Below are 72,089 nucleotides of genomic sequence, written 5' to 3' on the forward strand. Positions count from 1 at the left end.
AATATCTAGAATAATATTGCATGTAAAATTAAGTTTTTAAGTTAAAGAAAATCATAATATATATATACCGTATAGGGTTTTTTGCTGCGGGCTCCAAAGTATGCGTTTTCCAAAATGTTGGCATGTTTTTATTTCTGCGGACTTTATTTCTGCGGCACATTCTTTGGACAAATCGTGATTTAAATTCTGCAACTCGTCTTATCAAAGTCTAAGTCACATTACTTAACTTATATCATTTGCATGTACACATATTCTCTTTTGTTTATCGTTGTCACCGAAAAACTTTATAGCAACACCAAAATTGTTAGCTTGTAAACAAATATTATGCAAAACAATAGAGAGGTATGCATCTTTTGGTTAGCGTGAAATGACGTGTGAAAAATATACCCCGGTGGTATCTTTAATAAAAAAATGATAGAAGTTTACCGTTAATCAGATGACAAAGTATACAAATATTATTTAGCAGTTTAATGGTTGAAATTTTTGGATATATCTTTATTCTTAAATTAGCATATTTGACAATAAGTACATTCTTACACACACATATTACATACTTAGCCGACAGCAACTTTATACAACATAAAAACCCGCTAACCGTTATAATCTGTTAGCCGTTATAACTTAGGCAGCACACCACACTAAATGAAGCCGCAGCTTCGAATGGCCAGGGAGGATTTCATGGATATAGTGACTATTGTGGATTTAAATGACTGGTTGTCTTTAAAATGCATTTTCAGCATGAACTTTGTTTTTGTGACATGTAATATGATCATTGGCAAATTCGAAAACATGGTTAGAAATCACATGCTGATAATTATTGATGTCAAGGTCGCCATTGTTTGTAAACATTGCTTTTAAACAGCATGCTCGGTGAAAAAAAAGTAGTTTTACAGGGGGGTACAAACTTTCAGCAATAACAAAAAATCTACAAGGCCAAGCACCTATTTCTTTGTGATATATTTTGCATGCACAGGGAGTTTGCTAAAAGCAGTGACAGAGTTTTTTGTAGACCGTATATTTGCAGGTATTTTTTGCCGGAGGGACGAAAAATGTTGTTTTGGGTCTCGGACCACTATAGATTTTTGGCTTTTACGGAATGAATTGGATTTTTTTTAACTGCCTGACTGTTGCACATGGGATGATTTCATTACAGATTTGCAATGGTATGACATATATGTTCTTAACAAAATGTGTTTTCTTTTTCCAGGTTGTGTAGTTTGGGATCAGATTTACCAGACATATTGCTTGTAGGACATTGACGGCAGAAACTTGAAATTTAGTGTGGAGTGCTACCTTAGACGAAACAGGTCATAATGTAGAACACATATCGTAACAAGTTAGAGAAATATTCAGCGGTTTTTATTTCTGCGGTGGTAAAACTTACCGCAGAAAACGCAGAAATAAAGCCACCGCAGAGATTATTATTAGCAAGTATTATTACCCTTCACTTTTTCGTAATGCAAATTTCCCATAGGCCTCTCTGGAAGTTATTTTTACTGTTAATGCAAGTGTACCACGTGAATAAGCATTTTGTACTGTTACATAGGTAACGGTATTTTTAAGAGGTTACGTGGTTTATTTCCTAAATAAAATATCTTTTTGTTGAATAGTCAAAAAGTGAACATCCGTTTTCAACGGAAGTAATTGCAATGTAAATAATTATGTGTCAAACTGGAACATGCAGACGATTTAAGCATGCAACAAAGGGTTATTTAACAAATTTAAACAGTGAAACGTTACATATATGGTGGACATAGGAAATCATCGTTATTTTGTCAAAAACCATGCTAAGAATATTCTGGAAACAGAAGGATCAGATTTCACAGATCATAACCGTGTAAATGGGTTAGTGTTTTGTTTCCTAAATAAAACCTAGCTTATTGTATGTTTATGATTTGTAGATATCATCACTTGCTTAAAGAATAAAAGAAAAAAGAAAACTTCTCAAGTAGGCCTACAGTAGAGTACACTTAAAACTTAAAAAGGTAAGGACAGTTTAGTTATTGTTACTCTTGGTTTATTTTTGTTACAATTAGATTTAGTTGACAATTTTAGATCATCTTAGTATTTTTGTTCGGGGTAATAAAATAAATAACACATGGGTTTGTGAGTAACAGTAAAAATATCATCCCTCGTAAAAATACTGTTACTCTCGGCTACGCCTCGGGTAACAGTATTTTCCTCGGGATGATATTTTAACTGTTACCCACAAACCCATGTGTTATTTATATAATATTAATCTACTTTTATAGATATATTAATCGTGTTTATCGATAGAACAATCGTGTTTATAAATATAACCATCGTATTTCTTGATATATAGATCGTAATTATTGATAAAACTGTCGTATTTATTGATATATCAATCTTGCTTATTGATATAACCATCGTGTTTATTGATATATTAACTGTGTTTATTGATTTTTCAATCGTGTGTATTGATTTAACTATCTATATGCTTATAAATATGATATTACCATTTTGTCTGCCTAACCGACCGTCTACCTGTCTGTCGGTCCGTCTATTCAACAAATCTTAAGAGCAAAGGCTAGGTTGATGTGACTTGATTTGTGGATAGACTACCTTATGGAGAATACTCATGAATATTCATGTTTTTTTAAGCGCGAAAATGCAGTTGCTGTGGTTATAAACTGTTACCCTGTCATGTGTGAAGACCTTATCATAGTACGTCAATCCGACGTTTTAGACCAAAATGATTGCGTAATCAGAGGTGAAGGTATGCTTTTGTATAAAAAGGTTTACATTAAAAAATTATGATAATTATTTTGTGTAAAGCCATATAAACAACATCAAGTACATTTTGTACTGAATTTAAAAGAAAATGGTTTAAGGTCAGACGCATATGTTTAGCCTGCTTATAATATTTGAAGAGTTATAAACCACAGAAAAAGACACCAATAAAGGGATTTGTCCCTTTTGTTTACAACATGGATTTTATATCCGTCTTTAAAATAGTGTTTTGTGTGTGCTTTGTCATGATAAAACATTAGATATAATCAAGGAAAATAACGCTTACAAAAAGATCTTTATGTTGATTAAACAGTCACACACCTCAAATGATTTATTTTGACAATATGAAACTCTATTTATATTTTGAAATTAGTGTCGCATAATTGTACAGGCTCTTAAAGGGAGCCTCAGGCATTTTTTTTTTCATTTCTTTATTTTGATTTTTTTATTCATTATTCTGTAAATATACTCAAAATAAATACACTAGGATGTCATTGGAATAAAACTTGTCTCCTTATATTGAATAAAATGTTGTTTCCTAACTTGACCCGCGAGGGTCAGGTTAGAGCGTTAAGATTTTACATTTGTTGCCACAGTGAACTCTGGAAACGTTATAGAACATATCAAATGAATGGCTTAGACTTGTTTCAATCATTCAATATCCACAATATATGCAATTGAAAATGCAAGGGTTTGTTCAAGTCACATGGCTTGTTTTAAAACTACTCGGTCTAAATTTCGTTCAATGCATCTAGATATATTTACGTTTCAAACCCAAAATAAATGGGATTTATACAGAAATTCATGCTGGTACTTTAGAAAATGTCATTTTAGCGTGAAATGAGTACAATAAATCATTTTGATATTTTTTCATTTATTTGCCTTTAAAATTTTAAAAAAAAATCTTTATAACAGTTTTATTGACTAATGCGGTGGATAAAATTCAGGGTCTTAATTACAAGCCTTTATAATCTAATGTTTACTCTGTCTTGTTACTTTCAATCATAGTCCAACTAATTGTACTGCGCGACGAGATATTGTGCTACAATCGTATTAGAATTCATATTTGAATGAATTTGTTAGATACCTCTAAAGATTATTCATTTTTACATCATTTCCATTTTTTATTTGTAAAATTTTTCATAAAATAACGATTTTGATAGAAAAATCAACACATGTACTATCATAATAAAGACAATGGCGCTAATGTCACGTGACAAATACACTGTTGTGTACACGCTACTGCATCTCTGAGAAATGACAAAACACTCTTAGCAAATGTTATGTTATGTTTAGGATATTAATTTATGCAAACATAAGTAATTATAAAAGGATGAAAATAGTATTTTATTGGAGCAGATGCACAACTTAATCGTTGCTGTCAGAGCGTTTTTAGAAATATCAAAGACATCGTTATTTATTTTAGATTAAGCTACTCTGTAAATGGACTCCACACTAACACCAATTCTCGTTAAAAACAAAAACAACAACAACAAAAACAGAACATTTTGTTCAGCTTTCAAATAAAAATAGGACCTGCGAGTTATTGGTATAAAACAATTTTTTCACGATTATGATAAACATATGGAAATGTTAAGAGTAGACCAATGAGGTGTGTATGGTTCGGATTCTTAGTGCCTTTAGCGACTACGAGAAAGCTCATTTCAAAGGAATTTGAAAAAGAAAACATTCTGTTATTTGTAAACAGGCTGATTAACTTTTAAACGATACTTCCAATGTATATCAACAATAAAGCGAATAAATGTTAAACACGGCGCCTCGACAATATAGGTGCTATAATTGTCGATGAAAACAACATTTCATGTAAATTTCTTATCAACGCAGGTCCATAAGTATGGATAGTTTACTCCAAAAAGCTTTCTGGAGATGTTTATAGAAAGGAAAAACACGTAGGCATGACAATTGTTTTTAAATGACCTTGGATTTTGTTTTCGAGAAACAGATGTCCACTTCACTTTCATATTGTTGGTACAGTCTTAACTGTATATATATAATATATTCCGTATCTTTCACTTTTGTGCCCTCCAAGCAATTACTTTTTTTATAAAGTACAAGCATGACGAAGTGCGATTTGAAATTAAAGTTTTTAGGGTTTTGTTTACTCAATTTTAACAACAATAAGATAACAACTATTTCAAATATTAAATTGTTTTTAAGTTTTTGGTGCAGAACGAAAATTATGATATTAACCTTAAAATATGTTTAGACAGAAAATTGAAAAAATAGTTCCTGAAAAAAATGCACGGAACACCAGAGGTATTCCTCCACCAGTAAAGCTGAGACATCAAATGACATATACTATGTTGGTGTGACGTAAAACCCAATTAAACAAACACAAATTAAAAAAAAAAGTTCATAAAAATTAAAATCACTACTCAAAACTTAAACAGTTGAACTAAACAGTTGGACTATCTTGTGTAAATTCGGAGCGAATTTGTAAACCCGGAAAATATACTGGGGAAACTCTGGGCCATACCACCTTTAAAGTCTTACCACCTTTTAAAAAAGTCATAAATGTACTATAGAAAGAACTTTAAGTGTAACTTTTTTTAAAAATAAATCATCAAGTATGTTTATTATTATAAATTCAAAAATACATACATTCTATCACAATGTAAAAATAACTTTTCTATTCAATATGGACCGTATCAGCAAGGCAAAGTGTATAACTGATTCGGAAAGGTCTCGCGGCTCAAATTTAAATACTTACCTATAAATTTAATTTCTTTATTTAAAACTACATCGTTAACACAAAGAAATTAAGTAAGGAAGGAACAGGACTTCGCATTAATGCATATATCCCTGACCTTTCTAATTCTAATAATCAGATTAGTGGATACAATAAGATTTCCACCGCAACTTATTTGTTAACAATAGAGCACAGGCCAATGTTTGTGGTTAAATATATTGTTATTCAAATAAAAAGCTAGAGTAGGGATCTAATAAAAATGTAATATCCATTAAAAAAATATTTTAAGATTATTTCCTGGCGATTTTTTTTTGAATTAATGTAGCAAGAAATATAATTAAACAATAATTAACACTGTTTAAAAGTTTTTCATAAATTTTTAAGCCAGGCCAAAACGACTTGACATCATTCACCATGATTCTAACTTTGATAAATCTATTTACACACTGTACGAGATTGGACCGAACAATATCGATTTTTAGCAAACATGTTGCATTACTGTAGCAACATTACAATATGGCGGCGTAGGTACATAAATGAGACGGTGAAATGAAACTAACGTGGTTTAGTTACTACTAAGTCGATAGACTGGCACTTTTTGTGCCGTTTATCCTTTAAATTATATTGTCGAACACACTTTTGTTTCAATTCGCTGCATTTTCACATGTACGCCTAAATCGACGTTTAACCACAGAAAGGTTTCCATTTGGTTTAGACGTAGAAGCGAGATTCTGACCCAGAACGAACATATCTCAGAATCTAGTTTTGGCACATCAATATATTTTGTCTAGTTTCAATCAGTGTTCCTCCTGTCATGGGAGCGTATATATTATTTATATGCTATAACAGGAAGAAGTATAGGAATGACACTCCTAAAGTCAGTTATTTATCTGATGGACACCTGTATGCAAAATTTAAACAAACTTTACTGTACGGTTTACGAGTTATGGATACTTTTCTAAACTAAAACTTGGATATTAGAAAAGCTCTTATTTCAGAAATGAGGAAACTCTTAATAATCTATAATATCATCACTATGATTTTTTCTTATTGATTGTTGTTATGTAAGAATCAAATAATAGCAGTCAGTTAACAAATCACCCAAGCAAAATGATGGTGTCTACTAACAATGTGTTAAATATGTACAGCAATGTTACCCTCACCAAATTCAAAAGCTTATTTGACCAATTTCGATATCCTATTTAGAAAAAATCAAAATTAACCGAAATGTGGGTCTGTCAAAGTTTGCATAACTTTTGTCTAAGTATATACGTTTATTAAACATCAAACACTGTGTGAGTTTGATTTTATTAAGCATTAAAACATATCAGGTACATTAATTCACAAACATTTATTTCAAAAAAAATTTTATTTTCCAAAGATAAAGTAATTTTTAATGATACGATGCACCTGAATACAAAATATGATACGAGATAATTGTGTTTTGGCCATCCTTTTTAATTGGGAACAAGGTTTTTGGCATTATATATTTTTTATCCTTAAATATTTTACCGAATGATCACTTACGTTTGATGAATACCAGACAATTCAAAGTTTATAGCAATTTTCATTTGCAAAATTTACCACCTTGAACATTTGATTATTCAGAGTCGAGATAGAAACCACGATAAGACCTTTAACCATTTTAGCAGCTTTTAGATAGTAAACTGAACAGGCTCTTTCAAATTGAATTTCTACCTTTTCTATTATCCAAGCTTGGTCCTATTATCCATGGTTATTCCTGTTACCCATGGTTATTCTTATTATTCATTGATAAGGTAAACCATCACGTGTTATCACTTACAACGCGTTTTATATGTCCAGTAACATACATGTATAACATTTAGAAGCATTTAATATTATACATAATCAAATGTTCATACATTTATTTACTAAACAGAAAACTTAAACATAATAAAAAACGTTTATAGATCTATCAAGAGAAAATGGACACACAAGTGACAAACAAACAAAACTAGAAATGTGAACATAAGTGTCCCACACGCCACTCTTGGCAGTCTACTAGCGTACCGCGGGAGTATGACATGGAGACAGACTCTAGCAAAAGCACTTCTCGGGGTACACATGACACAACATTTTAGAGCGTTTTTTCACGAAGTCAAGAACAGTTTCACTAAAAGGTCTGAAACTACACACTTTACAAGATCAAGGATAATAACTCTACAAATACTGAATAAACCCACAAGCAAACCCAAATTTGCACAACTTCACATGCTGACCAACTTATCTGTAAGTATTCATGACATTATGGTATACCTTTCCTAAACTACGTACGACGCAAATTGAAAACTGTCAATTGTTACTAACTTAATAGCAATGTCACATGCTGATCAACATTCCTCTTAATTTTGATGACTGTATCTCAACTCAAGCAATACAGAGCTTCTTGAGAATAACATGAGAACGAACTGACAAACGAACGGACGCAAGCACGGACGTCAAACATTTTGGGTTTATTTGATTATTCTTTGATCTTTATGTGGCACTTTTCAACATTAACCAGTAATGTTTGCCCTGACGGACAGACGAACGGAACTACGAACTAAGTCAAAAGCAATTTCACATGCTGATAAATATTCCTCTCTTAATTTTGTTTACTGTATCTCAAGAAACACAGAGCTACTTGAGAACAACATGAGATCGGACTGACGGACGAACGGACACACGCACGGACAGGCGAACATTTGGGTCTTTTTGCTTTTTCTTTGGTCTTGATGTGGCAATTTTCAACATAAACCAGAAATGTTTGCCCTCACGGACTGACAAAACTACGAAAAAGGGCAAATCTTAATACCTTTAAGTGGTGACACAGGAACTATAACTTTACTTCATACTGAAAAATAACGGCGTGATTGCAGATTGGAACTCGAATGCCCTAACGATTACCACACGCGGATTCAAACTTATATGCCCAATTTTGCAATACAATGTTAAATGTATAACGTATAACTTGTAAAACCAATTAGAAATGCTACGACCGAAAAGTGTAGATCTTATCGTGTTCGGCTTATTTTACAACATTAAAATAAACAATGTTTTTGTTGGGCATACAAAGGCTAAAGGTTATTCTTATTTGTTCTCTCAACAATATGCTTACATTGCGTTTATTGTATTCATATAATCTAAAAGCTAAACATGTACCCATGTCTGTTTCGTGTCATTATATGAGATTATTTTCAATGAATATGCGCTATATTTAGAGACGAGTTTGTAACCTTTTTACCATAATGTCGATAAACAGACTTAGGTTACTTAGTTCGTCTAAGTGAAAAAATACACGTTTTATCACGCACGAAATGGATTGTATCATTATGGTTTCCACTTCAGTTATATATAGAACTTAACACAAGTTGAACTATTCTTTTGTTGTATCTTTGATTTACAGCGCCATTATAAGAAAAAAATTACAAAAAAGTTTAACCCGACGAAGCGAAAAAGGCATGAAGATTTATCTAATTTGTCTTTAACAAATTTGAAACTGAATTAAGCTATGAAATATATCTAAATAATGCGAGATATGATTGACATAGAAACGTCAACATGTTTATGTTTGGCCTGCATGTTAGCTGTAAACGAAGGACGTTTGAAAATATAAATTAAAAAAAAGAGACGCAAAAAATTAGGTACTAAATGTAAATACATACAAGTAAAAGAAAATGATTTTTCGTATTCATTTTATTATGATTTAAAGGAATATATAGGCGAATTTCGACTTCTTATTTCTGAATTTTTCATCCAAATTGTAATAATGTCTGAAAAATGAATACACTAATTATAAGCAATGAATCTCTTGATGACAAAATGAAAACGGGACCCTCGATGATCATGTAAGAAATATCAAAGTCGACTACAGAACTGTAAAAGTACCATTGGTCGACTTAGACTTGATTCAAACATGTTTGTTATTGTAACTTCCAATGCTTATTCTTGTCACATAATGTGTTTGAAAACAATTGCACATGTACACGTCTGTATTTTAATTACAATTAAAATACGTTTATATATTTCCGCTCTAAACTGCAATATATATAACTTATAAAGACAGACGGGAATTTTAAACATTCCTTTTATATCGTGATTTGAGTAAATACGATCAATTTAATGTGTTTGTCATTATTTTGCCTTTGTACCTCTTTTAGATCATTTCGTTTATCAAAATCATGGGCTAATTCGTAAAAACAATTTTAAAGTTAAAAAAAATAAGATTATATCTTAATATATTAACAAAGTATTATAATAATGCGTTACTACACTTTATTAATCAGCACATCTTTCTGCGGTATATATGAGTTGATTTGTACATTTGACTTACAAAAGCAACGATATTCAAAGGGTCCATACATGATGATATTTAGGATGGACAGGCTATGTTTCATAGTGATAATCAATTTTTTTTCTTTACCGTTGTTTCGTCATGTATTGCTCCTTTTTAGTTATTATAAATTTGAGAGAGATTCTTCATGAAGACGGTAATTACTAATCCGCAACAGGTGAGTGTAACCCCGTTACGCTCTATGTTAGCTAATACGAAACAGAAGCCGGTGAATACTTCCGGAAGAAGATCGTCAACATGTAGAATATTTTTTACAATACAGGCACATAGGACTATGTATCACTCATGGATCATAGAACCATTGAAAGTTTGTAAAATCAAGTTGTTTACACGTGTGTTCGACCCATTTGATCTCTTTTTAAATATATTTCTAGCGGAAAAAATAGCAAGCTACAATGTACATTTCATGACGGTCTAATCTTTTGGATCTGGGTGATTTCTTACTTTCGGGCTTAACTACGGTAACTGCATGTAAATCAGTATCTGTTCATAGTCAGTTTGAATAGGGAAATATACATTGCAAGGATTCCATGCAAAAATCCAACGATTTTACCATCCGGTGGAACATTTTGACACCAATCATACCCATAAGTCTCGTATTCTAGTGTTGCATACCTTGCTAATAAAAATATAACATTATTTTATACTTTAAATTTCTTTAATGTATGGATACTATATTACATGAATAACATGATTGAACATGGTTTATGTCGAACCAATGCGACTAGCACCTTTGGTTTGAAAGCACTATTCCAGATATTGAATGTCAGCCTTGTATTACCTGACCTGCGATCAGAAAATACCTAGCCTAAATACCTGTTGATAATGTTTTGTATTTGTTTATATTTGGTTTACAATACTTTTTGTCAGACATATTTTTTTTTAAATATGTTAACAATAGTGTAATAAATACATTTGTACGCATTGTGAATAGATGACATTCTTTGTTTTGTTAATACCTGAAGTCACGTTGTAGATCTTCGTTATAGTTAGGGTTCTCTGATTGCGCAGTTAATGTTTATTGCAATGCAGTGATTGGACGGTTTGTATACCTCGAAGTCATGTGGTCTTATATCTCTAATAAGCAATCCTTATGGCGCATTACATATAAGTTGATGTAAAACTGTCACTTGTGTCCATATTGTTGATATATCAAGATGGCTGAATTGAGTCCTGGATAAACCTTTCGAAACTCAAGAAGAAATTAAAGTAAGTTTTATTTTTAAATTTAACTTTAATTCATAAGAATATAATTTAAGAGAAAATGTAATATGCAAATGTAGTTGGTATATCCACGGTAGAGAAACTATAAACTTTGTTTAAAACTTGATAGAGATAATTTGTATCTGTATCTCTTATGTATGGTAAAAGGACTCGAAATTTTATTATACACATAAATTAATTGATAAATCACGCTGGGTGATCCCGTGACATTGGATTACGTGAACATTTGGTAACTGCTTATGGCCGCGCCCATGACTTAAATTGTATTTGCAATTGTTTTCTTTCCCCAATATTTGAACAATAAACAACTGATTTCATTTAAAGTATTTTACAATAAAATTACCAAATTTCAAAATTGAATGGACGTCTTTTTCTTGCTGAAATAAGTTTTATTTTACATTTGGATAAAATTGATGTGTCTCTGGGGTGGGGATATACTTATACTTCGAAAGAGGAACTAATCAGCCTTTAAAACATTGGACGCAAAACACGAAGAAAAATTAATATTTCGGTAGTCCGGAAGGTTTACTTTTATCTAAGCCAATATTATTGTGAAATATATCGTAAATTTAATTCTTTTAATTGTTGTTTGTATCTAACATAAACGAGAACAAAGTATTTAACTATTATATCATAAAAGCTTCTTAGTATATAGCGCATCTTAAGCACATTTATTTTACTTATACTTTTTATGAACGCAATATATAGATACAGTAACGATTTAATACTAGACTGTTCACAAATTTGCGAATTGTTTCACAATTTTTAAGACCAAAAGTTTTTATTTATGACAAAAAACAAATCCGCAATTAAAAACCACTTTTGTATAAGGTAGTTCTGCACGCTAACAGCACATCTTCATTATAAAAAAAATGTAAAAAAATGATATTCTCACACAATTCGAGCTTAAAATCATTAACTCGCTTACATCTCAATTATCTCCGGATAAAGAGAGAACAAGATTAATATCTGTATCTAACTAGTCGGGGTGTGGATCGTCGGATAAGTGACGATCCGATCTGATCCACAATTCCGCACTTGCGATTCACAAATCGGACCACGAATCTTTTGTTATCAAGACAGCCATAAAAACATGAACATTAATTCTGGAAACATGTTTATTTTTCTTAAAACAAAACTAAACATTAATTTCATTAAACAATGCAATGCAAATATAAACTAGGTTCAAAGGTTGAAAACGAGTCGCGTCAATGAAAATGAGGAAAAAGCAGTTTGTAAAACATGCCATGGCGAATTAGCTTATACAGGTGGTAAAACGAACTTGTGTTATCACATAAAAGGACAAGTATTTCCAAAAATTGGAAGTAAATTTTGCTGTTTGGATTTTATATTGGCGCGACTCCTTTTCAGCCAATAAATGTGATGTCACACTGACGTATTAACTTGCGTTTCGCAAATTTTTGATTCTTAAAAATAAAACAGTCTTCAATACATGCCACTTAATTATAGATATATACAAAGCCACTAAAAATATTTATTTATTTTCTTTTAAAAACAAGCGCTCAATAAAGATAGTGATTCCTTTTTGGAAACAAATTACTTCCTAGCTCAGCATCATGGTACATGTTTGTTTACTTCCTGTCTTTAATGAGCAAATTGCATTTAGGTAAACGTCGCATAATTATACACACATTGATTTTTTTTACATTTAAAGTGTAAGAAACAGCGAATGTAAAAAAAACAAATAAGATCGAATCACGATCCCTGGACTGACGAATATTCGTACTCAATTTTTCATTTTGATTCGTGATTATCCAAATACTCGGATACTCGCCCCAGCTCTACTAACTAGTATCTAACATCTCCTTTCAATCAATGCACAAAAGGCGCTGAATTTGTTTGGGTCTCAAAATGTCAGAAAGGTGAAGGTTGTGAGATTATAAACCAATTTGTTTTTGTATAGTGCCACCAATACTTTTCAGCGTTTTAATTGTAGTAAATTGGCTATAAGACTAATTGCAACACTGATATTCAATCCAATGTTTATTTGACTTTTTGAAAAAAAAGAGTTGCCTTAACTGGGATTTGAACTCCAGACTTCTCGCTTCCTAAGCAAGCGCGCAAAGCAAACCCCTCGGCCACTGTGAATTTATTTGTTAACAACCTGAAGAAAACCATATTATTCTAAATTAGAGTATGTAAGGACGCTAACTGTTGTTTAACACAGATGTAGATAAGCATGTATATCTATAAAGAATAAAACAATATTAGAAATATTCGACCATTCGGGAATTATTTAGCTTGAAAATGTATGCGCCTGACATTTGGCCATCTTTACGCAGTGATCTCCCTTGACTTTTTCGGCGTTAGTGTTTATATAAAGGGAAGTAACCGCTTAAAAAAAGCGGACTAATTTCGGCAATTGCAATTAACAGCATTAGAGTCTGAAAGTTCGCTTCCATTATTTGTTTGGTCTGACGACCCAAACAAATTAAAACCAATCATGTCTCAGAAATGCTTTTATTGATAGATATATATTTTTAGTTTCCTGTCATAGTCTCCAAATAGTTACTCATTGGTCATTTACCTAAACAATGTTTTGCTTCAGTCTGTTGCCTTTGTAAACCAGTACTGCAAAAATAATTTAATATCTAATATGGAAGTCAAAATATAACTGTCTTACATGTTGCTCTTATTATGACAGATACCTTCAAATACAATTACTTTCCCTTACCACGACAATTCGAAAAAATTCAGATTCGTACAGTGCTGGTTTTAAAATTTCATCAATTTATACTTGCGCTCATGATGGGAATTATGTAATATGTTTGTGCTTGTTTATCTGTTTTATTAATAAATTAATTTATCAATTAATTAATTACATTATTTATTCATTTATTTATTTAACTTGCAAATCCAAACCATTACGGTCGAAATCCGACTACTTGTGTCATTTAGTCTTATTCCAGATATTGTGCGTACTTGCTTTCTTTAGTTTCTTAAAGTGCTATGCTAAAAGGGTACCCTTGTATAAAGGTATTGAAAGAGATGGTATCTGTGATAAAAAATCAAAATAAAAGAGGTAGCCTGTGCCGCTGCAAACCGAAAGTAGGGTGGTTTTTTTATAATTTTACATTTAGTTGTTACTTATAGCTGCCAATTTTACCAAAGATGATATATAAATGAAAATATGTAATATGTATGAAGCATACATAATCAAGCCACTGGTTTATTTAAGCCCTATTAAAATGTCAAGGTGGTGGGCGAGGCACGACTTGTCGATTACATATAGCTTATTTTGGGATTGCAAGAATTGAAAAAATGGACACATAACAAAACAGCGTGCCGTAGAATTTATCTTTTCCACATCCAATACCTCCTTTCCATTTGTTATGCATGGCTGATTTGTTTTAAGCAATAACCTGTGCATGTGTAAAGAGGGTACCGTTTATGTAGATTTCGCAGAGAGGGTACCGATATGGATATGCACCGTGTATGTTATCTACCATGTCATTATCGCATGGTTTGGAACTTTTCCTTTGTTCTTACTAACCCATTATACTTCGTACACTTCAATGAACATTTGAAAACTGTATTGATATATAACAGTACAGTTTTTTTCATTGATTCATATAGGAAAAAAATTCTACTGTTATATATCGGTTGCGTTTTTTCGCACCTTGTATATATCAATACAGTTTTTTTTTTCATAAAGGCTCCAATGGGGCAGTTGTAACGACCATTCCCAGTAGCAAAAACAAATGGAATCAATAAAATAAAATAAATATATAAATACAATGATAAATATTAACAAAGAAAATTAATGAAATGAAATTTACTCTCATTTAATCAAAAGGTACATCTGCTGAATGAATTATTTCCACTGAAAAAAAAAATCCCTTTAATCTTGAATCAATTTTGGTAACAGTAAACAATCCGCCTCTAACATGTTTTTTGTATATATTTTTTGTGGCAGCGAATATACATTGAAAAAACTGCCTTATCATAAATAACTGTAATGTAGCTAACGATTTATTTATTTGTTTATTTCTATTACAAAAAAAAACATTATGCCATTGCGATAAAACAGTTAAAGTATATGAAACTCGTTAGTAACGAGGATATAACACTGGTTGGGTGACATTCGGGATGTCTCTGCAAAACAGCTGTCTCGGCCCAACGGCCTCGCCATTTTTTAGCAAAAACATCCCTTAATGTCGCCCCAGCCAGTGTTTTATCCTCGTAACTAACTCGTTTCATGTACTATAACTATATCGTAAACATAACACCTGTAGCTTCGGGGGCAACGATGAACATCATTGTTTTCTCTCTGAAAAATGGAATCGTTTTCGTTCTCGGGTTGAGCGTAATGTTTTATGCACTGGATAGGTTACCCATTTATTTTCCCGAAAATACGCATACAAAAGCATAACATATTATCATCATAATTAGATTTATATATTAAAATAAACATACACTAATTCCACCAACATTTTTGCAATAGTTTTTTCCCTTAACATTTCAATGGGATTTTTTTAATATAGTTATTTTAAAATGAGCAAAATTAAGATGTCATTCTTTAACTCTGTATGTCAATATTATAACTAGAAATGATTTAATGCATTACTAATTTTTTTCACCTGTGGAAAAAAAGATATTTCAACTTTGAATTTTATGATTCACTTCAATATTACAAATTCTTACCGAATAATTTTACTCATTATTATTGAATGCTAACTATTTTCATTCCTTATTATTATTTTCCTTATACACTTATCTTCTGTAACTAATTTTAATAGCACAATCATTATATACTGACTGATAAATTGAAAAATAAGGTCTTACATCTTTACGACAAAATCAAGAAAAAAAATGGTACTTGCATCATCGCATATTCACTTATCACTCTTCCAATTTCTTAATGAAACCACCTATACCAATGGAATGTAAACTTACTAAAATGTGAATAGCTTATAAATAGTAAAAACAAAGCAATCTTTGTAAACCTTGCTCTTTTTGAAAAAAAATAACAGCAAAAAAACAAAAACAACAAAAAACACACACACAAAACACACATACACAAACAAGTATTTTAAACAGTAAATTAAACAGATTTTTTAAATTAGGCTTTCTAACTTGGAAATTGTACATAGCGCTTCCGTCTATCCGATCTGACACAAATGTGTGAAAATGGAATCAGATGATATCAAGGAATATGGTTTTTCCTATACACAAACGGAAATCATGGAAAATTATTTAATAAGCAGCCAGAAGAAGATTTCACTAACAAACTGAAGTGTAAAATTATACATTTTTATTGAAAACAGCGAGTCATTTTTTCATTTAAGAATTCGTTTTTGTATATGTACAAATAGTACACAATGACAGACATCCACTTTCTATTCATCAAACATTCATATATTAAAGAATTTCTATTAGCTATCGACAAAAACGACAATTTGTATGAATTTCAACAGGTAATACTCTATAGAACGCACATAGAAAATCAATTAAAACCAGTAGACGAAATGTATATTTATATCTTGTCAATTATGACAACAGTTTGAAATTTCTGAGGAAAAGCTGAAAGTTTGAGTTTTGTAAGTAACGACCCAGTTATGTTTAGAAAATCATATGATTAAATTCCCATAAGCCACTTTTGAGCTTAATGAACACACCGCATTGACCTGACAATGCAAGTACATGTTTAAATACGGTTTACATCTTATGCTTACTCCAACGACAACTCCGGTTTTAACTATTTTTCATAAATTAGGAAAATGATTTTGACTTACTCAATAAAATGATATGTTATTCATTGTTCTTTGTTTTAATTAATATATATTATTAATACACACTTTACTTAAACGAAATGGTGATTATAAGAAACAAACAAACAAACAACATTTCAAGTTAAACATTATGAAATCTGTCAGCAGTCTTCATTGTGTATGTTATTTACGCGTGGCTGAACACGACTAGTTTTCTGAACGAAGTCTTTGGTGTTCATGTAGTATCTTTTTTAAAAGGTTTATCTCTTCAGAATAAGTATTGAACCATCAAGCAAACTTCAAGATAATCGATATTTAAACAAAATTCCACTCGTTGTATATCTTCAGTAATACAAGCATTCCATTCAATGAATATATATGGAATGAGAGGTTAAACAGATTCCTCATAATGCGGATGTTGTGATAGTTGTTTACCCTATTTCATCAATGTATGATAATTTCCAGTCATCCGAACATGTAATTAGTTTTAAAGATAAAAAACTTATATAACGTCAGTTGTGTGTGTATATATATAAAAAAAACTTCAAAATGATCCAATACAAATCGAATTAAGATTGTTAATTATCGAAATAATAAACTTAGAGGCAACATGTACCTTTGCCACGGGTTACACCATGTTCATTGATGAGAATTTTATTGATTTTTTTCTATTTCAAAATTTTGATTCATATTCCGGCAATTTCTAAAAGGATCAGATCTTGTTTCAGATTTGACTTGTATTTCTTGGTATCAGAGGGAGCGGTGCATGTAAGGTAAGTGTTATATCAGTAGTAAAGGCGCCCCTTTAGCCCCAAGACTGCGCATGCGCGACGCCATATTGGATATATATATAGAATGACGTCATCGTTTTTAGAATGTTATCATTCGTCTATTTTAAGAAATCCATTTTACGTAGCTGACTCGTATACACGATCTAGGTCTTGAATCGCGGACATTGTAGGTCAGGTCCTCGGCCCTAGACGGAGAGATAACATTTCAAGTGAAAATTATACACATGTATTCATAAAAAATATGAATGAATTAAAATGACTTACCTTTCAATTAGGACATTTTGTATTTGAATAATAGTCTGTATCATTCATATAACATTATAAATAAAAGTAGTATTAAAAACTGATTAAATGTTAATATATATTTTTTCAAATATGTTTTTTATAAACATTCCAAATAAAAGAAAATGCGTTAGTAATAAGATATAATTGAAAACTGACTGACTAATTGACTTTCTATAATACAATAATTAAGACAGTTAATTTATTAATTTAAATGTGTTTCTTTATAAATTTTTTTAACATATAACAAAATATATGAAATTAATTTTCAATTTAATTCGATATTATGGCTCTGTCAAATAATGTTTCCACATAAAATAATAGTAAGGACTTTTACTGTAAAATAATTAACTGAATATCTGCGTAAAATACATACATATGATGTTGACTCCTTGGTGTTTTGCAACGAAATGACTCTTTCAAGTTTGTTGCATTCCTTAATACGCATGACCGGTTCTAATGACCTTTCAGCTTATTTAAAAACGGACAATAGGCTATTCAGGTGTCAAAATTAATCCATTCAGAATGTCCACAACGTCTGGCGTTCAAGCGTTATACGGCCATCCATCAATGTCAGAAAAAGTCATAAAATGGCTTTGTCGGACAAAGTAATCAAATCCCGTTCATCAAACAACATTGGAAAAGTCGTTAAAAAGCCAGTACAACAATGAGATGTGATAATTACATTTTGTACATGGATCGACAGTTACTCGTATAAGAGTTTTTCTCAGCAAAACAAGCATACACTTTTAGCAGAAAATGCGTGTTTCGTATTGTGTGCAACTTTTTTACGATATACATGTTGATTTCTTTTTCGCATTAAATGATAGACCTGCCAGAATGCTTCCAAATAATCCCTAGGTTCTTGATTCGAGTTTTAGCCGTTCTTGAGTTATGGCACTTTAACGGTTTTTAAACCAATTTTTTCAAAGTCCATAAAACCCTTAGATTTATATACCGTTTGAAAGATCTCTGCGAGTAGATACAGAAAATATATCATTATATGGATCTATCGTTTACCGTTTCTGAGATAGGAGAGTTTGAATATGGCAGACAAAATCACTCATGTGTATAGATACGTATAACTTTTTCATTAGTGGATATAACATAGGCATGCTGCATATCAAAAGTAACGTCTTGACAAATGCTACAAATTCGTACTGTCAAACCGGAATTGAAATCCCTCAAGCGTAAAAATTATTAACATTACTAGTAAGCTTACCCCCAGTCTTTACTCCTTGCCTATCAAACTATTTATGACAAAGCACTATAGCCAATCGTTAAACGGTACAGTTACGACAGGTTTTAACCGGTATTGCCATTTTTGATCAGTCCCGTCTAAAAATAGACAGCCTCGTTTAGAACCCACTCTTTTTCATCAACCAATGAATAGTGGAGAAGCATGACGTCTAAAAATATACGGCCTCGTTTTAAACCCACTTTTATCAACCGATTAAAATGGAGAACGATGACGTTCTTACCAAAAATAAATATGTCTCGCGCAACGGAGAGTATATAAGAGAGCGCTTTCGTCCCCTTTGTCATTCTGACTTCAGAACTCTAACCGACAACATGGAAAACATAACAGCTACTTTTGAAATAATGGTGAATTCTTTCACAGACGCCAATGAACTGATGAAAGACGGGGAGTGGTACCCACAGTCACCAGTTATGATAGGGGGTGGGGATGAGCCTCAAGTGGGACCCTCTCATAGGCCCAACGGGAGCTTCAGTATACGATAAGAAAAAAATCAGAATGGACGTATGCACAAAAAAGCGGCAGTGGATCGTTCATATGAGATTAAAATTGATGAACAGAGTATAATGGACAGAGACTGCAAGATGTGAGAGCTGGACTTCACAAAATGTTTGAAGACGTGCTCGCAGAAGCCCGGGGTAATTTTGCGGGAACGATTTTGGTCGTGTCGTCATTTATCATCAAGGATTGCACGACCATATAACCGTTCCCCTCCAGCCCTGGGACCAGTTGACCGCCGATAAAGTGATGAAAATCGTTGAAAAGGTACTGAACAGCAACCAAAACTTGTCCATCGATGAAATCTTCTATATTACTATAGGCTCAATTGAATTACCCAAAGGTGGAGCAAGGCGAAGAATTACAAAACTAAAAGGCAAAAACAATTCATTGAAGTTGAAAACCTCTAAAGTGACCATCGAAAATGATGACCAAATGTGTATGGCCCGGGCGATCGGGGTGAGCTGGGCCAAGTTAAACAGATGTATTTAAGACGAAAGGTAAGAAATAGCTAAAAACGCCAAAATAAATCGAATCTACAACTTATACTAGAAATCCAGCAAGTGCCAGACAGTTACTACAAGAAGCTTAGAGAAAAGAAAAAAGATGAACAGAGACAATTAGCGGTAGCCATCAGTTAATTAGCCGGAGTACCCTTTGATCGTCCAGCCAGTTTAAATGACGTAGAGGCGTTTGAAGAAGTGCTGGGAGTGCGTGTGATGGTGGTCAGTGCCAGACTGGGAAACAAGTTTATTTCAAGCCCTAGTAAAGACGAGTGTCCATGCATTTACCTGTATCTCGTGGAATACGACCACTTTTACGCCATCATCAGCATTACTGGCTTCTTCAGCGCGAGGTATTTTTGCGACCAATGACTCAAACACTATAACCACAGAGAAAGGCACAAGTGTCAGACCTCGTGTATAGTATGTAAGACGGATAATTGCCCGGAAACAGAAAATACAGTTAAATGTGATAACTGCAATATGACATGTAGATCAGAAGAGTGCTATAATCAACACAAGATAGTACCAGTACACAAAAAAGGAAAATTCAAAGGAAAGCCAAATGGACTATCCCAATGTTAAAATAAACTGGAAATGCCCAACATGCTTCAAAGTCATAAGGCCCGACAAGAGGAAGAAAGAAGACCATGGGTGTGGAGAATATTTGTGCAAACAATATGTAATGGAAGGACCATTTATGTTATCTCAGATCAATACCAGCCAAGAACCATTATAATTCTAAATTTATTTTTTTTTATTTCGAATGTAGTCCGGATGAAGTGTGGATATGTAGCGAATAGAAAACGAGATTGTAAAGACTGTCAAACACAACAGGTATGTAAATCTTGCTCTTAATGTCAACACTGTAAATCACCTTGGTGCGGAAAAGCCACTCACCGTCCCAATTTTGTATTAGCACATTCTGTGTGTCCAAAGCTTAGATATAAAAGAAACTTTCCCTCGGGTCTAACCTAACAATTATATCTTAGCTTTCTACGAATTGTTTCACTTCCGTATTTTGAATATCTTGTTTTTTGAATTCGTGGTCCCAAATGCATACGTATTTCATGCCTAATTGTTGAATGTAAGCTTTCCTTTTAATCGTTAACGCATACAATTCATCTAATGATTGATTTGTGAGTGGGTGGCGCGTTTCTTCTCGGTTATCTGTGAAACAATCAGGACATTCATAAAAGATACAACCATGGTACTCATAGGCCGTGTTTGTTTCTTCACAGTAACCGTCTAATTTGTAACGTGTTCCCAGTAATGATTTCTCTCCCTTATTTTAAGCATTCTGAATTTTGACGTTTTTTGTACACGCCGCCCTTTCTTACCATTGTATGGACGCTTCGCTATATTGATCATTATAACCAGAAGGAGGAATTTTCGCTATTGGTGTCCTTACAAACTCTGTCTCAGTTACTTTCTCACCCGTGAGTTTGGTTTCGAGGATCCATTCGTTTCCGTGCAACACAGAACGCTTTCCGTCTATTAATTTTGAAGGTATCCAATCATCACTGCCCTCTCATTTTACTTTTCATTTTTCTTCTAAAAATTTGGTTCTAAAGACATTCATGCAGACGGAAGCTTTGATCACGGAATCGAATGGACCCGTGGCTCCGACCCACGTTTTTTTTTCTTTCTTTCCTTTTTCATTCACCACCTCTATCCTTCGTCCATATCACTCATTAACGACTCTCTGAATTTCAAACACGCTTATCTAAAAATATCTACTTCACTTCAACAATAATCTAACATTTTTTTTAAATCAAACACGTCGTCCTTTCTCTCACTCAACCACACTAACAATTCAGCTCTCTCTTTCTCACTAATAAAATCATGACCATAACACTGAGCATCTTGGGACGGGCCTACATAAGTAGATGATTTTTGCTTGTATTGAAGTAATTGGGAAACCAACCTTTCATTAATTCAGTCAATCCAAACGCTTAAGGGAGGGCTGAAAAAATTCAAAATGTCAATCCATTTGATATATAAATCTGACCTTATTGACATATACAGTATTTTGGAGCCACTATAAATAATCTTGTCCGGTCTCATGGGTTGGTCTATTAAGTACTCTAACAGAAAAAAACCGTCGTTACCCTTCATATTATGAGCAAATACTTTGAAATATTCGTGCTGGGGGAAATACAACAATTCGCAATTTTTTTCTGCAGTGTCGGCTCCTTCGAACGTGACTTCTCTGAATTCACATTTACTCGGACACGGTCCTGGATCTTCATTATCATGTAGCTCAGAATTGTCACACTCGTCTTATCGCGTACCGCATTATTTACATATAGATTCAGGGGTCAAGGGCTTATTGATACATTTAGGACACACAGAATGTGCTTCTACAGAATTGGGACGATGATTGGTTTTCCGCACCAAGATGATTTACAGTGTTGACATTTAGATCAAGATTTACATACTTGTTGTGTTTGACAGTCTTTACAATCTCGTTTTCTACTCGCTACATATCCATTTTCACACTCTGACACTTCATCCTGACTACATTCGAAGTAAAAAAGATAAATTTAGAATTATAATGGTCCTTGGCTGGTATTGATCTAAGATAACATAAATGTCCTACCATTACATATTGTTCGCACGAGTTACACAACTATTCCCACACTCCTGGTTTTCTTCCTTCCTTTTGACGTTCCTTATGACTTTGTAGCATGTTGGGCACTCCCAGTATGTTTTGACATTGGGATAGTCCATTTGGCTTTCGTTTGAATTTTCCTCTTTTGTGTACTGGTACTGTCTTGTGTTGATTATAGCTCTCTTCTGATCTACATATCATGTTGCAGGTAGCACATTAAACTGTATTTTCTGTTTCCGGGCAATTATCCGTCTAACATACTATACACGAGGTCTGACACTGGTGCCTTTCTCTGTGGTCATAGTGTATGAGGCATTGGTCGCAGATATACCTCGCGCTGAAGAAGCAAGTAATGCTGATGATGGTGTGAAAGTGGTCGTCGTCCACGAGGTACAGGTAAATGCATGGACACTTGTCTTTACTAGGGCTTTAAATAAACTTGTTTCCCAGTCTGGCACTGACTACCATCACACGCACTCCCAACACTTCTTCAAACGCCTCTACGTCATTTAAACTGGCTGGACGATCTAAGGGTACTCCGGCTAATTGGCTGATGGCTACCGCTAATTGTCTCTGTTAATCTCTTTTCTTTTCTCTAAGCTTCTTGTTGTAACTTTCTGGCACTTGCTGGATTTCTAGTATAAGTTGTAGTTTCGATTCCTTTTGGCGTTTTTTAGCTATTTCTTTCCATTCGTTATGGCTACATTTGTTTAACTTGGCCCAGCTCATCCCGATCGCACTGGCCATACACATTTGGTTATCATTTTCGATGGTCACTATAAAGGTTTTCAACTTTAATGAATCGTTCTTGCCTTTTAGTTTTGTAATTCTTCGCCTTGCTCCTCCTTTAGGTAATTCGATGGAGCCTATTGTAATATAGAAGCTTTCATCGATGGACAAGTTTTTGTTGCTGTTCAGTACCTTTTCACTGATTCCCATTACTTAATCGGTGGTCAACTGGTCCCAGGGCTGGAGGGGAACGATGATAGCGTCGTGCAATCCTTGATGATGAATGACGACACGACCTAAATAGTTCCCCGCCAAATTGCCCCGGGCTTCTTCGAGCACGTCTTCAAACATTTGGTGAAGTCCAGCTCTCACATCTTGCAGTCTCTGTCCATTATACTGTTCATCAATTGTAATCTCATATGTACGATCCACTGCCACTTATTTTGCATACGTCCTTTCTGATTTTTTTCTTATCGTATAGTGAAGCTCCCGTGGAGCGTCGGGCCTATGAGAGGGTCCCGCTTGAGGATCATCCCCCACCTCCTATCATAACTGGTGACTGTGGGTACCACTCCCCGTCATTCACACAAGCAGTCGCCATCTTATCAATTTCTTCGTCAAATAATAGTGCTCTTACTGCACCCTCGATTTCCTCTTGCTCTCTTACATACTCTAGCGCCAAATCTACATCTTCTAGGTTGACGTCTTCTCAGTTCTGCATTGTGTCGTATAAACTTTTAAGTAATCTTTCCATTTGTTCAGTCACGAAGTCATCTCCATATTGTGGGTTCCTTAACTGAAATAGTCGGGACCGCAGCAGGAAGAATCTTGTATCCCCCACGTCGCACCAAAATTCATCAGTTCATCGGCGTCTGTGAAAGAATTCACCATTATTTCAAAGAAGCTGCTATGTATTCAATGTTGTCGGTTAGAGTTCTGAAGTCAGAATGACAAAGGGGGCTGAAGCGCTTTCTTTTATACTCTCCGTTGCGCGAGTCATATCTATTTTGATAAGAACGTCATCGTTCTTCATTTTGATTGGTTGGTAAAAAAGTGGGTTGAAAACGAGGCTGTCAATTATAAGCCGTCAATGTTCTTCAATTTCATGTGCTGATCAAAAATAGCAATACCAGTTTAAACCTATCGTAACTGTACCGTTTAATGATAGGCTATAGTGACTTGTCATAAATAATGACGACATCAAACGAAATTAATTGACCGTCAATTTTATTAATCTTTTGTGATGAGCGGACCGAACTTTGATTAATGAAAAGCTATATTTAGTAACGAAGGATAAAGGGTTTTTGTTCAGGACCATTGTCCGCATATCCGTCCCTAAATAAATAGACACCAGACAAAGTGGCGACTTTAAAGAGATTAACTTTGACATTGAATGGACCATTGTCCGCACATCTGCTCTTAAATCAGCATACGCCAGACATTGTTGACATTCTGAATGGATTGATTTTGACACCTGAATAGCCTATTGTCCGTTTTTTAATTAGCTGAAAAGGTCATTAGAACCGGTCATGCGTATTAAGGAATGCAAAAAACTTGAAAGAGTCATTTTGTTGCGAAACGCAAAGGAGTTAGCATCGTTTATATGTATTTTACGCAGATATTTATTAAATTATTTTACAGTAAAAGTTCTTGTTATTATTTTATAAAAAAACATAATTTGACAGATTTATAATATCGAATTAAATTGAAAATTATTTTCATATATGTTGTTATATTTTAAAAAAATTTATAAAGAAACACATTTTAATTAATAAATAAATTGTCTTATTCATTGTATTATAGAGAGTCAATTAGTCAGTCAGTTTTCAATTAGATCTTATTACTAACGCATTTTCTTTTATTTGGAATGTTTATAAAAAACACATTTGAAATAATATATTAATATTTAATCAGTTTTTAATACTACTTTTATTAATAATGTTACTTGCATGATACAGACTATCATTCAAATACAAAATGTCCTAATTGAAAGGTAAGTCATTTTTATTCATTCATATTTTTATGGATTCATGTGTATTATTTTCACTTGAAATGTTATCTCCCCGTCTAGGGCCGAGTACCTGACTTATAATGTCCGCGATTCAAGCCCTAGATCGTGTATACGAGTCAACTCAATATACTTCCGGGAGATTAAAAATATATTTCTAAAAATACATGAATGATAACATTCTTAAAATAGAACAATGATGTCATTCCAAATATAGAATCCAATATGGCGTCGCGCTTGCGCGGCCTTGGGACTTAAGAGGCGCCTATACTACTAATATCTATTATTCTTTGATTTTTATCTGTATCTTTCTTTTAATGTCTCTTTTGTGCTTCCTATTTTATTCTTTAAAAACAATATATCTCTTTATATACTTGGTTGTTTGTGTCATTAAACGTTTAACTACCATTTATTTTCTAATCGTTTATGATATAAAGCTGAAATATATGTATGTTTCAAAAATTTTAGTTTGCCAGGCTGAATAATATCGACAGATTTTTTTACTAACAGTGGTCACATTTTTGACTCAATTATCATAACACTTTTCTACTTATTAGTTATTTAAACAAAATTGGGGAAAATATTGATAAATATAACCGTTTATCATTATTATATTAACGTATTGATAACACGTATTTCTTGTTAAATACGATAGAATAGTGTTTAAAACAAATGTTTCATATTCAATTCTTTGATCAGAACTTAATAAGTAGACCAGAAGCAGACATAAAAAAGACGGTTAATGACTTGTTTACCATCGATCCTTTTGCAGCGCTTTTGCAATTGACGTAACTAACGTCCTGTCAAGTTTTCGCTTTCATCCTTGCCGTTCCTGTTAGTGATCTTGTATCCGGTGTTTTGGAATTGCTTGCGCCTTTTGAAAACAAGTGTTCTGATGGCAGTATGATTGTCCTTTGTTAATTAAATCATTTTATATATTATGTATCTGAATGATAACAAATTTTCATGTCTTTAACATATGTCATATTTTTACATTTAACGTTATGACCACTGCTGTTTAGAAGTAAATGATTAGGCCATTTACTATCTGAATGACGTCAAATTTGAACATTATGTCACATAATTATAACTAAATGTGTTGATGGAATATATAAAATAACAGAGAAGTTAAATGTTGATGCTGCACATCAAAGACGCCGCCATAGGATGTGAACAGTCAATCAGCATTGAAAAACGTTCTCTATTACAGTTGAATATCCGAAGCACAAATCAATTTTATTTTAGTTCTTGGTATGTGCTCGTTGATTAAAGGGACTCCACTGAGGTTTAAAAGCCTAAAAACATAACATTTGAATTTCTTACATAAATAAGGTGGGACACTTTAAACAGAAATATATGCCAAAATAGTTAAGAAATCGTATTTTTATGCCCTTTTTAGCCCGATTTTAGTGAAAGCGTTTAAACGCTTTTCAATTTGGGTTATTTTTTTACAATTTGAATAATTATTCTTGAAGAACAAAAAGCGATTGATCTGAAATTTTGCAAAAAGATTGGTAGTCTAAACCTTCATCAAATGGTACATTTATCTGGAAAAATAGTTTCAGTCCCATCATGTCAAAAATCCTAAGTGGAGCCCCCTCTAATAATAAAGATGCATATTTTTGTAAAAAAGTAGAACCTAATGCATGGTGTCTGTAATTCTTAAATGTTTGTCTGTTGCGACATAGACTGAAACGTCTGGTCGAATCACTATAAAGTGGATAACAAATAAAATTGAAATGATTGGTATACTTTAAATAAATTCAAGACAGTATGTGCCGAGAATATACCCATTTAAATATTGGTACGAATTGCATAATGTTCGAATGATTTTGAGGACAAAATGTTTTGCAGTGTTTTCCCTTTACATGCCGTAGCGTAACCGGTTTGTTGTACTTTCTTAACGGTTGAGTGAGAACCGCCTCTCTGATAGCGGGCGTGGTTTAGGCTTTGTAATTTGTAATTAAATGATTCGACATGTGATATTGATCAAAATTGTTTTGGTTCCCTTCTACCCCGTCATGGAACACAATATGCTAGCATATGGAGCATTATATCAAATTTAATATGACAATTTAAGGCGGAGCCGAACTTCAACTGAGGCGAAGCAAAATATGAAGTAAGTAAAACTGTCCCAGTTGTCATCTCTCTTGACGGTTAAGTTTAAGAACGATCGGCTATAGGCTTGCTCATTGGCACGCTATTTATTATGGAGATAAAGTTAGATAATGAAAAAAAATGATATTCAAACATGGCACTATCACTTCAGTTAAACGTTTATTCTAATCCCTTAAATATCTGTGACATGTTGTACATCATAAAAACTTTTTTATTAGAAAATTTAAAAACAGTATGATTATGTTAAAACAAAAAAAAGAAAATACACAAAATCAAGAGTTAAATTTTCCCCATTGCTGTATGGACAAATGCATATCTAGTAGTCTAATTAATTATAAAAAAAAATTCGAAGTACAACTTAGCTCCATTTACTATTTTGATAAGTTGCGCCGGGTTCAATATCACAGAAAACACGTGTTCAGCACAAGAATGTAATAAACTTATGCTTAAATTGTAGAGAACATTTAACGATCGCTGTACATATGAAACTATTCATAAGTGAATGAAATATGAATATGCAAGACCCTTAATCCTAATAATAACTTTTTGAACAACTCTGGTATATGATAAGAAAATAAACAAATTGTTCAGTTTTCATAGTGTATTTATCAAATGGTTTCTTTACAATATGCATACGTTTAATTAAAACTGCATGGAGTCGTAAATGTCCTATCGGAACATCAAACAAAATCTTGAAAGCTAAATTTTGCCTGGCAATTGATATATCACTGTATCGCCGATAGTACTTTACCGATATATCAATACAAAAATCCTGATCGATGACACCTCTAGTTTTTATGCCACCGCAGCATTTACGATGCGGTGGCATATAGCGATTCATCTGTGTGTGTGTAAATGTGTTTGTGTGTATGCGTGTTCTATAGATTATATAGTGAACTTAAAAATCTTCTTGTGAAAAACCACTAGTCCAATTTCAACCACACTTGGCAGAATTGATAAATTGGTCCTTGGGTGAAGAGCTTCCAAAGTTGTTCAAAAATTTCATTCAATGCAGAAATCTTCTTGCCATGGTAACCAAAAGGAATTAAAAGATTAACGTTAAACAATCTTCTTTTAAAGACCCTAAAGGCTTAGAGCTTTGATATTTTACATAAGGCATTGTCTGGCAGACCTCTACCAAGATTGTTTAAATTATAGCCCTAGGCTCAAACTCAACCTCGCCCCTGGGGTCATTGATTATCACTATATGTACATATAGTAAAAACATAAAATACCTTCTTGCCTGAATGTACAAAGCTTAGAGGTTTGATATTTAATACGTGATATCATCTATAGGTACTCTACCAAAGTTGTTCAAATTTTGCCTCTAGTGTCAAAATCAGCCCTGCCCCGGGGAGCGTAGGTTGCCCTTATATGTATATAGTAAAAACTTTTAAAAAATTCTTTTCGATATTGACAAATGCTAGAGGTTAGATAATTTGCATGAAACATTGTGTAGTGAAACTCTAGCAAGATTGTTCAAATTATAGCCCTTGGGTCAAAATTGACCCCGCCCCGGGGGTCATTGATTTTAACTTTGTACATACAGTAAAACAAAACAAATCTTATTGTCTGAAGGTACAAGGCTTAGAGCTTAAATATTTGTTATATGATATCATCTAAAAGTACACTACCAAAGTTGTTCAAATTTTGCCTCTAGTGTCAGAATTAGCCCCGCCCCGGGGGTCATAGGTTTTCCTTATATGTATATTGTAAAAAACTGAAACAATCATCTTCTCTAAATTGACAAAGGCTAGAGGTAAGATATTTTGCATAAGGCATTGTGAAGTGAACCTTTAGCAAAATTGTACAAATTATAGCCCTGGGGTCAAAATTGGCCCACCCCCGGGGGTCATTGCTTTTCACCATGTACATATAGTAAAACATTTAAAAATCTTCTTGTCTGAAAGTACAAGGCTTAGAGCTTTGATATTTGGTATATATTATCATCTATGGGTTCTTTACTAAAGTTGTTTTCATTATGTCCGTAGTATTGAAATTGTCCTGCCCCAGAGGCAAGAGTTTTCCCTATATGTATATGTATAAAGTAAAATCTTGAAAAAAACTTCTTCTCTGAATTGACAAAGGCTAGAGGTTACATATTTGGCATGAGACTTTTCGAAGTGAACCTCTATCAAGCTTGTTCAAATAATAGCCCTTGGGTCAAAAATGGCCCCGCCCCGGCGGTCATTGATTTTCACGTTGTACATATATAGTAAAACATTAAAAAAATCATCTTGTCTGAAGGTTCAAGGCATAGAGCTTTGATGTTTGCTATATAATATCATCTATAGGTCCTCTACAAAAGTTGTTCAAAAATTTCCCCTGGTGCCAAAATTGGCCCTGCCCGGGAGCATTGTTTCTCGTTATGTACACATAGTAAAACAGTAACTAAAACATATGTTTTTTTTTAATTGGAGAAAGCTACACTTTAGATATTTGACATGAAATGTTTTTTCGTGGACCTGTATCACGATTGTTTTGAATTAAACCCTTGTGTCAAAATTTTGCCTTGCCAAAAGGGACATTGATGTACTTTCTTGTCCTTTGATGTACAGCAATGAAATTTTGACCATGTGCTCAGTTTTAGTTGTAAAATTGAACTTTGATATCAGGTGACTTAGATTTCGATGGTGTGGCTTACTTTCTTGTCCTTTGATGTACAGCTAGAATTTTGAACTATGTGCACAGATTAAGATGTAAAGTGAACTTTGATATAAGCTGACCTAGATTTTGACATAGTGTCTAACTATGCTGTCCGTTGATGTAGTCATGACATTTAGGATGTGTGAAATATGACCTTCACCACCAAATCCACTAGACTGAACTGCATTGATATATTCCTACTCTGATCTTTTATTTGAATAACAATAGATTCAACCACTAATCTGATGATAAGAATTAGATAGGTCAGGGATCTATGCATTATGACAATCTTCAATTGTTTAGAAACAAAAACAAATGTTCCTACACTACTATTTAGTGTTACATTAATGCGCGATGGCATAGCATTTTGTACAAATGCAAACTTGTTTGTCCCTGTTATTGATTTATTTTAGAGGAACACATATCACATTTACCCAGTATTTGCACATTGAATTGCAATCCAAGACCATAATTACTTTTTATATAAAATCTAGCATAACCTTTTTGTTTGTTTGTTTAGATATTGATAGAGTATCAGGATGGCACATCAACTTCAGTTAGAGAAGAAAAAATACAGACAGTGGGTAAAGGCTGGTTTAGGACTTGGATATTTAAAGGAGGGACTGGCGCCGTTCTGTAATGACATAGCTGACCAACAACATAAGGTTATCTTACAAAACATTCGGTCTACAAAATCACTACCATCAACTGTGACCTGTGGCAGCTGTCAAGTTGAAACTCTCAAACCAGACCATAAGTCAGTAGGGAATGCTGGAAACAAAGTTTGTTCTCTTGGGCAAGTAAAATGCAGCTGCTGCTTTACTAAGGACAAAAGGGCATGTCCGAAAAACATATGTGGCGCCATCTATGACTTTATTGTGCGGCATCATGCATCCTCACCACCTGCACCTTACTGGAAAAACAGCGATGCTCAACAGTGGTCGAAAGACCCTTGGAGCATTTGTAAGTGTTTTATAAATGCTCCAGGGTACGAACAGAGACAATCTGCTGGTGAAACTGATTGTACTGGGTTATTACATCTATTGATTAATAATCAGTATTTTCATAGCCACATTAGATGCAATGTCACAGGAACAAACAACCTTTTTTCAAAGGTAAATCATTAATAAAATATATTTTACTTATATTTTATCAGCTCTTTTGTAATGTTAATGCTGTATATTCCACATCAAAGTAAAAGAGGAAATGAAAATTTAACGTATGAAAGCAAAGAAATAATTCACCACTTTAATGACTCACAACAAATGTATAAACATTCACCAATCGTTTTTTTTTTTTGCAAAATTTGATGTAACTATTCACAAGGCTTGTGGTTAATATTTACTGTAAAGATGTACAATTGTAGATTTGTCTATAGAACTATTTGAATACAGGTCTATTTTCCGCTATCCCATTAATCTAAATATACGCCTCATTTCCAATTCAAATTTTATCCTTTTTTCCCAATCCCTAAAGGAATCCCAATTCCGAAGTCGGTGATTTGAAAGAAGGTACACACTTTTTTTATATTTGGTGTGGACGTTCTTGATGTTTCGGATATCTTTTAAATCCTTATCAGTTTCAGTAATATTTATTTAGCTTTGTATAAAAAGTTTGCACATCTTAAATGCTGGTATATTTTTCCCAAATAATACATTTCACAATTATTTATTTACTAAATTGAATAAGACACAATTTTTCCAAATTTGCAATGAATATATACATGTGAGAAAAAAGGCCTGGTATAATTTATGATTGCGTCTTTGATGAAGGTAAGTACCTAAACAAGTTTCAACAAAATAATTAATTGCTTAACAGTATACATAATTATGCATAGAACAATATTGAACCTGTGTTTCCTTTTCAATAGGTACGCCAGTATAGAAATAATATTTTCCACTCAAGCAGTATGGAATTAGAAGAACGTGAGGCAAATGCTTTTATTGACGATATGATAGCAGTTCTACAAGATGGTAAGGAGCTATTACAACGATCAGATGCCTTATTAGCGGTGAAGAAACTTCAAGATGTAAGTGTAAATAATGAATTATATCACTTTGAAGTCTTTATGGAGTTAACTTAAATTGATTTGAGATAACAAACCACTTAATTCAGGACAAAGTTTAGGTAACAGAGTTTGAAGAGGTAAAGTAAAGTCAAATTAAAAAAATAATCCCCTTTAGTTAAGGTATGAGCCTCCTAATGGGCACTATAAGGAACTATAAAATTGACAACATAGGTCAGGCATATACCTTAAAAGACACAAGAAGGCAAAATTTAAACAAAGTTTACCGTATGGTTTGCGAGTTAGGGAGATTTTTCTAAAGTAAAACTTTGCTATTAGAAGGGCTCTTTTTTAGAAATGAGAAACTCTAATTATTCTATTATATAATCATTATGAAATAACGTTTTCCTATAGAAAATATTTAAGAAACAAATAATAGCATTTAGCTAACAAATGACCCATCAAAATTATTGTTTCTACTCAAAATGTTTGAAATATATAAATAAATGTTACCCTACCCCACCCATTTTAAGTAGTTGTTTGATCATTTTTCTACTTGTAGGGCCTTATTCAAAATATCCCTAAAATTTACTCAAATCAGGGGCTGTTTTCAAAGTTTGCATAATTTTTTTTAAAAGTATATTGGATGCACTTGTCAAATATAAAATACTTTTACCGTCTAGTTTTTATTTTATTAGACTTTGAAAATATCAGGTACCATATTTTATAAAAAAAAAGTTGCCTCTTTTGGGGCTTGAACCCACGCCCCTCAGTTTCAATGCAGTTGACAGTAGTTCTAGCCTATTTGAGTACTCTTCAAAGTGGAGGTTATGCATTAGGTGGCTCATACCTTAATTGATAAAGTCACATTAAAATATTTATGTACCTATAAACTGTTAAATTATAAACAAAAGAGATCTTAGTTTGCAACTAATTAAAATCAAAAACTTTGGAACCCGAACAATTTTCAGGGTCCTGAAATTCTGTTTAATTCATACTTTCTAAATTATGATATTGTGGTAGAGCTTGGATTATATCAATAAATAAATTACCTCCAACATCAAGAAATTGAAAAGGGTGTAAAGGATTATCATACATGCAAAATGTTTGTATCTCCTATCAACTGTGACCATATATCTTGACCCCTATAAGAACATCAAACTTTCAAACATGTCAAACCCTTCATTTAATTGAAGGCTTAAAATAAAGTCTGACCTTATATATAATAAATTATGTTGTTTAGAAAATTAAATAATATAAATCATATAGATACATTTTTTATGAAAGAAAATGTTTCAAAACTGATATTTTTCATCAGCTGAAGGAGAGGGACTTCATTATTACGTCTGAAGGCTTTGAAACAACTCTGAGAGAAATTAAGGGAGAAATGGCAAAAGTTCTGAAATCGACAGAAAATGCTGCTACTAAAGAAGAATATGATGATCTGAAGAAGAAGCTAATACACATTGAAGCCAAGATGTCTGATGAAAAGGAGGGAAAACTGGAAAATGAAAAAGAACTTGGAAAACTAAAATTAACAATAAAAGAATTCGAATTCAAAATGTCTCAAGAAACACTTGAGAAAGCCGAATTGAAAAAGAAACTTGGAGTCTTGGAGACTCTTGTTTCAGAACAGAAAGAGGTAAACCAAATTTCCTTTTGTTTGTTAATTAAATAAATAGATGTTTGTTAAGCGTATACATGTATAAAGGCATCTTTGTATTAAAGACGATCAAGACATGATAGGTAATTGTAAAGAAATAACTTTATGATTTAAATTTTTGTGGTAATATACGTCAGTACTGTAGCTTTTTAAATGGAAACAAAAACAACCAGGTTTATCCCCTGTACAATGGGTACAGAATGTATATAGCCATAATTATCCACTGCAAACAAATATTGTTTGAATTTTTAAAAGAAATCTTCCAAAATCCCCATATGAAAAAAAAAGTTTCTTAAGAATGCTAAAATTTCACAAAAATATGATGAACAATTCATAATTGCTATCAACAATTTGATTTTAAATTGTTTGTTTTTGAAATCGATGTTAAAATCTCCTATAAGTGGCCCAACACTTTGAATTATTTAGCCTAAAATAATTGCTGATTTGAGATGGCGAATTCAGAAATACAGTATGATGGCTAGCTTTTATCTCTCTATGAGTCAGGAGTTTGCCCAACACACTTTTAATTTATTTCAATTGTGACACAAACAAATTTTGACACATACTAACATAAAAATGAGAATGTCAAAAATGAATACCAGTAAAATTTCTCTTCAAAATATCACATCAACCACGGTAAATTTTGCCGTAAGTAACACATTTGAAATTTTTGTTTTACGACTCTTGATGAAATAGCCGTTGATAAACAATCTTATATTGAACAAAAATATTTAATTTTATATAATTACAATCAGCAACAACTAGAATTGTGAACGTTTTGGCAGAAAACAGACAAATATTCATTTGTCATATAATTTTGCGATGTCGTGATTTAAAAAAAAATGTTGCCAAAAGGAAGCTGAGTCTTATTTTAAGTGTGTTACTACACTTAAATAATGTTTATGAATAAAAATTACTTAAGGTATTGTTTATATTTGTGTATATCGAGATATTTGTCATTATGTGTTCAGGTCACCTATTCAATGAATATTTTTTAAGGGAGGGGTGTGTGTGGAAACACCATAACAAAAACAGAATATCTTTTTTCATAAGGTTTTAAAAAATATTCTTCAAATCTCAACAATCACTTCTGTACAGTATAATATTGTCCTATTTTTAACATTGTCTGCATTCAATTGTTGTAGTAGATCTGCATGTATAATTCCTTTATATTTCAGAATAAAGGTGTTATATTTATTTTTATCCCTCGCCGAAAGGCGGCGGGGGATATAGAAATGTCCATCCTTCCGTCCGACATTTTTGTCCGGAGCATATTTCAAAAAGTATATGAGTAATCAACTTGAAACTTCATAGGTGGATAAATCATATTAAGGAGGAGTGCAGTGCACAAGGATGATAACTCTACCATGCATAATCTTTGAGCTATTGTCCTTTGTTATTTTTCATACTTTTTGTCCAGAACTTATTTTAAAAAGAATGTGCGGTATCAACTTGAAACTTCATAGGTGGACATGGTGGATAGATCATATTGAAGAGGCGTGCAACGCAAAAGAATGATAACTCTACCATGCGCAATTTTTGAGTTTTTGTCCTTTGTATTTTTCAAACTTAATTTCTGTCCAGCGCATAACTCAAAAAGCATTTGATATATCAATATGAAACTTTATAGGTAGATAGATCTCACTCATGCAGTGCACAAGAATTATAACTCTACCCTTCATTTTTTTTCCATGCTTACTTTTTGTCCAGAACATTACAACAAAGCCTTTGAGATATCAAAATGAATTTTCATAGGTAGATAGATCTCATTGAGGAAGAGTGCAGCATACACGAATGATTACTCAACATTGCATAATTTCAGTTATTGCCCTTTGTTATTTTTTATGCTTAATTTTTGTCCAGAGCATAACTAAAAAGCCTTTGAGATATCAACATGAAACTTCATAGGTGAATAGGTCTCATTGTGGAGGACTGCAGCACACAAGCATGATAACTCTATTATGAATAATTGAGTCAATAATTGCCCTTTGTTATTTTTCATGCTTATTTTTTGTCCAGAGCATAACTAAAAAGCCTTTGAGATATCAACATGAAACTTCATAGGTAGATAGATCTCATTGAGGAGTAGTGCAGCACACAAGAATGATAACCTACCCTGTATTTTACAGTTATTGCCCTTTGGTTTTTTTCAGGCATTAGTATTTATATAGGTTTCAAATCTATAATCACTTCAGCCATCAGTTTTCATTTCCAAAATACCTCTTCAAATTGAATTATTCTCCTCTACTACATATACAATTCTTCCAATGAGCAAACACATTTGGCGAGGGATGGCCATGTTGACTTGGCTCTTGTTCACAATACGAATTTTATTATTTTTAAAAATTCACTATAAAAAGGCATGGGATGTGTACAAAAAGTGAGAACAAAAATCACTGTAATAAATATTTTTTTTATTTCCTCATTAGAAAAACAATGTTTATAAAAATTATGTACAGTTATTTCAAAAAGTTAAAAGTTTCAAAATGAAATCTTGCCTATCATGAAAATTAAATCTGTCAAAAAGAAATATAATTTCTCTCATTAAAATTTGCCAAATTAGAGAAAATCTTTTACTAAAAATTCTGACCAGAATGATCCCTGCACTTAAGGTTTAATGTGAGCTGGCTGAGCTTCCTCATGGTGAAGGTGACAATTAAAGGTTGATAAATAGCAATGCTTACTCATCTTTTAATGTAAGCAGTTCTTGCTCATAGTGATGGTCACATTAAAGGTTAAATGTTAGCTATGCTTGTTCATAGTGAAGATCACAATTAAAAGTTAAATGTTAGCTTATAATGCTTGTTCATGGTAGAGGTCATACCTAACTGTTAAATGTAAGATATGCTTGTTTATGGTGAAGGTCACACTTAAAGCATACATGTTATAACGTCCGGGATTGTTCCCAGAAATAAGGTGTCTGTTCCAGATTATGTCTCGGTAAAAAGAAATACTTTGTAGGCAGAAATTTTGCACTTTATATAATTTTATTGTCAAGTTTTTTTTTAACTATTCTATAACGCTGGTAACAAACGATTATCCCCAAACAGCATTGCAATAAACAGTAAATGGTGACACTATCCTTTGATTAGTAAATCTATGTGCCCCATACCACAAACACTTATCAGTTATATTTTTTTATCAATTAAAAGATAAATTGTTTACCCTATGTGTCATACACTGTATTTAATAACTGGCCAGCATTAATTTAATCGCCTGTAGGCAGTTATTAGAAGTCAAACACTGTGAAAAATACCGCTAAATAGGAGGTGATGAAATCTACAGGAGTCAGCGAATGTTTCGAGTAAACAACATGGCTAATTGTCCTTGCTTAACATAGCTTAATTTTCTTCTGCGACTTATTCAATTTACGATGCCTTAAAAGATAGAAAAACTGTCAATATTAATTGACATTTTGTCTTGTTTATGATGCCATTAAATTTCAGGTTGTAAATACTAGTAATATAGGTTGTATGCCACTTTGTAAATTTTAGAAACAATACGGTTGCTTATCTAAATGAAAAGTGTCCCGAAAATGAGCCTTAAAATTATGGCAAGTATGCTTTAAGGTTAAATGTAAGATTTGCTTGCTCATAATGAAGATTACACTTAAAGGGTCAATGTTAGCTATACTGGCTCACTGTTAAGGTTAAACGTAAATATTATAATATTTCATGTTTGTTATGGTAAGTTTTGCTTAGTTTACACAATTAAGCACTGAGAAATGTTGAGTTTGTTGTCCATGGTAAGATTTTGTTATAAGACAAGCTATGTTTGTAAAAATGTATGCCCCATATTTGCAGTCAATTAGTCACGTGATCAGATTATTATGCATGACGTCTGACCTAGTGAACAAAAATCAATAAGGGTTATCAACTGGTCATGACTCAGAAGGTAATAATTATTGTGACCGCATACGTTGTGTGCAGCAATTTAAGTTAATACAAATTTTACCAAATAATATATGCATAAATTTTATGAATCATGTAGGCCTCATTAATGACAGCAAAGTTGTAATATAAAATTCAAAGGCCTTCAAATGTGTATACGAAAGGCATTTTTAGTTTAATATAAAAATATCAACTTGTGTTGTTGAGTTAATGGTCAGAAACAATATTTAAGTACAAGGTCAATATGACACTGACCCCTTGACCTCAAAATCAATAGGGATCATCTTCTTGCCAAGACCAATGCACCTACACATTTTACGGGTCAGCAGCTATGGGCTTGTTAAGTTAGTGATCGGAAACCATTTTCAGCTACAATGTTAATATGATCTTGACCTTTGACTTCTTGACCCAAAAATCAATAAGGGTCATCTTATTGTCAAGTCTATTGCACCTACGAAGTTTTGGGGCCAAAAGCTCATGGGTTGTCAAGTTAATGATCGTCAACCGTTTATATCAACAACATAAATATGAACGTTGACCCCTTGACCCAAAAATCAATAGGTGTCTTCTGCTGGTCATGACCAATCATCATACTAAGTTTGAACTTCCTATGCCTAAGCGCTCTTTAGTTATTGATCGGAAAGTTTTTGAACTACAAGGTCAATGTGATCTTGACCTTTGACCCCTTGACCCCAAAAAACAATAGGGGTCATCTGCTGGTCATGACTAATCTTCATACCAAGTTTGAAGTTCCTAGGCCTTAGCGTTCTTTAATGTCGATCGGAAACCGTCCTTAACTACAATGTCAATGTGACCTCGACCTATGATTCCTTGACCTCAAAAATCAATAGGGGTCATTTGCTGGTCATGACCAATCATCATAGCAAGTTTAAAGTTCCTAGGCTTAAACGTTCTTTAGTTATTGGTCGGAAACCATTTTTACCTACAAGGTCAATGTAGGTCAATGTGACCTTGACCTTTGACCCCTTGACCCTAAAATCAATAGGGGTTATCTGCTGGTCATGACCAATCATCAAACCAAGTTTGAAGTTCCTTGGCCTAAGCATTATTTAGTTATTGATCCGAAACTATTTTACCTACAATGTCAATGTTACCTTGACCTTTGAACCCTTGACCCCAAAATCAATAGTGGTCATCTGCTCGTCATGATCGATTATCATACCAAGTTTGAAGTTCCTAGGCCTAAGCATTCTTTAGTAATTGATTCGAAACTGTTTTACTTACAATGTCAATGTTACCTTGACCTTTGAACCCTTGACCCCAAAATCAATAGAGGTCATCTGCTCGTCATGATCTATTATCATACCAAGTTTGAATTTTCTAGGCCTAAGCGTTCTTTAGTTATTGATCGGAAACCTTTTTTACCTACAAGGTCAATGTGATCTTGACCTTTGACCCTTTGACTCCAAATTCAATAGTGGTCATCTGCTTGTCATGTCAAATCATAATAAAAAAATTGAAGTTCCTAGACCTTAGCGTTCTTTAGTTATTGATCGGACACCATTTTTACTTACAAGGTCAATGTGACCTTGACCTTTGACCCCTTGACCCCAAAATCAATAGGGGTCATCTGCTGGTCATGCCCAATCCCTACTAAGTTTGAATTACCTAGGCCTTAGCGTTCTTTAGTTATCACTCGGAAACTATTTGGTCTACGGACCGACGGACCGACAGACAGACAAATGCAAAGCAATATACCCGCTCTTCTTTGAAGTGTGGGCATAATAAGGTATAGAACTATAAACTTTGATAATCATGTTGATAATTTTAGCTTCAAATTTTTACCACTTATAAACTTTTTTTTTTCTTGGAGAATATAAAATGTGACCCGATGACTCCTAAAATGCAGAACAATTGTTTACAAAGAATTTCGGGTGAGTGATTAAATCGGGTTATCATGGTGGTTATTGTGCTAAAATATAAAAAATGAAATAAAAGTATGTACATTATTATGTACATACCTTTGAGTATTAATACATACATCTTAATAACGTCTTGTTGATTAGTTTTGAATTAAAATCTCATTTTTGGAGTTAAGAAGATGATTTGTTTTTGCAGGAGATGGCAAAAATTAAGACAGACACTTCCTCAGGTCAAAGTCAGGCAGAGTATGAGCACACCAAGTTAGGTGAGCGAATATTTGTTTTAATGGGGTACATACCAGTGTATGACAATTTGTTTGTTTCCCGCCTTTTCGAAGAAAAAGGGGAATTTAGAAATAGGCTCTGTCCGTCCGTCTGTCCGTCAGTCCGTCCGTCTGTCACACTTTCGTGTCCGGTCAATTACCTTGTCATTTATCAAAGGAATTTCAAATAATTTTGCACAAATGTTTGTTATAATAAGACAATGTGTCATGCGCAACAACCAGACACCTACCTCCAGGTTAAGGTCAACATTTTCTGTTTGAGGGTATATGTCGTGTCCGGTCCCTCACTTTCTTATCTTTGGAGGGATTTTTTAAATACGTGCCACAATTGTTAACAATACTGAGACAATGTGTCAAGCGCAAACACCGGTTACCTGTCTCAAAGGTCAAGGTTACACTTGGAGGTCAAAGATTAACATAGTCTGCTACAGGGTATATTTTATGTTCGGTCCATAACTTGTTCATAGCTCAAAGGATTATGAAAACACTTGGCACAAATAGTAACTATAATAAGATGATGTGTCATGCGTTACACCTGCATCCCTACCTTCAAGTTCAAGGTGACACTTGAGGGTAAAAAAGGACAAAGTTCACTAACGGAGCATTTTAGCCCTGTAATTTTATGAATTCAAAACCAATAAAAAAATTAAAATTATACATGTTCCTCAAAAAATGACTTATTATCTATATAGAAATGGCAAAATATTACAGTAAAAGGTATTTTCAGTTAAGAAAGTACATGCCATTTACTATGCATATTTGCCAAAATAGCGAATTATCGGTCATTTGCCGCACCTGCATAAAATTAGATATGAAGAGCCACGAGCGACACTTTTTTTTTCACAAAATGATACTATATATATATATATATATATATATATATATATATATATATATAATGTATATAACAAAGCTACGACAGAAATATGGTGGTGTCGGTTTGGCTCTTCATATAAAAATACCGTTAATCTAACATTGGCTGTTGCTATGGTAATTCGGGTCAACTGATAATAATCATATCACCTGGCTTGTACCAATGCATTTGTTTAAGCAACAATATAAATGTTTAGATCAAAATATTTTTTATTTGAATGAATTCAACAAATAGAAATGTGAATAATTATACTGTGTTTGTGTACATTGAATTTTAAGCTACAATAACTGCTTGATATAAAATCACATTTCATGGTTTAACTTTATCCTAAGTGTGCGCTTCCAAAATTTGCGGAAAAAACTTTTAACTGCACCAAAGAAGGACGATCGGTTAACAAGAACAGAACCACTTGTTCAAAGAAAAACTCACTAATTATAAGTCAGGAACATACCTTTATCTGTTTAAAAAAAATTGTGTAAACCTTAGTTATTGTACAGTTAATAGGCATAACCAAGGCTTTAGTTTAATTAAACAAGTGCTTTAAATTATGATTTGTTAACTGACAATATTTTGTGCAAGCAATTTCAAGTCTATCAAAAAGTAATAAAGCGGCTAAATGTATGTTGTTTACTTTATTTCTATTTAATGATCATGTAAGTTAATGTATTCTTATACTTTATAAATGGTATTTATTTTTGATATAGCTGTAGAGACTAATAGGAAAAAAGTTAATGTTATAAAGGACAAATAAGTAAAAGGTTAATTCTAAAAAAGGAGTCTGACCGATAATAGCTATTTAAAATAATATTTATTCTCATTTGTTTCTAACTAACCTGGTCGTTCGTAGGCCCTACTCGCCCAGTGTTTAGATGGTTAAACAAATGCTATTTATTACTAGTCCTGGACTTGTTCTGTTTGGAAAATCATGACTTTTTTTAGTTTACCCTAACTTGCAATACAGATGCTACGACTTCCAAATTAGAAAATAAGATGACACGCTGGTGTAAATGCCATGTTACGATGATGAAAAAACGATGACATGATCATACCATGGCGTCTTAATTAGTGTGCCATTATGTTTCACCAGTGTGTCATCGCCTACATTAATGGTCGTGCGCAATGATACAGTTTAATAAGCATTAAAAAGTGGTTAAAGCTAGCTCCTCGGGACCATGACTGTATGCTAAATCCAATGTTTCTAACATGTACAAGGACTTAGCATCTTGCGAGAAGAGTTATTTCTTTTTGACTCACTGTCATAATTTTGACATGTAGGAATTTTAACTTATAGGAAACTCTATTTCGGTAACGCGTATTATAACAAATTAAATTATTGTTTACATTTATATATAGCCTTGTTATAAGTTAGTCAGAAGATTTGTGAATAAAAGTAGGGTTTCATGCTATTGCAGACAGAGTTACAATGCAGATAAACTAGTCATGTCTAATATAAAGACTGTCAGAAATGTTTATATAAAGGCCTCCTCATACGATGAAAGTGGGAGATTTAAGACTAAACAGTGATACAAAATTGTTTGTCTTTCAGAACTAATACATGTATGAAAACTTTTAATAATGAGGTTTGATATACATTCATAATCATGTTATATATTGTTCTGATGATATTTATTTTATATTGTAATACCGTATAAAAGTGCAGTATTATGAATATCATTTTACTGGATAATTCATTGGAGTTGACATTAAAATTGTTTATTTATCTATCTTATACTTAATGGAATATTCTGTTTCTGGTTAACAAGGTATCTGGGATACTTTTATTGTCTACTCAAAAATATTGTAACCTCTTTCTTTTGAATTTCTTCAACATATTTTTCTCACTTTTTTATGAAATCATAGAACTGAATTTAGGTGTCCTAAACCAAGAGTGAAATTTTCTGAAAATGCATAATTTGTTAAGGTTCAATACATTATACATGGTGACCATGTAAATTATTACGTATTTACATTAAACTTGTATGCTGTGAAACAAGAGCTAGCGGGGAAATGCTTGACTTTTATACTTATTCTAAAAGCAGACAATTAAATGGTTTAAAAATCTTTAAAAAGAAAAAAAAAAGAAAAAAAAATTGTTGTTCCTTTTTTGCAAAGTTTGATGTATTTGTCTAGTAATGCTTGTTGTTTTGTCAAATATAAATGATTTCCATAAATAAAATGACAAAGTTAAGAAGATTTTAGAAACATTCAATCATATGACTATCACGGTCATATATATAAATTATTCAACATGTCCGTCTGGTCACAAGTGTTGTTTTGTCCACGTTTGATACAAATATGTAGATAAATAACACAATAATGACATCTTAACCATAATTAAATTGTATGACCTTGGCGGTCAAGGTCATTAAAAACTCAAAGTCAAGGCAGTACAGCCATTAAAAAGAACTTGTCCAAATATGAAAAAAAAACACATTTTGATTAATAACCAAGATACAGGCAATTATAGCAATGCATTTTATATATTAGAAGTGAAAGTTCTATTATTTGACCTTCACGGTTAAAGTCATAAATGAGTCAATGTAAATTTAAGTTTGATATCCATGAAGGTCCTGATCAAAAAGATGTTATGTCTAAATATGAAGTTAATCCATTTATAAATAACAAATTTATAGCCAGATACAGAAATAAAATGAGATTATAAATAATTTGACCTCCAATATCATGTATGATTGAAGGTCAAAGTCTTGTCCAGTCCACTTGTTTATAGTAAAAACAAAACAACAAACAAAAAAAGTATTTTATAAAAATGGTTGTCTACCAAGTTTTGTAAATAAAAGCATTGGGGTAAATAATTGGCCTTAATATGGGGGGAGTCATTGATTTTCCTTATAATATTATGAATGTAGTAAAAACTTAATTAAAAAAAAGAGCTAGAGCTTATATACATGTAAGAAACAACTTCTAGTGAATGTCTACCATGTACTGTTTTAGATGCAAATGTGAACTTCGTGATGTAGATTATATATCTGCTTTTGATTATAGTTTATTAAATTATTTGTTCTTTGTCATGGAGTTTTTATTCTCCGGTGAGCGATTTCAGGGACATCATGGCCCTCTTGTTGAAATTCCTGTCTCCATACTGTACACTAACTTCCCTTACAAAATTCACTACTGTAGAATCAAGTTATTCAGAAAAGAAATGTTGTTTAAACAAATTAGGCTTATATTCTCATCCTTAACTCATGTGATCTGTGCTAAAAACCTACTTTCACTTTACTGCTAGGGGTTTTGATGATGTAATTAAATTAAATGTGACATTATTGTTTCAATTTTTCCAATACTTGTTTAGCAGACTAATTATGATTGAGTTTTGGGCTCTTAAAGGGAGACAATAACATAATAGTTCACATGACACTCTTAACATTTGCAATCAGGCAATTTTGTTACAATATTTAGTAACAAGTGTATTTAAAATAGTTATATACATATGTATTATAGGCATGACATAGTGGTTTATCATTAAACATTAATCTAATTATGGCATAATGATTATTTAACACCAAACATATGGTATGTGCATTCATCAATTTTTATGTCCCCGCCATAAAATGGCCAGGACATATAGTGTTACCCTGTTCCGTTATTCCGTCCTTCCATCGTTCCGTCATTCCGCAATTATCAGTTTCCGTTCATTATCTTAGTAACGATTGCACACATTCAACTCAAATTTGACATATGGATGTATCATAAAAAAACACAGGGCAAGTTCATTTTCTTCATGGTCCAATGATTTTTGACAGATTCATGCCCCTTGATAAAACTTTCAGTTTCCGTTCATTATCTCACCAACAGTATTACACATTCAATTCAACTTTGAAATATGGATATATCAAAAGAATCTGAGGTCAAAGTTGAAATGGGTCATGGTTGGATGATTTTTGGCAGAGTTATGGCCCTTTTACTTTGAAAATAATAAGAACATTTTTCAGTTTCCATTCATTATCGCCCCAACGGTATTACACATTCAACTCAAATTTGACATATGGATGTGTCAAAGTAATGCACAGGTCAAGTTTTAATTTGGTAACGGTTCGATAATTTTTGGCAGAGTTACATTGTTAGCCACTTTCACTTTGAAAATAATTAGAAATGTTCGATTTCTGTTCATTGTCTCCCAAACGGTATTACCCATTCAACTCAAATTTGACATATAGATAAATCTTAGGATAAACTTTTCTAGTTTGAATTTGGTCGTGGTTTAATGATTTTGGACAAATTTATCTCTCTTGAATGTTGAAAAAAAAAAATATTCAGTTTCAGCACTTATATTTTTGTTGAAATGTATGTTGTCATTATTTTGGCTACAAATATGCAATATGCAATTTAACACAGTAGTTTCAAAACCTTAAACTTTGTATAAAAATGGTTTATGTTAACATCAAATAGTTTTTAGGGTTTTGAACTTAAAATGAAAACAAAATTAGTTTGTGCAATCATATTTGGAATTAAATGTTATAACTTTTGAAATTTTTGGCTGGTATGTAATAGTTGGCCATCAATGTTTAATTGAGTTTGTTTATGTTATATATAGCTGAGTCACTAATTAGTGGTGCCTTTATGTTATACTATATTATAATTTTAGAATGGCAGAAAGAGATGATAGCATCATACTGTAAGAAATTGCTAAAAGTACCAGCAATGCCTTTACTACCACGAGGTCACATATGTAACTTCAGTGAGATTTATGTTAGGCCTACAATAACAAGAGAAAAAAAAGAGAAAGGGGAGACAAAAGAGATTGAGGTCAAGTCAATGTCAGAAATCTTCATAAAGAATGATGTGCCTTTGAAACATATATATGTTCTTGGAGAAGCAGGGTCTGGTAAGAGTAGTTTCTGTAAATATTTGGTCAACTTTTGGTGTATTGCACACAGTGATGCACAAAATGATGATGATAAGTTTGAAGGAGTCAAAGAAATGAAGAAATTTGATATCATGTTTTATATCTCCTTAAGACATAATCAAGACATAGACAGTGTCCAGGATATGATTAAAAATCAGTATGATATTGACGTTTCAAGCCCAATTCTCAAAAAGCACTCTGCAAAGATTATAATATTGCTTGATGGCTTAGATGAATGGTCTTCTGAAAGAAAGTCCTACAATCAGTTCCAGACAATGGGTCTTCCAAAACAGGATGTTAATAAAGACTACACAATCGTAACAACATCACGGCCATGGAAAGTTCACACCTTAGGAATAAGTGAGACAGAAATTGAACAGTTACTGAATCTGAAAGGGTTTGATTGGATATGTGAAAGGGAAATGGTAGATAGAACAGTCTCACAGTTAAATTCCAGCAGGCATGCTAGTAAAGATGCCTGGGTTTGTAAACAAAAGCTAACAGAAAAGTCCCTGCAAAGTTTAAAAGAGCTACCAATTATGCTTCAACAACTGATTTGTCTGTGGTTTGATGGTAAACTTGATAAAACTTCAAGATGTGCCATCTACACTGGCATGTTAGAACTTTTGTTTACCTGGAATGACATGAAAACTACAGGAACAAGAACTCGACTCATGGAGGTTACTCAGAAAGTAGATCTTCCTAAAACCTTAGCTGATAAAACAGTATTAACATTAAACAGCCATCTCATTTATTATGTGTCACAGTTGGCTTATAAGACACTATTTAATTGTCCGAAGGATAAATCTTTGGCATTTGACATTTCTATGTTTAATGAACTAGAAATATCAGATGAAGTGAGAGAAAATTGCTTGAAACTTGGAATAATTACAGAAGATGAATGTCAAAGTTTATCTGTATCCGAACCACCAAGATCATTTTTTTCTTTTATTCACAAATCAATGCAAGAATTTCTGGCTGCAGTGAATATTGGTATAAATTTCAACGCAAAAATTGGTTCATCAGATAGTACAGGAAATGTTGAATCAGCCAAAGAGTTTATTTATGAGGTTTTTCAGAAATGTTCAAAAGTAAATGACATATTAGAGCAGTCAAACGTCATGATTATGTTATGTGGTCTTGAACCTAGATTAGCAACACATGTTTCAAAAAACATATATGATACTGTGTTTGAAGACTCTCGTGTTCAGGAATACAGGAGAACAATTAGTAAGAACTTTGATATATTAGATAGTTTTATTACTGATATTCAAAAGCTTATGTTTGAGTCCATGAAAGAAGTCAATGCAACATGTAGTGAAGAAAATAATCCTGTATTTTATATTGGAGATTTGGTAATTGATACAAGAGATCAGAATTGTGATATTGTTTGTACAGGTATTGATCAGCATCAAATTGTTCCTGACTCTGTTCGGTCTATTAATGTAAATGACATCAACACAAAAAATTGTAAATTTATAAAATATTTACCAATGTTTCATTATCTTGACAAAATTGCAATTACATATGACCGTATGCCTACACAAAGGTTATCAAGTACACATAATGATATTTCACAGAATAATAAACAGATGATTAATGAGATTAACAATTGTGTTTCTGAGACAATTAAAGTAAATTCTTTAACATTAAAATCTCTGACTCGTCAAAGTGTCTTATACTCTAATACTGACAAGTATTACCCAGTCTATAAAACAGTTGTAAGTAACCTTCCTAGTATGATCAATCTTGTAGCAATAAGAATGAGTTGTACAAGAATGAGTAGTGATAATACTACTATATTTTGTAATTTTCTTGAGAGAACCAATCATCTTAAACAAATACATCTTGCGCATGTTAAATGTGAGTGTAAGAACCAGCATGGTGTAAATTTATCAAAACATCAACATCTTCAGTACCTTTATTTGGTTAATACTGTTAGTGTGATAGATGCTGACACTACAAACCTTGAAATATTTAAATTTTATACATTGAACAAAAGTAATTATGAGACACTATTTGATATTATTAGAAAATCTTACAAATTAAAAGAACTTGAATTGTATGCAGATTCTCACAGTAAATCTCAATTATATCATACCAACATAACAAAGAGACTAGTCACAGTATTACCATTGTTACACAATCTCAGTCAGCTTGAGTTACGGTATTGTAGGTTTACTGACAATATAATACAGTTACCTTTAGAGATGAAGAGTTTAAAGAACATTGTGCTTTATCGTGTGATAATGAGTTTGACAACATGGCAGAAGTTTGTTGATAGTATGCCTAGTATTTCTCATACTGTAGATGTGAGTGTAAGGAACTGTTATATAATAAGAGATGGTGAGGAGTTTAATGTTGATATGTTTACATGGACATTACTAGGAGGACTTGAAGGAGGGAATGGAAATGATGCAAAACAGTATGTAAAAGATCAGGATCAGTCATTTCATGTTAAACGTGATGATCCTTCTCTGTTTGAATTTTCAACAAAAAAGTGAAATTATAAGGATACATGAAGATTAAAACATAAGTCTAAATTATTTCATGTTAAAAAGGATGATGATGTGGGTTTCTTTGTTGTTGTTGTTTTTTTTTTTGGTGTGTATTTTGTTTTATTTCAACCCAAACAGGTTTGAATTTTTTTAACGTAGTGGTAGTCTATATTTTGTATGTTAAAAGACACAGTATTTTTTTTTATTTTCAACAAAAACTAAAAACTGAAGACTCGCTTGATTTAGTCTGTACATGAGCAATAATGAAAAGTGCGAAATCCCTCACGCCCCCTAGCACCGACTTAGGCTGTACTCGATTTTCAACTCTTAAAAGTGCTGGAATCAATGATAACAGAGGACCAGAAAAACATAACAACACTGAAGTAAAGTACGTGACAACTTATAAAACCATGTTTTTACTGTTTTCATTTTCTAATGGTACAGTTTATTTATGTATTTGTTATAAAAATCGGTATTTGGAGATCTATATATCATAATATTTATGTCTCAATAATATCCAACCCTCATGGGGACGTACACGTTGAGATTTTGGATAAAACCACTTGGAATCCTGAACTTTTCTGAACATTTTGGTCTGATGAAGTTAAGATATTGATGAACCTGCTAAACTTTGCCCAACATATCCCAATGAAATCCTTTTATAATATTTCTCATGAACAGACTTCAATTTCTATATATAATTTTGTTTTCATTGCTTCTCCTTTTCAAAATTTTGATATATTGGATTCAAACTGTCTTATTTCCTGCCACCAATCTTTAAGCATTTTACACCATATCACTATCATGGCTTAACAGAGTTGATTTTAAAGGTTTCAAGTGAAAAGAAAAATTCAGAGTATTTTCGGTGACATAATGTGGTTTGGGTCTATATGCAATTGATACAATTGTTTAAAATTGAGGATTTTTTGTTAAAGTGTTTAACATGCACGACATATGGAATGAACTGAGTCATTCTTATTTTTTGATGTGTCCCCCTTCTATATATATAAATGCATGGAAGTTGTAGATGTACCACAACAGATGCAACATGTTAGCAATAATGGTTTTGACTAATGTTATTGAAACAGATTACATGCCTTTGTCTACCATGTTTTTATTATTATAGAAAATAAAATAGAAAAGATGAACCAATGTTAGCAACTGTTTCATTCCAAAGCTATAAACAATGAAATTGCAGTTACATATTTTATAATACAGTTGTCCTTATATAATACGATAAGAATTTTCTTTTAAGCAAGTTTTATCTTAATTTTCATAATAAATAATTGAGTAAACAATTGAAAAAAATATATTAGAACTGTCATTGATAGAAATGATATTGATGTTTCTGCTGACGGCTCTAATATTACTTGAATCATTTAAAAATATCAACAAACTTTGAATACTGAAACATTCCTAGCTATATTTTTTGTTGTCAATTTTTTTTTTAAATGTTGGTTTCCTAAAGTAGATTTTAATATAAAATTTGTATTTTAAAAATAATTTTGCTATTTAATAATACAATAGTGAAATATTTTAATGTAGTTACAATACATCTTGCACCAAATAATTTTCAACTTATCAATAAAAACATTGGCGTAAAAACTCATGTAAGTGTACTAATTGTAGTTTTTGCACCAACAAATTATTAAGCTGCATTTACGTTTTTTGTTTTTATAACACAACAGTCATTTTTATCAAAATTCAGCTTCTTAGGTTCAGAAACTTTGTATTTCTATCCAAATAATGAAAAAAGTGATTTTCTCAAAAAATGTCAGTTACATGACTTTGTGCTTCAAGGTGATATATACCACTTCCTTTGCATATTAAACATATCACTGGTATTTTTATACCAAACTCTTGTCCCATATATCATGTAACTGGTATTATTATATACCATTTTCTTGTCCTATGTATCATAAGAGTGGTATTTACAAATACCATTCAATTTTCCTATATATCATCAAACTTGTACACGTTCATTTGATGTTCAAAAAGTTTCTAATTGGCCATATATTTCAGCCGTCTTTATTTTCTTTTGCATTTTAGCAACTAGTACAGTTATGATGAATAAGTATTAAATATGGATGTGAAATACCCATTTTGTTTACATTGTGCTAATCTAATCATATTTCTTTTCAAACTCATTTTTTGCCCGTAATTAGAATATTAACTATAATTATTACAACATCATAAAACGCAAATTTGCCCATATTACAAAAATCTATTCATTTCCAGGGCGTAACTTTAAATGTAAAAATGGGGAAAATCATCTATATAGTATGTTAGTAAACATAATTATGATAACATGAAAATTATATTATGACTTGTGTACTTGGTATGTTATGTGTATTTTATGCTTACATATGCTATGTCTTATGAACACATGCATCAAACATTGTGTGTTTGTTACTTAAAATATAGATTAAATCTTTCAACCTTTATTTAAATGTACATGATAAACAAATCTATATTGGCCATGCTTAAAAACCTAAGTATATGAAGTTAGGATAAGTTAATGCTACAAAATGTTATGTCAATTGTACAAATATATTTAACATGAATTTTAAAAGCTTGAAATGTACATTTAACAGTATCTAGTAGACATTATTCTGCTATTATAAATAAAAAATTAATGTATGACAGCACTTTTTAATTTTGAAACTTTCACAATTTTATTCATTTTATTTGGAACTTTTCTTGTTTAACTTTAAAAAGGCTGTTTTATAAGAAGAATCGGAAGTTTGGTTGACTAACATTTTGTCTAATAAATAACATGCTTTTTTAGGTTAAAAGTTTAAATTTCATAAGAATGGATACAACACATCTATTGAATTTATCAAATAATGGTAGCATGTATTCCATTATAGAGAAATGTTAGCAACATATAACAATTAAAACTTGTCATAGAACCTTCATTAGAGCATTGTTATTCTGCTGGTTTTGTTATTGTTATGCAATTCTTGATAAAAATATAATAAATTTGGTTGATTGGTTTAGATAGCATAATCATGTGACTTCTCATAATAAAAAATGAACATAATTGATTTGTGCATTATTTGTTTTTCCCTTTTCGTCAAGAACTATATTTTTGGTAGATTCAAACTTGTTGACACCCCACTTTTTATATGCCCGTTTGAAAAACGGGTCGTATTATAGTTTCCCTCCTGGCGGGCGGTCGGGCAGCTGGTCGAGCGGTATGTTAGCGTCTTTTTTTGTCCGGAGCATATCTACTACACCCATGGAGGAATTTTGAGGCCTCTTTGTCAAAGGTCAGGGTCACACTTTGAGGTCATAGGAAAATGCTTGGGATTTCAATTTAACTTGTCACAAATGTTCACTATTGTAAGGCGGAGTGTCGAACACAAAATTTATGTTCCTGCAGCCAAGGTCAAGGTGACACATAGGGGTCAAAGTTAAGATAACTAGAACTGCCACTATCATGGCGTGAATACCCCCGCATACCACTTTGTCAGAATCAACAGTGGCCATTTAGAGCTCAAGGACAACCTCCCTGCCAAATCTGAGGTTACTAAGCCAGTGCATTGCTAAGTTATGTATATTACATGCTTCAAATGTGAAAATGTCAAAATCAATACATTGCGGACAGGACATTCTTTAGCAATTGAGAAGAAAGGCTGCTTTTTTGTCAAGGTCCCTGTGACCTTGACCTTTGACCAAGTGACTTCAAAATCAATAGGGGTCACCTTATAGTCATGATCAACATCCATGCCAAATATGAAGACTGTGGGTCAAAGGAATCTTAAGTTAATGGGTGGACAAACTTTTTGAAGTCAAAGTCCCTATGACCTTGACCTTTGATCCTGTGACCTCAAAATCAAAAGGGGTCTTCTACTAATCATGATCAACATCCATGCCAAATATGAAGACTGTGGGTCAAAGGAATCTAAAGTTATTGGGCAGACAAACTTTTTGATGTCCCTGTGACCTTGACCTTTGACCTGGTGACCTCAAAGTCAATAGGGGTCATCTACTAATCATGACTAACCTCCATGCCAAATATGAAGACTGTGGGTCAAAGGAATCTTAAGTTATTGAGCGGACAAGCTTTTTGAAGTCAAGGCCTCTGTGACCTTGACCTTTGACCTGGTGACCTCAAAGTCAATAGGGGTCATCTACTAATCATGACTAACCTCCATGCCAATTATGAAGACTGTGGGTCAAAGGAATCTTAAGTTATTGGGCGGACAAGCTTTTTGAAGTCAAGGCCCCTGTGACCTTGACCTTTGACCCATTGACCTCAAAATCATTAGGGGTCATCTACTCATCATGACTAACCTCAATGCCATCTATGAAGACTGTGGGTCAAAGGAATCTAAAGTAATTGGGCGGACAAGCTTTTTGAAGTCAAGGCCCCTGTGACCTTGACCTTTGACCCAGTGACCTCAAAATCAATAAGGATCATCTACCATTCATGACCAATCTAACTACCAAATATGAATACTGTGGGTCAAAGGAATCGTAAGTTATTGGGCGGACAAGGAAAAACCGATGGCCGGCCGGACGGGGTGACGGCCGGACGGACAAGCTGATTCAAGTATACCCCCTTACAACTTTGTTGTGCGGGGGTATAAAAATGTGTATTGGGACCATTTAGTCATCATATATTGAGGGATTGAAACACAAATGGTCATTTTCATGACTGCTGGTGTGAAACATGTTATTAAGATTAACATATTCTAGGTCAAAGTCACTAAAGATAATTGCCAAGATCACTAAAGATGAAAAAATATAGAGATTTTGTCCAAAGCATAACTCCTACACATATCAAGAGATTCTAATTAAATTTCTTACAAATGTTCACCACTATGAGAAGCCTTGCCGCGTGCATGAACCAGGCCTCTGTGTCATAAGGTCAAGATCATACTTAAAGGCCATATACAAATGCTGGCCCGGAGCAAAACTTCTGCATGCATAGAAGGATTTCTATTTCATTTGTCACAAATGTTCTCTATTGTGAGGAGGAGTGTCGAACACAAAATTTAGGTCAAGGTCACACATAGGGGTCAACGTTCAGATAAAAAGCACTAGAGATGATTGTGTATCCAGAAATTGCCAAGAGCATATATCCTATATGCATATCTATAATGCCAACGTCTCTGTCAAAAGCTTCTGTGACGGGCATGTATGCTGCCCTTGTTTTGAGCTCACCTTGCACATAGGGCAGGTGAGCTTTAAGGATGGCCAATCATTTGCGTCCACATTTCATTCAGACACATCTTCTATAATACCACTTTGCCAATATTTAAGAAACTTAGCAGGCATACTCTTTGTATGAAGCTCTATCAAGATTGTTCAAAGAATGCCATTCCATGCTAAACTCTTGTTGCTATGGAAACTAAAAGAAAAATGTTAAAAGTTCCTTTACTTCAAAAAGGAAAATGCCAGAGCTTGGATATTTCTCACAAGGCATTAGCTTGTTGGTTTCTACAAAGTATATTCAAATTATGGTCTAGAGTTGAAAATTGGTCTCTGTTTAGGGGATGAAAGGCTTTTTTTATTACAAGGGTTATACGAGGGTTGTTCAAAAAGTAATAGGACTAAGAGTCTTATGTCTCCATATTCCATTAGATTTTAAATATTTTCATATCCACGGCAATAGTTAATTGTTTTCTACAACTTCAGCATAAGTTTATTGAATTGTTGCGCTAAACGCTTGTTCCCTGTGTTATTAAATAACCATGGTAACACGCACCGGCGCAGCGCATCAAAAATATTTTGACGCTAATTTGTACTTTCAGTTTATTCATAATCTGTTGTTTTCCCCCTAATTTTTCACCAACACATTTCATCATATTAAAGTGTCATGTTGTCCAAATTTGACGTCATTCAGACAAGAATTCGCTAAACTATAACGTTTTGAACAGCAGTTAAATGTAGAAAAATGACGTTCGTTGAAAAACTTAAAATGTGTACGATCATTAAATTTTTCCCACAGATAGGCCCTACTCCTTTAGCTACGTATGAAAAGATTAAATTTTCACAGAAGAATAATTATGCAATTAGGACACTCGTTTTTAGCTGGAGAAAGCAGTTCAAAGACGGTGGATATGAGATCACAGACACGAAAGGGCTAGGGAGAAAGCTGAAAATTGACGGACGTTTAGAGACGTTAATTGCAATAGCGCTACAAAAGTATCGGCAGTATACAGTCCGCGAACTGTCCTGCATGTTTGATGTTTGCATCGGGCATACTGTTTCAGTTCTAAGAAAATTATTGAATAGGGGAAATTTGTTTTAAACACTATATTTTATTTTATTATATATATAGATATTTGATAATGATACGCGGTAATTATTGGTATCAATTTTTCTCGATTTCGTTTAGAAATGATAGCCTGTGCTAAGAAGAAGAGAATATTTTTCAATTAATAAGCATTTTTAATTTACTGTACATAATCATATTGTTTTAAGAATGTAAGATGGCATGTGTAAATAAATAATATAAATCACTTTGTCATTTACATTATATGTACATGCCCGTTTAGCTTCCAGAATACTCAAAATCACGAGATCAAACCGAAAGTTGCCGGCCACCGGGCATGTATCGAATAAAGAAATGAAAATGTGATTGCTTTTTTTCGCTACAACTCCACAGATGAGTTCTGGTTATAGTTACATGATTCAAGCACCTAGAACATTGTGGAGAATAATTTCAGAAAGAATGACGCTGTTTACATTTTGAATTTATGTTGCGACGTCTTGAACGTCATTTATTAAACAATTAGCGTGCGCCGGGTCGCGTACCCCTTGTCATTTGTAAGTTGTACGTAATTGTTGTTTTTAAACATTTTGTATTGATTTTTTCACTGTATATAGAGGACAAATTCCGATATTTGATTTTTGTAAACTCGTGTACGTAGATGAAAAAATGTGAACAATAGAGCTGCAGTCCTATTACTTTTTGAACATTTTGGCTAAACAGTCTACCACATGAAATTATGACTTTCCTGAGATCCCTGCTGTTTGTGTTTTTGTTGTTGTTTTTCTTTTGTATTTTTTTATATAAAATTTTACAAGATATAATTTTACAATTTAATCTGTGCATAGAGCCACTTATGTGAACAGAAAGAAGTTTTTGTAGAAATGGGTGTTCTCATATAATAAACCACATACCATGACAATCGATTGTCTGCCGATAGTATAGTCGAGTTAAGCACTTATTATGGTCCTTTTTGTGTCGCCTTGAAAAAGGCGACATATAGGGGTTACTTTTGTCGGCGGTGTCGGCGTCGTTGTTGGCGACGGCGTCGTTGTTGGCGTCCCCTAAAGCTTGTCCGGAGCATAAGTCAGTCATTATAAGTTTGATTGACTTCAAACTTGGTATGCATGCTTCTTATAATGCCCCGAAGTGCAGTGCACAAGAACCGGTATTTATTGAGTTATTGACCTTTGTTAATTTTCATACTTTCTTTTTGTCCGGGCCATTTCCCCTAAAGTATAAAATATATGGACTTGAAACTTTATAGGATGATAGATCTCATTAAGAAAAAGTGCAGTGCACAAGAACTGGTACTCTGCATTTCTTATTTTTTGAGTTATTGCCCTTTGTTAATTTTCATACTTTATTTTTGTCCAGGCCATTTCTCATAAATTATAAAAAAAACTTAAGACTTGAAACTTAATAGGATGATAGATCTTATTGATAAGAAGTGCAGTGCACAGAAACTGCTGCTCTGAATTTCTTATCTTTTGAGTTATTGCCCTTTGTTGATTTTCAAATTGCATTTTTGTCCTGGCCATTTCTCCTAAACTATATTGTTCACAAGGCGACACATCCGACTCGCGGAGTTCTAGTTCCTTTTAAGGTAACATTCCTTGTATGTATTTTTAATCAGTAGTAACGAAATTTTGAGAATAAATACACTTTTATCTCCACAAATAAATAATGATTTACTCTTTGAATTATAACAAAACGGCACAAATACCTGATACTACTTTGTGACAGTCAATTTGTGTATAATACAACTTTATTGCAGTCAATATGAGTACTAGTGAACATGTCAAAATATTGTAGATCACATACTTAACTTCAGTAGATATATAAGTTTATAAATAATTGTTATGTTATTACACACTATCATTTTCTTAAGTAGTATTAACCATGTTAAAAAGGCTTTAAGATCGTCTTGAATTAAGACATTCGGTCGGGAAACTTCTATTGACAGCGTGTAAAAAAATACACCCTAAGCAGTTCAGCGGTGGTAGAACATTAAAATAATCGATTCTTAAAAAGGACAATTGATTGTCGCCGATTTTTTGGTGGTCCGATTAGTTATCGATTTCCAGAGACAATCAGGACAACACTACCCCTGAGTAAACACTATAAAAATGTTTTAGTATTTAACCCATTACGTTATATACACGCCTTTTAACGCCTTTTTCAACACCCCCCCCCCTTTTTTTGTTGTCCCAAATAGTGAAAAAAAAGCCTTATTTAGGCCCCCGACACTTGTTTTTGTTTCAGAAATGTTGTTAAAAAAGTGACCTCTTTTTCGGCGCGGCCCCCTAATCAAAAGATACATCAGGGGGTCGCCAGAAGGGGGATGTGCCCCCTGCTTTTTTTTGGGGGGGGGGGGTGAAGGGGGCGGAGTCCCCCTCATCGCCAAGAAAATTTTGGACTTGTGAGAGGCTATAAATGACCCCAGATTGATCATAAGGTAACGTGTAACCATCGCTGAAAAGCATTTGACTCTATCTCAATCCATTGAGAAGTTGCGGAACTTTGAAATCAATTTTGATGGAAAAATTAACGAAAAATAGTGATTTTTGGCAATTTTGAGATGTCCCCTCGTTGCCATGGTAACAGAAAATTTAAGCCTGAGCATGTTGTTGCAAGGGCAATGATCCAGTCAACATTTATGCCAAGTTTGATTAGTGTTGAAGCAGTTTTTATAGTATTATAGTAATTTTAACTTGTAACGGGAGACTTTTCAAAGAAAACAGCAATTTTTCACAAAATGCTCATGAAGTTATGGGTTAAACACAAATTAGACATCTGTCACGACTATAATACTGGTTTTCGAAAAAGAAATACAAAAAGGAAAATACTGTGTACCATCATGTATTTAGACTTGATTCCGGGCAGGCAGGCGAATTGGTTGGGCCATTTTTCGTAACAGTTTTTTCCAGCAACTACTTGTCAGAGCCTCATGATATAAAGTATACAGCATTTACACGTTGTCCCAAATCATGGCACTCGGTTTAATGTCTGTCGATCATCATCTTCATGTTAACTGACTTAGTTGAATTCATAATAATGGTCAATGGTAGATAATGTTCGTAACAATTTTCTCACTAACTACTTATCACAGCCTCTTGATATTTGGTATACAGCATAACATGTAGTCACATACCATGGGATATGATTTCAGTTATATGGCTCATCTACTTCCCGTATGCTGACTTACTTAAATTTTCGGCATTAATTGTAAATGGAAGGAAATTTCCGTTACGGTTTTCTCAGCAACTACATATCACAGCTCTTGATATTTGGTATTATGACTGCATTAACACAAGTCCCAAGTTCAGGTCTATCGCTTATCCACTTTCTGTTTACCGACTAAGTTAAATGTTCGACAGTAAAGGTCAATGGTAGGAATGTTTTGTAACATCACAGCCTCATGTTATTTGGTGTACAAATGCAACCCGTCCATTTTTGTCTTTGACCAATTTTTATTGAAGTATTATCCAAATTTGTACTTTGTCTTGTTAATTATGATGTCATTGTTAAAATTTTTATGATTTAAACATGCTACAGGGAGTGTATTTTTTAGCAACCTGCACTAAGAATGAGACTTTGACAAATAGTTTTTTGATCTGGCTTCATTATAAGTAAGCCTCAAAAGTCCTATTAATTATCCCTGATCTTTTTACCGGGTAATCATGATTCGAATACTTTAAACTCTAAAAAGTGAATGCCAGAAAAACATCAATTATATCCTCTTCATTAAATTATTTTAGGTTTTCTAGATCTTTGTAAAATCTTTAGGTTAACAAGTGTCAAAACATGTGGAGAAACATATAGCTTGAACTCGTAGCTCACTTTCAGATTGGGTTATTGTACCTGTAGGTTCAGCTATAAGTAAATTGTAACTGTGTTTATTTAATGATATTTCAATGTCCACAGACATAAAAATCTACATTTGTTTTTTGTGTATTTCATATTTAATTATAATATTAATAACAGCGACATTGGAGAATGGTACATCATAAATTGTCCATTTAAAAAAGCTTGTTAATGTGATAAAACAGAAAGAATGTGCAATTCAAGGGAGACTTATATACTGTTATTATATCAATCTACTTAACAGGAATCATTTCCCTTTGCTTAATTATACATTTAGTCCGTGTAATAATAATTCATTTTAAACGGAGTTGAGGTAAACCCTCATATTTAGGGGAGACACATCAACAGTTATATGAAGCCTCATTACAAGGATAATTCACCTTTATTCATTATCACTGTCAATCAAATGGCAATACATATTTAATAAATTTAGAAAAAATGAAGCAGCTATAAAACAACTTTTTTTCGTCATTTGACAAATCACCATTTATAAATTGTAAACTTGAATACGTGTTACATTTTTCAAGGTTGCGTTCAGTTCAAACTTATCATAAGCCAGATAATTCCACTTGTTTTCATATTAATTTTAATGTTTATTGAAAATGTTCGTTTTAGGATCATTATTGCCATTTTTAATTAGACGAGCGTTACATTTAACCGTTAAGACCCACTTATGATTTTTTATGCACATTTGTTTTCTTACAGATAACATATTATATACCAGAATGTGTTAGGACAAATGTCTTGCAGTGATTTGAAGATATTAAATCAGCATATTTTGATATTCTGATATTGGCAATTTGTGGCAATTTTGCTTGCGAGTCATAAATAAAATGGAAGTCCCTGATTGACAATACTTCGTTATTTGTTTGAGGCATTTTTATTAGCAAAATTAAATTTAATGACATATGTTATTTATTTAATAATTTCCACTATATATCAAATATGGCACGGATTTTGTCGTAATAATGGAACGAAAAGGAAGAAAATAATGAATTAAAATGATAGATGACATGTATATATTCCATAGATATACGTAAACATGCTTTTCATTTAAATGAACATCTTTTTTCTGCGTCTGAAATACAAAACAACAACAACAACAAAAACAAATAAAGCCTGACTTTATTTCCAAAATAATTGACAATTTTATGTATGTAATTGAAACATATATTTTGCTAGTGTAATAAATTCTTTATAATGTACATGTTTGTATTTTATTTTTGTATTGTAAATACTTTTAACCTGATGTACACGTGTGTTATCAAAACAGAATACTATTGGGACGAGAATGTATAGCAAGCAAACTGAATTAATTTAATTTAATACTTCCTTCTTCTTTTAACTTTCAAATATCATATGTTTATGATTCCAAAGACAGGGAGCGAGAAACAAGCATAATTCAATGAAAATTTGACAAAATAGGACAGGCAATAAAATCGTTCGGCCATTATACTCATTAAATTTGGTTCGACCATTGTACTCATTTTCTTTAAAGATGCACAACTTCGTTATGCATCTTTACAAGGGAGGGAAATTGTTCATGGCGGGCAAACATACAATTATGCACAAGATGTCATTGCTAATCTTGCTCAAAATGCGTTTCTTTTACTTAAAACAACGCATTTAAGTATGTGTTTGGCCATTGTTCTCATCACCCGAAACACTTTTTTCGACTTTCAGGCCTAAACAGAGAGAACTACAAAGTAACCAATAACGGAACAGTACTTGTTTTTATACAGAGGTTCCATGCGGTCTAGTGTTACATATAAATCTAACATAAACTTATGCTTACCTAAATTGCACTGCTTTTATCGAGCATTTAAGCCGCCATTTTATGATCCCATTGTATGATTTTGGTCACGTGATCATCCGCAGTGTAACAATAAAGCAGACATTGCTAGTAGCATATGTGATCATTTCATTTCTTGACCAGCGCCCTAAACTTTGTTCTTCTTGACCTTGATCTTGTTAGAATTTAGAAGCTGATTTAGGCCATGATATACAAGGAAGAGCAAGAACAATATGAAGGTAACTATACACTTCCTTTCCAGTTACAGCCTCTGATTAGTCGTCTCGCTTAGCTAATCGCAACGTCGTTTCTGCCCTTTCTGCCAGTCTGTGCATAATGGAGACGTCTAAAACTTAACAAGTCTTTGTTATTATTCTTTTGTTTCATCATAACTGAGCGTGCGATATAATCAAGGAAAAATATGCTCTTACATGATCTGAATGACGATAATACAAACACAACAGCTTGAATATGTATCATATTGGTATAAAAAGACCCGAAAACCCGTCATTTAAAGCCGGCGAAAATAAAAAAGTCCCGATGTGTCTTACTTGGCTTCACATTGTTCTCTTTGTATATTTATCTGTGTTTTATATGTATAGATAAAACAACGAATGAAAAAGAATATTTGTCATTGTTTGTTAAACTCAATACAACTAAACAGTTAAAATAATTTTCTGTAGTAATATATTTTAAATATTCCTTTTTTACGGTCAAATAATCAAGAGTTGAATATGGATTATGACAAAAGATGTGTGCAATGCTTCGATGTAAAGATCTGATTCATAGGGCTTAAATTAATATACACAATTTAAAATGAATATATTAAGATGGATGAATGTTTCTTACTTAGAAAAAATAAAGTGACTAATAAATACAGGTGAAATATAAAAAAGTAACTTCACCCTTTCATTGTGCTACAAACGTTACGAAAGTCATGACATATATATGACATGTTGATGATGATGTTGATGATATTATATAGCGGACATGCAATGCTGATTGTGTTAATATGATGTCATGTCATATGTTTGACAATCATGTTGATAATTTAATATAGTGGACAGGCAGTGCTGGTTATGTTATGATGTCATTTCATATGTATGACATGTTGATGATCTTAGATTGTGGATTGTATTATGTTCTCATATATGTCATGGTGATCATTTGTGCAACTGGTGTAATATGTTTATAACATGCTATTTTATAAAACATTTTATGGTAATGTGTAATTTTCATGACAGGTTTTTGGTGTTGAATCATATGTAACATTTTGATTAGATTGTATATTTGGAATAAAAATATAATAACAATATAATATTTGAATAACAAGTAGATGAAACTAAATATTATGTATGGAACATTAAATAGTTTTGATATTTTGAGTGTATGTTAGTGGTGTGCATATTGATGGTGCAATAAAATAAGTATGACATCTTGAGATAGCGTTACATATTGTTACACATGATGATGTTAAATAATATGAAGACATTGCTGAAAATTATATTAAGGCGTTATGAGACGCTTTGACATATTATGAGAAGTGGTATGTTTTATCCGAATATTTGTCTGTTCACTTTCGGTTTCGATTAAGGCCTACAAGTTTCAGATTTATTTGAAATTAAGATGTGTTATTTGAACAGTGAAAGTAATAACGCTGTTTTTAACATCATTTTCAATGTCTTTCTTTCCAGAGGCAACTTTGATATAATAATTTAAATGCAATTTTAGTCTCATATGATGCTCATTTGTAACAACAAAGATTTTGTGTTGCTTGTTTATATGACCATTTTAAGATGTAACACTTTGTAAATATTTTATGTTTTGAACAAGCACCGATACAGATTCGGCATGTTAACTTGAAAGTATGCATATGAATTATTAAATGAGTGTATGCGTAAATCTGCGGGTGTGTGAATATCTTGTATTGTGTACATTTACGTTTTATGTATTAAAGAATATGCATACGATTGTATGTAAATGCTCATGTGTATGTTTTTGTGCTAGGGCGCATGCGTGTGTGTATGGTGTGAGTAAATATATTTCTGTAGAATTATATGTTATTACATGCATATTATAATGTGTTTACCACAACTCGTGATATATTCATCCCTCTTTACTACTATTCTTTTTTTGTATTCTACTGTAGTCCTTTTGCATCGCAAGGATGACCCCTTTTCTCTTCAGTCACATTATATCTATCATTTTCATATTATTGCTCTTTCTTTCCTCTCTAAATCTCTTTGGTACAAGGCCATAATAACCATTATATTATTCACCATGTGAACTGTTGTGCATTTTTGAAGAGTCATTAGGCTATCTCATCAAATTATCACTCTTTGAAAATGATAAGTTTCCAGTATAATTTTGATTTTCCTACGAAAAGCGATAGATATTAAGAGCTCCATTTTATATATATGAACTATATTCCATTGAAATAAAGTTTGTTTCCAAATATTCAACTTTGTAAAGATATTTAGTTGTAAGATATTTGCATCTGAACATTGACCTACCTATTATAGAGTGATAATAAGTTCATGAATAGCACAACACGTTTTTCAGTAAAAGCTAAAAATATTGTCTGCATTAATTGCAATATGCGTTATGATTTTTTTAAATTAAAATACATACATACATGTATATTACAAATTGTAGCGATTTACACAATAGTTATTGACCCAGTACAACAAGATCTAATCACTTGTGTCAACATCTTCTGTTTCGTCATCTCTTTATGATCCTTCTGTATTAAATATATGTTTTCATCAAAATGGATAATATTGATGGGTTGAAAAAAGTTATTTTATCATTGGTTACACATGATATATTTGCATCAAACTTGCTTAAAAAGTGCTTTAATTTTTGACGTTTGATGTCTGTACGAAGCCTGGAGTCAAGTACATATATATTGAAAGTTTACCTTCAAACGAGTTATTATACTATTTCATATTGATGTACTTGAATGTATATTTGCTGTATATACATGATGTATGCTTAACTAATACTATTTAAGTTAAGATTATTTCATGTTAAGATATATTATGTCATATGAACATATATATCTAACTTATATGTTTTCAATTTGAAATGAAGATTTTATCTTCCTTGCATATTAGACAGGATGTTATAATGTTTACCCCGTGTAAGACGATTCGCATGCTTAAATGACGTCATTCTCACACGCCTTCTATGGATGAACTGCATGCAACATTACGTCATTCAGCCACTGTGGATGAAGATGTATTTTCATACGCTGCTAGACAAATGTTCTAGTAAAATGAAAATATTAGTTTTCAAAACAGTTAAACTCGAGCTATTATTATATTTTCTGTCTGTACAAGTTTCTTATAACATTTTTTCGTAAAATTCGTATAATATTTGGTATTGTAAATTCATAATTACTAACACGTATTTCTTAATTTACACATATTATATGCATGTCTGTTTACAACTTGAAATCGACTTTAGATTTTGTTTGATATTATTATACACGCTTTGGACCATTCTTGAATTACCCTGTATACACAGTTTTGTTAAAGGTACATTTTACCTCAGAAATCCGTACTTTTTTCAATTCTTTAGAAATGTATTACATGTGTTGAATTATGTTTAAATAATGTATTAAAGCAGCATGCATCCAGATGAGCGCAAATGTTTCAATAAAATTAAAACTTGAGAAAAATGTATATTAGGGAAGTAGAATGATTCAAGTTTCAAGTAATTTACATATAATGAGTGACTAATTGCTAAATTTTCATTACTTGTAACTATATTTCTACTGCGTTAATAACACAGTAAGTGCAATGTTTGCATATTCCTACCTCTTTTGGTAAGAAACATGGGCTGAAAGTGTCATTAATAATGTGTAAGTTGCTTCCTTTTCGTTACTATACAATATTATACTTTTAAAAAAGATTTTCATTTTTTTTCATGAAAATAAGCATAATCTGGATGCGTGCTGCTTTAAGAACACGTAAAGCGTTTAATAATTGCAGAAAGGAGCACTGAGTATACCGACATATTTTCTAGAGATGTTCCAAGAATAATAAGAGACATAAACATATTAGAAGGGAGACAACTCCTCAGCCCAATACTGCAAATACTTCCAATATATACTGAAGAGTTACCTCTCTTTTCTTTGTAGTGTGTACCTTAGATATACCTATAACTACTTAAATGAGATACGTTTACAAAATGTATTCAGTTAATAGTGATACGACCTTGTCATAGGAGCTGATACTGTGTTATTTTTACATAGATGTGAGATTTACGTGTGTACAAATATATTTGGTTTGTTTGACATATTATCGAAGTGTTATCGAGAATATAATTAAACGACACGATCACGGATACTGCTATGTTAACAATTGTATTTAACATGATAAAGTTCATAATAATAAAGTAACGCAGTTAGAGCACTTGGATATTACTTTGTTCTTTAGATATACCAATGGTTTAACCTGAGAGAAGGTGAGAATCGATGATTAATTGATCAATATGTCATGACCTTTTTGATATGTAAAAAGAAAAAGAAACGCATTTTGTATAGCAATTGCAAAGAAAAAATACAGTCTAGAGAAGTGGTGCTTATTTATATGACATTATCATGAATCATCACATCCGTTATATCTTTCAAAGAAAAGAACGGGTACCAGACTGGTATACTTACAGTGTATATGACTTACAGATTCAAAGCTTTACGATGACTTTAAATGAAACGCACTGTAAATGTACATAACTAATGAGAAACAGAGCAAAGCCTAACACCTAAATTTGAATAATCATCATCATTATTATTTTTATTATTATTATTATTATTATTATTATTATTATTATTTTATTATTATTATTATTATTTTTATTATTATTATTAATTTTTATAATTATCATTTTTATTATTATTATCATTATTATGTTGCACAAGACTATTCTACGCATGACTTTCAAATATATCGGGTCTATTAACCTGTTTGCAGCATGAAATGCAATATAACTTTGTCTTGTCAAAACGGCATCATAATTTTGTTCTCGATTTATAAAAAAGTCAAAACTTAATAAATTGTTACATGTGATACAAGAACAATAAGAAACGTAAATACAAAAAAAAACACTTTTAAAATAATTTTATTTTATTCAAGTGATAACGTATAATTGTCTGACGATTCTCATGTTTTACAAAAGTATTTAATTTAGTGTTACCGTTTGCTGACTGCTATTTAATTTGTTTATTTTTTATGATTTGTAATTGAAATGTTGTATCTATAAAGCAATAGGACCTAATTTTCCACAATTTACTAAAATAATTAAAATAAAAAATAAGTATTCAACCTCAATACCATTGCAATAAGTGTAGCAATGTATTTGATGATCACACTTTTATAATTATGATGAAACATCGCTTTTCATAGGATAATCGTGACGTTTATATTATTAATTTTTGACAAGTTATTTGGCCCTATATAAACGGCTGTTCGGAAATTTTACACATGTTTTATATTGCAAAAAATATGTTCATACAGTAACATAACCTGTCAGTAATATTTATAAAGAATTTATGACACAGCAAACTTCCTTACTTTCGAAAGAAATATGATTTATTAGAAATTTGACAGCAGCCATGCATATGTAAAGGATATTGAATGAGTGTAGAGTTATACAAATTTTACTGAACGAATTGAATAAAATCATATTATGCGAGCCTCTGGCGCGCATAATATTGTTTTATTCATTGGGTTCAATAAATTAAGTATTGAATCTACACGAATATAATACTTTATTTATCACATAATACAAATAAAAGGCAGTAAACTGTTAAAATAAGTATTTTTTCAATGACGCGCCCATAGGTCCACGCTAACATTAGCGCGCTTTAACGCTATGTTTCTATATAGCGCAAATTACGTCAATTCAAAGTGTTATTACACTATAGTGTAATATCGTTTTATATTAAATGGCCCAATTACACTCGTGCGCCGCGGTTTATGTGATAAAAAACTATATTAATGTCACAATTATCAAATGGAACGTGACGTAACAAACCTTATAAAATGCTACATTCACGGCTGCAGCAGTTAGTTTATGAAGTACCAGTTAATGGTTCGACCGTGTGTATACGACGATGAGTAGATCTCTGTATAAAGTAAAAATAGCAGAACATGAAATAAAGCCGCATTAGATCTATTCCCCAAAAAGCTATAATCAAACCATCAGCATGTGTGATGATCATTATATTAGAATACTTTAAAACACAGATATAACTTCTTTTTGAAAATTCAACTCATAACACTGGTTATCATAATCGCTTAAATGTTACGTTTCCAGTGAAAACAAGAAACCGGTCCACAAAAACCCTTTAAGAACAAAAAGATTCTTCACTATTACGCTTGAATTTAAGCTAATGAAATACAAAACAAACCCATTCATCAGATAAAAAATAAAATATGTTATGCAGTTAATTCAATAAAATATAACTAAAATTTATATTCTTGTAAAATAGACCAACACTGGCAAATAATATATATATGTTAAATCTCTTTATTACGAATACTAAAATAAGAACATGTTCGTGGTACATATACTTGTATAGTTAGCTATTACAAAACCGTTTGCTAGACCTCCAAACATTGAAGGAAAAAATAGTAATTGTTGGTTTCTGGAACGGAATAAGTGTGATGCTACACTGCAGATTTGTTCACGGCAATCTTGTCAGTTGTCAATGACGGTGCTGATGTTCGTTAAAAGACGATTACCAAAGTATCAAAAGGCGGATATTCCTGAAAAAAAATACACGAGTTGACATAAAATAGACTATGTAAATTGAAATATACAGTTTTAGATTCAATTGTGTCTAATAATGGAGACATGGTATAAATTTTAAATAAAGAAACACATATATTAATCTAAAATTAAATTGCTAACTAGTTTGCAAGAAATCAAAATACACACGTGATTTATAGATTATTGAAGGTATATTTCAATAATTTACTTTTGTTATTTTCTTTTTAATTTATTAATTTATTAATTAATTTTTATTTTTTAATCCTCTCATTGTTCCCTTATTTTTTTTTTAATTGGGATTTCTTAAGTGTATAATAATGAAATCAATAACACATAATTGCAGTGATAATACTTTTGTATGTTAATTATACCAGTTTATTTATCTGGGTCAAGCCAAGTTCAATGTACCCACTAATACACATTAAGTAATAATTGCACAGCAACAGGTTAGGAGTAACATGTCTATGTGGTACTGCCAGCACTACTGTAAATACAATATCCACTGAAAATTTAGCAAAAAAATCACATAACGTTTAATAAATAAAACAATGGAAATTGGAAATGCCTAAAATACAAGTCAACTCATTTGTATACAAATGAAATTCCAATCCATAACAGTTGATAAATCTGTAACTATGTTTACCCAAGTAAATAATCATAATTGTATTGTAGAACCTTAAGATTATTGCACACATGTGTATGAAACCATGAAATACATCAAAACATCAACAATTTCCAGTCAACCTAGTTATGAATCAATCAAAGGGAAAACATGTATCATTGAAAAGTACACAAAAGAAAAAGGTAAAAATTATATCAATGAATTGTTAACATTATGGTCACCTTCTTTAGAATATGAACATTATTTAAAATATGAACAATCTGGTCACCTTCTGTAAAATGTGAAACTTTGGAGAGAATTATTTCAAAATCAGCGGTATAAATAGCAGTTAAAAACTTATTTAATTAACGGATTAAGATTGATTGACAGTTAGAATAGAGGTTAATTATGGTAGACTACACCTGTTATTTAAGTAATCATACAAAGGTGAAATCTTTCAGACTTTTAATATATCAATTATATACTGTATATTACTAGAACAAACTGCAGTTGTAAAAGATTAAGCCAAATTGATAATAAAAGAATAGTAGATACTCGGTTATTTATTTTTTTTTATAACAGAAATAAGTACTATCAATGATTGAATAAGCATATATTCCAATCCGTTGAACAAATTTGCAGCCAATAGAGCACTGTACCATTATTTACTTGTATTAATAAATTAATAAAGTCGTTATGTCACAATTTCTCATATATCTAAAAATGATAACTACACAGTTTACAATCCTTTGAATTCATCTTTCCATGTCAAGATTTTTTGGTATTTGGATGAAAACGACCCGTCCCTGTAAATTTGATGTTTGTGATCTGTCTTTCGCAGTTTGACAGTTGATCTTATGATACCTAGCTCCATGTCATTGCCGAATTATTTTTGATTGAAGAAAAAAATATGTTGCGCTGTTTTCTCAAACAGTCAAATAGCTCGTAACCCGGCAGCAATTTCTAACCCAATGAATGTTTATTTGTAATAATTCCAAATTTAGAAATTTTGATAAAAATCCATTCTTGTCAGTTACTCAGTATATTTCAATTTAATTACAAAAATTACAACATCCAAGAAGTAAGCTCTTAATCTGTAAAAGTTCCAAGAATATTCACGTCTTGATCTGTTGAATCCGTCCCCCATTTGGTGCCATTTAGTTGAAAGTAGTGGTCTAGATCAAGTTCTTATAATAGTCGAGAATTGGGTTCTATTTCATCTTTATATATTGCCAGCGTTCACATATTGATAAAATATGTGTTTATTTCTATATAAACACATATGTGTACAGTTCATCTCTATTTTATTTAAACTCTTACAGTTCATCTCTTCATCTTCATGTTTAAATATTCCTACATGGTTATAAATCCGATGAATTTAAAATCAACATTCAGTTTGTGGAACTGAATGTACAATTGTATACATATCCTTCACCAAAAACACACATACTTTTTCCAAGCTGTACATTCAACAATCAATATTCCATATTTCCAAGAAATTAATAACAGAAACAAATATCTGAACCTTTTCACCAACACAGCCGCTTCAACAAAGACAAAATCGTCACATGATCAAATAGCGGGAAAGCAAGGGAAGTTACTCTAGCAATCAACAATATATAAAGACACCTTAATAATAGACCCTGTTACACAATTTCTATTAATTATGATTAACGAAATATAAATTATAAATCCACGAATACTGGCCTTAAGGTTGTAAAACCTTTTTCTGATTTTCGTCTCAAATTTCATGATTTCATTCGTCAGTGCACATTCTGTGATAGCTTTAACCAGATAAATAAATACGTGGGATCTGAGTTTGAGTTTAACAAGCAATGTTACATTTAAATGTAATTTAAACTCATGTAGAACTATGTTTTTCTTACTGGTTAAAAGGTAGTATCTACAAAAAGCAAGTTGTTCCAAGATACCATTACTTTTACTCCTCATAAGCTTTTAAGTGTTAGCTTGTTTTGATTTCTTTGCTTACAAAGTTGTATGCGCTTACATGTAAAAAACAAACAATTTAAAGAGATAATGGAACTCACACATCGCTAATTGCTATAACAAGATATACGTTCATCAATGCTCCGTTTATAAGTAAAAGATTTTTTTAGAAGAATGTTTGTAATCATATATTTTGGCTTTGAAATGAGTAACAAAATATTTGTTTGCAATTTGATTTATAACTGTTTAAATCCTTCAAGCTTCTTAGTAGTACGTGGATCCCGGTAATGACAGGTATTGTCGGATGAACCCTTTGTTACTCGGTCTTTAGTTTACACATAGTTAATCCCAGTTACACTCTATACAAATCTATAAGCTTATTGACAATCCATTTATGCATTCCTAGAACCAACTTGTACTTAACAATAATTTTAAACTTTCTCGCTGAAGCTATCATCGACTTATCCCTGACTGGGTTAAACCGACTTGCATGCATGCCTTATACTTATAGTATATACCATAATCAATTTGTTGTTTCTGATTTGTAGTCGCTTAATTCAACTAGTTGTGTTGGTAGATACGTAAGAACACAGTGAACTGATTTATTGACGGTATCAGTTTACGTAGAGAAAGAATTTAAAAATCATGATATACACAATGATGCTTTCAACCAAAGTAAGTATTTCATACGACTAGGTTAATGGATTTGATTTCAAGTTTTTATTATCTGAATGAGTGTTATCAATGCATTGCTAAACAGTAAAGATCTGTCATTTATAATGCGCTATTACTTCTAGACAAATTGTGTCTGCAAGCATTATGTAGTACTATATTTGGTATCAGTGTAACCGATGCGACAAATTCTATTGGAACTAAATGTATTACTTTAAGAAACCGCGTGTACATGAACACCCTTTGTCTTATTGACATAAAAAAACGAAACAGTCTCTGTCTACATTTCACTCTAGCCCAAGTGTCTTCTCGAGCAAGTATCTTTTTCAAGATCAATGTTAACATTAAATTAAGCCTTTTCTCTCAAGGGTTATCAGATTTAGTATATCTTAGCTATGAGGAACCAACTTAGATAATCCTAATTAACCAAAAAAAAGGGGGGTTGCCCAAGTTCTCTGGCAAGTTTCTAATTTGTCAGATAATGTCTTCAAATCATTAACAAGAAATCAAGTTATACGGTACTCATAATTTCCTCACTAAGGATGTGAAGATTATCTCTTGCGTACGTTTTAGTCTTTTTTCTCCATCTGTTGCGTTTTGAAAATAAGTACAGATAAAATGAATAAGTAGTTGGTATGGAAGGCAAAACACTACTTTGCTTACTTTTGATTTTCTTTTATTACAAATTATTTCACAGTTATTCTATTTTCATCAGATAACAAGCATCTAATATTCTCTAAAACCAACCATTATCTAATCATTGTATAATCAATGTACATTGTATGCCACTTCTAAAGATTGAAGTAAAAGATTTGTGTTTTTTACCGAGGCAAAATGTTCCTTTACAGAACGTGATGTTTTTGTTTTTGTTTTTTTTTTAACAATGACAATTATCTCGGGGACGTGAAAACGATATTTTCGTAAAGCTAACATATTCCTTTTAACAAAAGCTGAATATTTTATGTATGTTTATTTTTAGAAGTCGATCCTTATTGAGATCATATTATTTCAAGTTGACTTTACTTTTTGTCTATCAGAACATATCATGATAAAAATGTGATTTTATCTAAACTGTATGTTATATTTTAATGAAAACACGGTGTGATTTAAAAAAAAAACTTTCTAAAGAAATGACAAATATAAGGATTTTTTTACAAGCATATCATTTTCAATGTGTGCTTCTTACACACAAGAAGCTCACTGGTCAACTTTGATGGTTCCCGAATGTTCGCTGCAGGAGTAAGAATGGAAGAGGGGGACCCCTATTCTTTGAAAGTTACTTCGGAACAATGCTGTCTCTTCCGTGAAAATATTTTTTAATGTACATCTGTAAACTTTATTGAAGTTTCTAAAGTTTGTGAAATAAATCCAATGAAAATAAAGTCCAGGGAATATCGATAGCAGCCAAGTAAAGGATGGAAAATCAACGAACAGTTTTGTTGGTTTCTTATTCTATGTAAATGCAAACAAAAATCCCCAATGCATTTTTTATTCATTTATGCATCCGTTTTGTAAATAAAAGACATTTATCAATTTTCAAATTATTTCATTCAATTCCTCTATTTAATATTTTCCTTCATTTAATTTCTTCATTCAAGTATTTCATGTAATTTTAACATTTTGTTCCTTTATGTAAGTAAGTCCGCCATTATTCATTTATTTTTTGTAGCTGTTATTTATTTTTCTGACAAATGCATTCAATAATAATTGCTGCTTTATGAAATCTTACTATCTAAAAATTGATACCGTCGTTTTCTTTTGAAAATATGTTTTATTATTCTATATCTAGCTACCCTGTGGCCTTGGGTACATGCCCAGCAAACGTTGTTGTCACATTCAAAACCAAGTTCAATACGACAAGATAATAACATACCAGGTGGCTTCGGACTTCTGATTTCATACAGTTGAAAATGAGCAATGCGAAACAGATTTTTTTTTGTCCGACGCCGGTACATTATTTTATTTCATTTCTTCCAATATGGTTTCAGCGACTTATTCTGGTATTTTATTAAATTGACATATTGCTTTTTT

At 32.2% G+C, this 72,089-nt stretch overlaps 1 protein-coding gene across 2 annotated transcripts; it reads left to right on the forward strand.

The window, feature by feature from the left end:
- Positions 1-10,915: 10,915 nt before the first annotated feature.
- Positions 10,916-51,216, forward strand: LOC132736473 (uncharacterized). 2 transcript variants are annotated; one of them, XM_060723617.1, is made up of 7 exons: positions 10,933-11,024; positions 17,500-17,544; positions 30,739-31,333; positions 32,089-32,247; positions 33,542-33,865; positions 39,856-39,925; positions 45,421-51,216. In XM_060723617.1, exons 3-7 carry the CDS (start codon positions 30,758-30,760, stop codon positions 48,183-48,185), a joined length of 3,894 nt encoding a protein of 1,297 aa, XP_060579600.1. In that variant the 5' UTR covers positions 10,933-11,024; positions 17,500-17,544; positions 30,739-30,757; the 3' UTR covers positions 48,186-51,216. The 2 variants fall into 2 exon arrangements, with proteins under 2 accessions (XP_060579601.1, XP_060579600.1); XM_060723618.1 differs by lacking the exon at positions 17,500-17,544 and having other exon boundaries at positions 10,916-11,024.
- The last annotated feature ends 20,873 nt before the right edge of the window (positions 51,217-72,089 follow it).

The sequence above is a fragment of the Ruditapes philippinarum genome, unplaced genomic scaffold, assembly GCF_026571515.1.
Source record: "Ruditapes philippinarum isolate M1 unplaced genomic scaffold, ASM2657151v2 ctg491_1_1_1_1, whole genome shotgun sequence".
NCBI lineage: Eukaryota > Metazoa > Mollusca > Bivalvia > Venerida > Veneridae > Ruditapes > Ruditapes philippinarum.

Coding starts and splice junctions, on each gene's coding strand:
- LOC132736473 (XM_060723618.1), top strand. CDS start 30,758: ATGGCACATCAACTTCAGTTAGAGAAGAAAAAATACAGACAGTGGGTA. Junction 32,248..33,541: donor CGGTGAAGAAACTTCAAGAT/GTAAGTGTAAAT, acceptor ATTTTTCATCAG/CTGAAGGAGAGGGACTTCAT. Junction 33,866..39,855: donor TTGTTTCAGAACAGAAAGAG/GTAAACCAAATT, acceptor TTGTTTTTGCAG/GAGATGGCAAAAATTAAGAC.